Below are 72,089 nucleotides of genomic sequence, written 5' to 3'. Positions count from 1 at the left end.
TAGTGATAGTACACTAGTAAATTTGGATGAACCTAGCAGCTATAAGGAAGCCATGGCAGGCCCGGAGTCTGCAAAATGGAAAGAGGCTATGGACAGCGAGATTCAGTCCATGTACAACAACCAAGTTTGGAATTTGGTTGATAATGTACCGGGTCGTAAGATAGTCGGGTGCAAGTGGATCTTCAAGAAGAAGACGGACATGGATGGGAAAGTGCATACTTATAAAGCGCGATTGGTTGCGAAGGGCTTTAATCAAACTCCCGGAGTTGACTATGATGAGACCTTCTCACCGGTTGCGAAGATAAAGTCTATTAGGGTGATGCTTGCCATAGCTGCATTTCATGATTATGAAATATGGCAGATGGACGTGAAAACCGCTTTCCTTAATGGAAAGTTGGCTGAGGATGTCTACATGAATCAGCCAGAGGGTTTTGTCAATGCGAAGTATCCAAATAGAGTATGCAAGCTTGAGAAATCCATTTATGGATTGAAACAAGCGTCTCGCAGATGGAATCTTTGTTTTGACGAGAAGGTTAAAGAGTTTGGCTTTCTGAGAAGCGAAGATGAATCTTGTGTGTATGTCAAAGCCAGTGGGAGTATAGTAAGCTTCCTCGTATTGTATGTCGACGACATACTACTCATAGGAAACGATGTCCCAACCTTGTAGGAAGTCAAGTCCTGGCTTGGGAAATGTTTCGCTATGAAGGACCTCGGAGAGGCTGCTTATATTCTGGGAATAAGAATAGTAAGAAACAGGGAAAAGAGACTGATAGGACTCAGTCAGGATACATGCTTGGAAAAGGTACTAAAGCGTTTTAGTATGGAAAATTCCAAGAAAGGGGAGTTGCCAATCCAAAGCAATACCAAGCTGAGTAAGACTCAAAGCCCGAGTACAGAGACAGAGATAGCTGATATGAGTCGAGTACCTTACACTTCCTCAATAGGCTCTATCATGTACGCTATGACTTGTACTCGCCCTGATGTGACCTTCGCTTTGAGCATGGTCAACAGATATCAAGGGAATCCTGGTAGAGCTCATTGGATTGCAGTTAAGAATATTCTTAAGTACCTTCGGAGAACCAAGGAATGGTTTCTAGTCCTCGGTGGGAGTGATGAATTAAGGGTACGAGGGTACAGTGACGCTAGTTTTCAGACAGATCGGGATAACTTCCGATCGCAGTCGGGCTGGGTCTTTACCCTAAATGGAGGAGCAGTGACTTGGAAAAGTTCCAAGCAAGAGACTGTAGCTGATTCAACGTGCGAATCAGAGTATATTGCGGCGAGCGAAGCGTCAAAGGAGGCTATATGGTTGAAGAACTTCATTGGAGACCTTGGAGTTGTGCCATCCATAAAAGAGCCGATGGAAATTTTCTGTGATAATGAAGGAGCGGTTGCCTTGACCAAGGAACCGAGAGATCATGGCAGATCTCGACATATTGACAGAAAATACCATTTCATCAGACATCGGGTAGAATAGGGACTACTCGTTGTGAAGAGGGTATCATCAGAAGAAAACCCAGCAGATCCCCTTACGAAAGGACTGAGTAGGGTCAAACACTTGCAGCACGCTAGGAGCATTGGGCTGAAGGATGATATAAGTTTGGATTAGATAGGAAATGTGTAATAGATAGTTTGTACTTGACATTCGATGAATAAATAAAATGTGTTATTTATGAGTAAAGCTACTATCTTGTGTTGCTTATTTATCTATTGTTTCCATTTTGCATGTTTTGACTTCCTGAATGATATGATTATTCAAAAGGTCCACAGTCGGTCATATTTTGGAAGTAGATATGAATGAAGACTGTCATGAATTGTTTGTAGATTGTCTAAAAGGTTTTAGACATAGCAAAGGTTTGCTGAAAAGTTCATGAGTGCTTGTGAATATGAGTTGAGCATTGGATTAAACCCGAGTTTGCTGTATCACTTAGTGGTGTTTTATCTTAAGTGATCGCAAAGCGATAACATCATATAGTCTTAAAACTTAGAGATATGGTTGTTGTTTGCTAGTTGGTTGTACATTGATAATGTGTAAACGCATCAGTAACTTGATGTTATAAAACACATTATTGTGTATGATCCATTAGTAAATAATAGATGCATATGAGTCGAAGTTGATCTGTTCCTTTTATTCTATGAGAATAAAAGTGATATATTGGCCACTTGATGATTTGGTTTGACTTATGTGCCGGGCCCAGTCAGAATGAGGTTGATGTGTTCAACTAAATTCTATGTCGAACAAATCGGAAATCAAGGAACTACTGCTCGACAAAAAGATTGTCAGTATGATATCCAGAACAGAGGATTATACGATCCCTTATCTAAAGGACAAGTTGATCAGAGTTGACAGCGAAGTATAAGAGCTACGATTGCTAATCGGGTTCTGAAGTCATATGTGAGATATAGTTACTAGACTTATCCAAGTGGGAGACTGTTGGAGTAGTGTCTAAGCCCGTAACTATATTTGGTATGTACTTGACCCGGTTATGCATGGTCCTTTTGGGTTGCCTTCTCCAAAGCAACTTGACAAGGTAATTTAAGAGAGAATTATGATTTATTTATATATTATAAGAATAATATATTAAAGGAGAAATCATATTTATTTAATTAGTATTGGTCATAAATTAATTAGGAATTAATTTGGTGGTCAAAAGAGATTAATTGAATAAAGGGGGTATAAACTGTCAAATGTATGATAGTTAAGTTTTAGGTTAAGGAAACCTAATGGGCTTAAGGGGGAACGAAATTATGATGGGTATTCATCATATTTTTGTCCAAGGGCCTTATTCCAGAAGGTTCCATGGGCTGCTTGGTGGCTAAGCTGTCCATTAGGGTTTAGAGTGAAACCCTAGTAACCTGTAAGTATAAATATGACCCCTAGGGCATGAATTCGGCTACCACTTGATTCTAAGAGATCCCTAGGCCGATTTCTAGCCTCTCTCTCCCTCTCTCATATTGCCTTCTTGCTTGTGGGGTTTGTGAACCATTAGAGGAGTTGCATTTGTGACTCTAAGCTCAAGAAAAGAAGAAAGAGAAGATCTAAGCCAACAATTGAAGAGGTAAACATCTAGATCTGATTCTATATGTTAAATTTAGTTGTTTATATGCTAGATTAGGGTTTGTAAGTCTTGGAATCAAAGCATGTTCAATAGTGAAACCTAGATCCAAGCATTAGGGTTTGCATGTGCACATAGGAATGTTTCTTATGCCTAAAACTCATCACATATGACAGGCACTAAGTCCATAGCTGCCAATGCTCGTTCGTAAAGCACTAAATCCATAGTTGTTAATCTTCATTTATCGGGAACTAAGTCCATAACTACCAGCATTTATCTAACAGGTACTAAGTCCATAGCTACCATCGTTTCTCTAACACGTACTAAGTCCATAACTACCAGTGTTTATCTAATAGGCACTCAGTCCATAGTTGTCGGTGTTATTTATTAGGCACTAAGTCTATAGTTGTCAATGTTTACTCATACCATCTTTCATCTCTCATCGTTCGTATACCCATGTTTTACCCAACATATTCGTAGATATAAAATATATATACATTTTAAATCATTTTGAACATGTATAAAAGTGTTCATCCAGCATAGAAAGAAAGTATTCAAATAATATGCACACATAGCACATAATTTATATAAAATACTTCATATCTATGTGTAAGATGAAAGTAACTACGCACTCACCAGCAAAGGTGGTGACTCGGTACTTGGACAACACTTCGTTTACTTTAAAACAAATTTCCGTTGACAAAACCTAGTATCATTTCCACTAGAGTTTAGTCTAATGTTCAACGAGACTAATTAATAGTCTAGCTATTATTAATATTATATAAGCGTTAAACAATACTCTTCATCCACTATGTACAAACAGGGGCCAATAATGAAACACCGGAGGGCAGGATCATTTTGGCATATAGCACTTCTGAAATCCAACAACCCATGCGGCCCTTCAAACCGGATTCCCCGTACCGCGAGTGGTTAAAAAGATATTATAACAACACTTATATAACCCATAATAATAGCTCAAATAATTATTATAAGGTCCTAATAACGTTACTATATTTAAATAAAAGCTATATTAAAAATTAGGTATGCGTATCTTACCTACGAGGGGGTTTGGCTAGAAGTCGTGCTCTGCAGGGGCAGAACTTCCGAGCCGAAATTAGGTAGGTGTATCTTCTTCTCGGAGCCGTCGAGCGCTCCGAGGCTTTCTTCTAGCGCTAGGGGAGTTTTTTTTGGGAGGTTTAGAGAGAGTGTAGAGAGAAGAAAGAATATGAAAGGTGTGAAGAAAATGAGCGCGGGAGAGGTTCTATTTATAGGGTGAAATATGGCTGAACTTGGTGCCACATATTACCATCTGGTGGCAAGACTTGGGGAGAAAGCAATGGCCAAGATTGTGTTACGTCACCCATTTTCGCACAACACACTTCCGACTTCTAAAACCCGTAACTTTCACATACGAGCTCCGTTTTGACGTTCTTTATATCCACGCGTAGGTAAAAATAAGATTTACAACTTTTCTTTTGACTCCGTCTGCTAATTCTCGACCGATCTTAAATTTAACAGTAGAAGGTGACAAGATTGTTAAATGTCCACGTAAAATTCATAACTTCTACATACAGACTCCATTTCCGTCTGTCTTTTTGTCGTTGAGTTCCTATTAATGAGATCTTCAATTCTCATTTAGGTCGCATTGGCCAAAAACCGCTCGATCTAGAATTCGAGTTTCGGGTCGTGCATTGCTAGGCCAAATCCTAGAAAAATCATAACTTCCTCATACGAAGTCAGATTTGGGCGTTCTTTTTATGCACGCTCTCGGTTTAACATATACTACAACTTTTGTTTAGATCACTAAGACCAAAAATTCATGTATCATAAATTCATTTTTTACGATTCCCGATGTCGTTCCGATTTTGCCGTAAAACTTCGACGTGTCATAACTTCTTCATTATAACTCGAATTTCGGCGTTCTTTATATGTACGGAACCCTTGTGACATATACTATAACTTGGTTAAGATTACTCCTTCTAAATAATCTTCCATAGAAAAGTCATTTTTGACGTTCATTGTCTCTAAATTGACTAGTCCGAATCTGCGGGCGTTACAGCAGAGCCCTTGGTTGGGGTCGAGCTGAAACTGTTTTGTAGGGATGAGCATTTGGACTAGGGAACCGGCCGGAACCGGAACCCAATGGAACCGGTCGGGCCAGGACCGAGATGATATTATTGTGGATTTTTGGAACTGGGAACCAGAATCGGTAGAACCGGCAAAAACCGGAACCGTATGTTGCTATATCTCGATGACCGGTTACAACATTGAAGACACGACAAGAACCGGTAGGAACTGGGAACCGGTAGAACTGGCGGTCCGATTCAGTTCTTAATTTCGGCCGACTTCGGTTCCCGGGCCAAGTCCGGTTCCATCTGGGTTGGTTCCTTTGCTCATCCCTACTATTTTGTGACAATTTTCTAACAAATGAGGTATTTAACCGAATTTTGGTCAGTTTTTTGGTACTTACAAAATTGACACTTCTCATTCTCTGTTCTGAATCTCTTTTGAGTCTTATCCAATCAAAAATTAGGGAGTAGCATCCAAATATTTTGATTTGAAAGTGAAATCACAATTCTCAAAATATCTAAGGGTGCGTTTGTTTCACTTGATTCTTAAGGAATTAAAAGGAATTGGAAACTAAAATTTGTTGGAGATCATGTTTGGGTTAGGGGTGTCGAACGGGTAAAATTTTTGGGTTTCGGGTAGAACGGGTATTTTCTTAAGAAAATAATACCCGATACCCGACCTATATTGTAATTCGGGTTTTCGGGTTTCGGGTATTCGGGTTTCAGGTCAGGTCGGGTAATTATCGGGTATACCCAAAAATTTCTTAAATGACACTTATTGATAATTTTTATTTTTTTATTTTTTTATTTTTACATGTTGGTTGGTTTAATAAAGAATTGGGTAGAAAAATACTTCATATAATTATCAAGTACATATATAATAACAATACAAACCATTATAATATGTTATGTACTTTTTAATTCCGATAGTGAGAAACTGAGAATTATGATGACGGTTCAAGACTTCAGCTTCAGCGTCGTATTCCCTTTGCAAGTTTGCGTTGACTGTCAAGCCGTCGTTCATAAGAAGGAAACGAAGGGTTTTGTTTTATTTGAAGTGTGCGTACGTGACTGCATTATATATTTGGTATTATTTAAAAAACGAATTCGGGTATACCCGAAAATATATATTCATACCTAAAACCCGACCTATATTATTATCGAGTTAACCTATTACCCGAATATTCATACCCGTTACCCGTCCTACCCGACCCATTATACCCAAATTCGGAACGGGTCGGGTGGGTAGAACGGGTTTCGGGTTTTTTCAACAGGCTTGTTTGGGTTACCAGAGGAATGGAATTAGATTTCCATAATTATCATTTAATTCCCCATTTGAAAGAATTGTAATTCCTCCATAGTGCATCAAGAATGTAAATTCCTTTCATTATCTTTATTTTAAATTACATATCATCATCCGGTTATCTATGAGATAAGTTAAATAAATAAATAATTATCATTTAATTCCCCTTTGTTTTACTTTTTGTTTTTTAATTATTTTTTTGCCTACGTGAATTTTTTTTTTGTCCCTCCTTTTACCACTTATGTTTGTTTTCTTGGAGAAAATGACAAAAGTCTTTAAATTACTTAAAACCAATTACTAGTAACCACTAATTTCAAAAAAATAAAGTTGACAAATTGTTTAGTTTTTCACTTTCATCTACATTTCTATTTGATAAACTTGTTTTTTTAATTTAAATTTTGTAGAATAGTTCAATAAAAAATGTTGTAATTAAATAAAACATCTTCATGTTTATTAAAAAATATAATTAGTTGTAAATATTATTAACGGCATTTCTGAGATATTACACCAAACAGAATACAGATTTCATTCCATGTCAACCAAACGCATTGCAGCTTCTAATACATTCAGATTCCAATTCCTTCAGATTCCAATTCTTTTGATAAATTTCATTCATTCTAAAAACATTCTACGAATCAAACGCTCCCTAAATGTATTTATTATCCCAAATTTCTAACAATATGTTTCGAGCTAACATCTTGTTAGTGTTTTTAATGTATCTTCTATTACAAAAAAAAAAAAAAAAAAAAAAAAAAAAAAAAAAAAAAAAAAAAAAAAGATTAACATAAAAATTAGTTACCATTTAAATAACTCGTCGCTAGTTTTTATTAGAGACCACAAGTCTATCTTAAAATTCATATTATTTAATTTATAATTTTTTTTTCAACTAGATTACATGATTACTAATAGCACCATTTAGTAGCAACAAAACAAGATAATGTTTAATACCAAAGTCAAAGTCATTACCATTGTAACAAACAGCATTAAAGCTGTTCTTTTCATAAATTAATGTGGAAACTTTATCATTTCCTCAAGGACGGGGACATTAAATCTTGCATAGATTTTGAACTCATTTTAAATTATTGGTTGTCAAAGAAATGATAATACTTAATTTTCAGATGTGGTACAAAATCAACAGCAAGCATCATTCATTTGCTAGTTTTTAAAGATAAAATTATTTATTTAAAAACTATTACTATTTACATCATTATACTTTTAAAACTTATTCGTATTTGCTTGATTCAAAATGCAAATGTTTTAGTTTCATGTCTTAATAAATCCTCCAGCAAAAGAAAGTTCATAAAAGGAACTTAATGGGTATGTGGTAAACAACAAAAGCAAAAATCTCATTTTAGCTTACAACAACTCAACAAGTTGACATTGTTTAACGAAGAGAATCAATAAGAAATCAAGTCAACAGGATGCATACCTTTTATAATACACTTCTCATTTTTCAATATTGAGTTCCCTAAATCCATATCTTTTGCATGCCCTTAAATGGAAATGTTTTACAAAAGAAACCCCGTGAAAGCAAAATTGATTCCAAAAATACTGTAACACCCCGAGTTCAGAAGTACAAGCTCAGGGTTCTAAGTGTAAAAAAAAAAAAAGGTCGACTCGGCGAGTTGATGGATAGACTCGGCGAGTCGGATCGCGATTCAGGACGCGTGTTAAGTGACCAACTCGGCGAGTTGGTGCTGAAGGGAGAAAAACCCTAATTCGGGGTTTGTGCCATATATAAAGCACATTATAGCCACCCTCAGCCTCTCTACCTTCCCTTTTAGTTCCAGAAAACCCTAATTTCGTGTGAGCTTCATTATTGGAAAGATTAGGGCTTAGAAGAGGAAATTGTGAAAGGAGCTTGAGAATTGGGAGCTAGCATCAAGAGGCTTGTAAAGATCTGAGATCTACATCAGATTTGTGTACATCTCTGAGGTAAGGAGCTCTTGCCTTAAGATTTTTCCTTTGTGGTTCATCCTTGGTGGTTGTCTTGGTGATTTTTTTTAGCTTGGTTTGGATTCATTTCGAGTTTAGAGGTTAGATCTGAAGTTGCAACTTGAGATCTAGGTTGTATTGGAGTCATAAGGGCAGAAAGCATCAGTCTTTGGGCTTGTTTGAGAGTGCCTTTGTCCCAAAACCATCTTGTAGCTTGGTTGGAGCTTGTTGAGCCTTGCATGCACGTAAAGTTGGAAACTTTACGTGTGAATCTGGCCCTAGGAGTCCAGATCTATGTATTGGAAGCAATGGAATGGCCTGTGATCGTCTGAATGAAGATGTCACGTGTGGACTCGGCAAGTCGGGCTTGATATCAGTCTTAAGTCGCATAGTAACCCGGCGAGTCACATGGGTGGACTCGGCGAGTTGTATGAAGATGGGCAGAAACTCGATGAGTTCGAAGAACAACTCGGTGAGTCTGTTCTTGGACTCGACGAGTCTGGTCGAGGAGTCCTAACCTTTTCTGGTTGAACGGTGAATCGACGGGTCGAGGGATGACTCGGTGAGTTGAGTCGCGTCATGGGAGTTTTCAGAGCATAGGGACTCGACGAGTCAGCGGGTTGACTCGGTGAATAGAGTCAGTCAGGAAGGTTGACTTTGACTGAGGACTTTGACTTTAACCAAGGGTTGACCAGTTGACTTCCAAAGGTATTTTGGTAATTATTGGTGTTAATTGGTTTTGGTTATTTGGTGATAACATGGCCTTATTTCTTCAAGTCGGCAGTTGCAGGTGAGTTATCCTCACTATATCGACAGGGTCTAAGGCACCAAGGCCGGCCCTTTATCGGATGGGAATTCGGGTAGTTGTTTGTTATGTTTATTGCTTGGCTATGTATGCATCCGGGTAGTTAGGATGATATATATATATATATATATATATATATATATATATATATATATATATATATATATATATATATATTAGAGACCTGGTTAAGGTCGGTATCTTGGTATATAGGATGATGCTATACTAGTGACCGATTAGGGTGTTGCTATGTTATGTGATCTGCTAGATCGGTTGATTAGTTGTGAATTGCTATATGATTATATGTTTATGTGCACATGGTTGTTGGACTGGGGTTGGGTTGAGGCAGGTCCTGCTTTGTCCTGTAGGCCAACATACCCAGGGCGGATCGGTTAGACCGAAGGCTCGGCGAGCTGTCCGGATAGGCTGAAGGCCCCAAGAGGGCGGACTAGACGTGCCGAGGCTCGGATAGTGGACCAGACAGACTGAAGGCCCGGTGCGGGCGGACCAGTCAAACTGTAGACTTGATATGCATGGTTGTTCTGTTTATGTTATGATATGATATGATATGTGTATGCTATTGTGGTTGGTATTTTGGGGGTAACTCACTAAGCTTTCGGGCTTACAGTTTCAGTGTATTGTTTCAGGTACTCTAGGAGACCATGGAAAGGTGAAGGCGTGACCGTATCGCTCCTCATCCTTATGTTATGATTTTTGGGACACTCTGATGGAAAATGATTTGAAAACATTTTGTAAACAATGCTATGTGGCTTCTAATTATGATTGAAAAAGTTTAAATTTGGTATGAATTTTATGGATGTTACAAATACAAATTTTGGTTCGGGTAATTAATGAAGAAAGCTTAGGTGTTATTTTTTTCTAAAGCAAAATATCTACAGTTTACGTACCATATTCATAGATCTCTGCAAGAGATAGATTAAACACCAATAGTTTGAAAAATAAGATTGTTTGTTTTTAACATTACAGACTGCTAAAATTAACTAAAATCAAATTAAATTGTTTTTTTTAACTTAAAAGAGTTTTCAATATTTTTATGATTTTATTATAGATAATTAACAAATTTAGATCAAATTTTATTTATTATTATATAAAAAGTAAAAATGAAAGACAAAAGTGCAAAAATTGTCCTTGTGATATGCATTTTTTCTGAGTTTTAGTTCAAACATTTTTTTGGTTTCGTGGTCCTTTTGGTCATATTTCTATGTGGATTTGGTCCCTCCGTTAGCTTTCCTGTTTTTCCCTGAAATTGTCCTTACGAAACTTTTTCCTAAAGATGGTCCCTAAAAAGAAAACATTGCACACAAAAGGCCCTTGTGACTAACTTTGTTAGAAGATTCTGTTAAGTTCTGTTAAATGATAAAAATACCCTTTGTTTTATGAACACAGATGTTCTCTCTCTCTCTCTCTCTCTCTCTCTCTCTCTCTCTCTCTCTTCTCTTTGGTTCACCATCCTAATTTCAACACCACCACCACCACACTCCGATCGTAGCAAATTTTTTTTTTTTTTTTTGTGGTTTGAGTTCTTGTTCTTTATCTATGGAAGTTCCAAGATTTGACCCTTTTTGTATGAAAAAGTTAAACCCACGAGCTTCTTTCATGTTAGGAATTTTAGCTCTTGCTTTTTAGCCATAAAAAACTCCTAAAATCTTTTTTAATATGATTTTTGCCATTTCCATGTTGGGAATTTGACTTTAATCCATTGAAAAATCATTAGAACCATCATCATCAATAAGCTTCACATCATTATCTCACATATCCAACGACTCCTCTCCAATCCCTGATCCACGCCCAAATCTTGAAATCATTAGCTTAAACAAACTCAGCTCAAACTTAGAGAAGCATTGATCTGATTTTGATTCCGATTAGAGAAGCTCTTATATGATTCTTAAAAATCGATAGTTTGTAGCTCAAACAAAACCCATAAATTGATTTGTAGGTTTGTGTTAATCGTGTTCAAACATGAACCTATAAATGAAATCAATTTATGGGCTTTATCTTCTCCGCCCATATCCTTTTGTCGGCATAACGATTCTGTCGTCATATCGACTTCCACCTTAACCCACAAACCTTGGATAGAAAAGGATATCACAGGTGCATACCCAGTTCAAAAGCAATATGTAACAAATACTTGTCATATCTTTTCAAAGAAATTGTTCTTTACTAGTTCCAAATGATTACACCTTTACATGTACCATTACAGCTTGTTCACACCATCGGGCACTATTGGATTTTGCTCAAAATTGTCAGACGATGGTAATTAAACTTAGGTATCAGATGTTTGTGTAGACAAAACTTTAGTAAATATGAATGTTGTGTAGTCAAGAACTGATTATGCCCAAAAAGTGTTCGATGAAATGTCATAACGAGATACAATTATTTGGACAAGTTTGGTCAATGGGTGTGCAACTATTTGCGAAAATGCCTGAAAGAAACTTCAAGAAGGGATCTTGATTTTCAACAACATGGAGCGGTTATGGGGGATACTTGATAGACCTTTTTAGTTGCGTTGGTGAAGTTAAAGATGCATTCAAAGTTGTTAAGAAAATGAGTATGTAACTTGAAAAACTTGTTGGCTTAGGTATCTAAGCCAATAACTGAATTAGTATATACTTTAATTATTAGCGAAGTCCTTTTAGATTGCTCTCAAACCTAGTAACTAAAAATGATGATTTTTTAAGGGAGAGATACTATTTATAAATTTATTATGTGATTAATAAATTAATTAGAAATCAAAATAAATGAATTTATTAATATGTTATGAAAATAATATGTTAATTAGAAATTGTATTATTAATTAATAATTGATCAGAAATTGGTTTAGAATTAATTTTGGGATTAATTGGATTAATTAAAAGTGCAAGGGTTAAAGTGCAATTGTTCAATAGTTGAACAAGAAAGAGTCCAGAACCTTCCTTGGAAGGGTTGAACGAATTCTAGGGTATTCTAAGGAATCTAAAATATTCCTTATAGATAAATAGGAAGCTGGATAATTACCAATTTAAATAAATATTATTTTATTCATTTTAGGGTTATCTAGGGTTTCCAAATTGTACTATATAAGGAATCCTTAAGGCTCCAATTTTCGGCCACTTCATTCTAGATAACCCAGGCCGAAAATTCTACCAGCCCTCTCTTCTCTCTTCAAATATTCTAGCTACTATGGTTGGGTGTGAACCATCAGAGGCACGACACTTGTGGTGCTCACTTCCAAAAGCTTTGAGGAAGGATTTTAGATTTGTTTACTATAACAAATCAAGAGGTATGTATATTTCTTTTGTGATTTCGGATTTCATTAAGTTTTGTAGTTTGATAGTTCATACTATGTTGCCTTTATGTGAAAGACATAAATCCTCATTAGGTTGCATCTGCCCTAATCATTTAAGTGTTAAATGTTTTTCCGCTTAGAGCATTGTTATGTAATCTACGTTTTCCATCAACGATATCAGATCCTATGGTTGTCTTTCATTTAATTGCACATAAGTAAAATGATTAAACAAAAATTTTCAGTTTTTTGCATCTCACGACGTGAGCAATTGATTCTCACGACGTGAGATCTGATCAATTCGGTTTTCTCGAGTCTACCTAATCTAATTTGCATGCCTTTTATTTGGTAATTATTTGTTTGTATACCTACCAAATCCGAATTTGTTGCATATTTGATAATTAAATAAAAGCCTACAAATTAGGAGATAAATCTTTGATTTGATTAATTCTTGAATTGTTTGATATAATTAATTTTTTTAAAATGTCTAATTGATTAATTTAGATATTGATTAACTCTAGTAATTAATGTCAAATCCCTAGTGTTTTTAAAATGTTTAAAAAACACCTATTACTATAAATATGATTAATTGTTTAATATATATATATATATATATATATATATATATATATATATATATATATATATAAGAATAAGTCAGTTAAATCGTTATTACGCCTCATTCACGAAGTCATACTATAAGGGGAGTTTAAGGAAGCGGCCTATAAAATGACCGACTTTGAGTATCTATTCTTACCCACCGCTCTCTTGTATAGTGGAGGGTTGTTAGCCGAACGGATTTGATAGGACATAATTTCATTAATAAATATAATGCGATAAAAGTAACTAAACCTTTTATAAAATCTCACTCTTAGTTACTTTAGGAAAAATGTGAAAAGTATGTTAATCCATAAAATTGCACATTATACTTTATAGTAGTTAGTGGAGCATGTGTGGTTAACCAGCACACTAATAGTGACTATAAAGAGTAATAGCGGGCATCTCGAAAATTATCATTGATTAATGGAGCGTGTGTGGTTAACCGGCACATTAAAATGAGATGATAAATAACATCGAGAGTGTCAACCATATTTATATGGTTATTCACATCTTATTTGTGATCCTCGGTATCCCAATCACAAATAGTAGACCATAATCTGAGATTAAACATGCCATTTATAGATTCAATGAATCTAAAAAATATAGGAATTTGATATTTCGAAATTGGTACATTGCTTTATTTACCTTTATAAATTTGAAATCAGATTACGACATCCCTCTTATTAGTTGTAAATTGTTATTTTGGATCCTAATCTTAATTGTTTATTATGGGTTAAATATTAATGACAATTGTCATCTAACTAAAACTACCTTCTTTCTCTATAATTGTCATCTAACTAAAACTACCTTCTTTCTTTATAAATTTTGAGCAATACATCAATCCTATGGTGTACATGCAAACCTTAATAGCTTTTGGATCTAGTTTGTCTAATGAACATGCAATTGAATATCCAAAGCTATAAACCCTAGATCTAACATATAATAAACTGAATTGGGGTTTAGAGAATTACCTTTGATTGTTATATTGCAATAACAATCCATTCCTTGCTTTGATTTGCTTCAGAAAGCTTAGTGCCTCAAGTGCTGCACCTCTAATGGAGTCACAAACACCACTAAGAAACTTGGATGAAGAGGAGAAGAGAGGAGGCCGCCCAAAATGTCTAGAAACCCTAATCTAATAGTTCACACCGTTTTTGGGGCAATAAGGGTCCTTTATATACTTAGGCAATTAGGGTTTTCAACTAGGAAACCCTAATTTGACTGCTTAGGCCCTAAGCAACCCATGGATACCTTTCTTTAGAGTCATGGACGAAATCTTATGGGCTTCCCCATAAATTCCGTCCACTCCACTCTATGGAGTCCATTAGCCCACTCTTGTAATTATCTTATAATTACAATTGCAGTCCCTTAAGTTTAATTAATCTCTTTTAGCCACTAAATTAATTCTTAATTAATTCTTGACTAATATTAATTAAACAATATGATTTCTCCTTTAATATATTATTCTCATAATATATTAATAAATCATAATTAAACATTTCTCTCCTTAATTCATCCTACATATTGCTATGGTGAAGGCAACCCAAAAGGACCATGCTCATAATTGGGTCAAGTACATACCAAAATAGTTATGGACTTAGACACTAATCCAACAGTCTCCCACTTGGATAAGTCTAATAACTATGTTCCGTATGACTTCAGAACCCGATCAACAATCGTAGCTTTCAAAAGCCGTTGTCAACTCTGATCTTATCAGATAGTGTGTCCTTTAGATAAGGAATCATATATTCCTCCATTCTCAAGATATCGTATAGACATAAGACATGGATTTAAATCATTCTCTCTATATAGTTTCCCGACTTCTGATTAATGATGACTGACAACAGACTACAATTGAACATATAAATTTAGTCCCGGCTTAGCCAAGCGCTTAGGTGTCATCACTAAATCATCGAGGGGCCCACAGATATCGCCTTTATCCCACTTTGGGTAAAAGGAATGGATAAACCTCAACTCAAATGCTCGCTTGCATTTACTGATCGAATCACACACAACAATAAGTTTTTTAACACCAAGTTACTGGTGCGTTTACTTATTATCAATGTGCAACCGACCAACAAATGACAACTCACACGTCTTGGTTTCAAGAATATACAATATTATCGTTTCACTAATCACTCGTGATAAATCCATGAAGTGATCCAAGTGAGCGTGGGTTTAATCCAATACTCTAATCTTATCAAAGCACTCATGAACTCTGCAGATAACTTGTGCCATGTCTAAACACTTCAAACAATCTACAAACAGATTCATGACAATCTTTCTTCATACCTACTTCCAACGTATGACCGACTGTGGATGTTTGAATAACCTAGTTATTCTGGAAGTCAAAACATGCAAACCGAAACATAACAATAATACTTAATCCTATATGGCCCCAAACTTGTGAGAGTAAATAAAACACTTCTATTTATCCACCATATTGATTACTCATTATTTATCATCTAATGTTTCGGATAATCAACTCATTACTTGAATAACAACAATTGTCCCATGCTCCAAGCATGCACACTTTGTTTCCTATGGTCCATGCTTTGTGAAATAGATCAATTGAAAAACTTTTCCAATGATGCTCATTTCACAGTTCCCAATCCTTATCATTTGTGTAAGAACACAAGGTTCTTGCCACTACTAGAATATGCTAGATTCTAACATTTTACGCAACGATCCTTTCGCAAAGTCATAGCACAAAAGTCACCAAGACTTGGCCAAATGAAATTACAAAGGACTCTATCGGAAATTGTTACAAGACAATTCCATAGGCGTGAAGTCTCACATTCAAAGTACATTCCTTTGAACATCCTTCTTGTATAAACTTTTCTAATCTAGACATAGACTCTCAATACCCAACTCCCAATATGGAAACATTTCCATATTTTCCATATGAAAACTCATTCTAAATAGAGTCTTATTTATTCAAAATAATGTCAACATGGTCCATCCAATACTATACTTCCAACTACTCACAAGCAACAAATCTTTGGCGAACCTTAGATCGTCCTTTGATAGTTGTTTAATTATTTTAGCCAAAATCGTTCTAGTCCTTTTTCCCTCTTAATGCGCTAAGAATTTGGAAAATTTTAGAATGATCAAACATTATAGCATATGCAATCGATCCTATACCCGAAGCGTATGGGACACGATGCATAATGTCTTACATAAAAATATGATACTTTATAAATCTTCTGCCATAATATTTTATGTGTCACGTTCTCACAATTCGAACTATGAAGAGGGATGCCGTAATCATAATCGAAATTTGAGAACACACTATGTATCCTTTGACTATATTTATTAAAATTTCTCAATCTAAGCTTTAGATTTTGAGACGAAGTATAATATTCTCTCCCTTAATTATAGCAAAACAACTTTTCAACCCATGCAACTTTGCAAATTGAATCTTTGTTTTTCTATAATTAATATTGCTAACATGAAATACTTGCCATAATAATCATACAAGCATAACACTTATGTTCCCATTATCATGATGATTATTATCATATAAGCATAACACTTATGCTCCCACTAGCTTTGACATGTATTCAGAAAACAGCTGAACTTCCAGAAACAATGCCTATTGAATTTCTGAAGTTCATATTTCTAATACCGGATGCTTCGATAAGCATTTATCTAAGCTTTTTAAACTTATACACCTTTGACTTAGATAACTCATATGTGTGTCTAAGCAATCCAGAACTTATATCTATAAGTCCCAAATGTTAAACTAACTGTCAAATCTCACAATCCGAACTATGGAAAGGGATGCCGTAACCATAATCGAATTTGAGAATACAATTTTCACAATTTCTATCTTCTTAAAATCTCTCTTAGTGAAATCATTTCCTCACAGTCATTTTCATGAAGGAGGGAATCTTATGACACTTAGATTTTATGGTGTATGAGTTCCTATCCATGTGAATTTGCCAAAACCAAAGTTTGCGACAAATCGAATCTCATATGAACTGAACTTCCTTAATCTTTCCTTATGGTAACACGAGTGCCCACCATGTCTTCCAAATAGTTTAGCAACTTATCCTTACATATCAATGTACTTTCCATCGATCAAGGTGCTTTGTCTTTATACATTTAAATGAGAACTCATAGAACTCACATGCATAATTAACTCAATTGGAAAGGCATAGAAACAAAATAATGTCAACACGATAGGTTGTAAACCTCAAGTCGTGTGCTAGTGATGATCGATAAGGTTTATTCTTGATTTGTTCTTGAAACCTTTTTCAAGATCATTAAAACTCCCACTGATCTCTTGACATATATGATTCTCTTTGTCAAGAAACATTTGTTGACAATCAAATATTCAAGAGTTAGTGCAGTTATTATCAAGACAAAAACACTTTACAAATTGGTCCTAGTTGGTCTTTGTCTTATCCAAGACATCACAACTTACCAATTTCAAATGTACAAGAGTAAGAACTTTTCTTATTCTACATTTGATAGGTGTTACAAACCTACTTAAGACTTTTTCACTCAAGTCGCAATCTTGACTCTAAGACTTGATATTGGAACGAAGTATGATTGACTTTTTGATTTTAACCATTTCTACAATTCTTGATTCCTTTTCTTAGACATGCAATTTCACTAAGACTCACTTAGAGGATCAATTGAGACATGGTTCTTAATCATTAAGACCTATCATACAACAAAATAAAAGGTATTCTCCCTTCTTCTTAGAATAGACAAACTTTTATCTTTCTGCTTACTTGATTCTTCTTTATTCGTTCTGCTATTCATTGAAACTATTTCAATTAATTCAGAATTACACTTATTCTTATAATTATAATCATATTTACTAAACTTTAGTAAATCATGATGAATAATTTTTATCACTCATGTGGTGGACTAAATCAACGCACAACCTAGTGTACTTGATTTCCTAGTCCTTCACTTGACACTTTGTCAAAGAATTAGTCTAATTTCCAAATATGAAATTTCTCATTCATCATTCAACCAAGTTGTATGATTCCAAGTTTCTATCCAATTGAAACTTGGGCAATGAGAAACTCTCCCTATTTGGTAAATTCTCGACATTTCCACAAATAACATAATTAAGAATCAAATCCATTATTGCTAATAATAGAAACCTTCAAACATCAATTTTTCATACACTCCATTGCAAGGATAAATAAATAAGATAAAATCAAAATTTATTTTATTGCGGAAAAACTTGTCCTTACAATGCAATTCAACTGAAAAACTATGTTATTACATATTTCTTAGCAATCTACCCTAACTCTAAAGTAGCAGCTCAAAAATCCGATCTTTGAATCCATGCGATCGAAATCCATTTCTTCGTGATCAGATTCAACAGCTTCTTCATTAAGCTTCCTTTCTTTTCTTCGATCCTGCAAAACATCAAAATGTAATCGTATCACATCATGTATTAAGAATCAAAAATAGGAACTTACAGAGTTAGTTAATGGGTTTTACCTGAAGCAGAGCCATACGTCTTGACTCTCTCATCTCTTATATCTCTCAGGTAAATAGCGCAGCTTCGTCTCCAATGCCCCTTCTCTTGGAAATAAAAGAAAATGGACTCCTTTGGCACAGCACACCATACAATCACAAACTTAGTTCTTTCTGGACTTCCAATGTTGCCAGTGTCCATTGAAGTTTGGGAGTTTGATTCACTAGACAAATTTGCTTGACCAGCACGCCAAATCATTGCTAATTCAGCAGCTATAAGCAAATAGGTGAGATCAATGAGGGTCACGTCGTGATCCATCATATAGTACTCTCTAACGAACTCACTATATGATTTAGGAAGTGACTGAAGAATCCAGTCAACATCCAATTCACTTGAAATCTCGACACCCAACATGCTTAACCTATCAATGTGTGACTTCATCTCTAAGACGTATGCACACACAGGTTTCCCATCTTCGTGTTTACTTGCCAAAAGGGCTTGAGTGAGCTTGAACTTTTCAAGCCTTCAAACATGTGGGTCAGGGAGAACAATTTGAGGAGGTGAAGGAAGTGAAGCATGACTCTCATTTCCTTGATCGTATCTCGGAACGTCATCTTCATTTGGAAATCTTGTTCCAAAGGATTTGGGAAGACCATTGTAAGATTCAGACATCTATAAAACGGGAGAAAATTCAATTTAAGTTGATTGAGTCCTTAATAAAACACCCAAATGAGTTATTAAGGCTAGGATCCAACACAATATTCTACAACCTAGAAAAGGGATGTCGTAATCTATTTGTGGAATATTTGAAGGTATGTAAATGACGGTTTACCAATTTCCACCATGAAAAACGAAAAGGAAGTTTATGTTTTAAATGAATTGAAACTCCTAGATCTTTTGAGATTCATTGAACTTTTCAATGACATGTTTAATCTCAATTATGCCCTACTATTTGTGACTGGGATGCCGAGGATCACAAAAAAAAAGTTAACAATGTCATCGAGCCACCCTTCACCACCAATGTCATCCCCAAATTAGTGTGCCGGTTAACCACACACGCTCCACTAACGTTTGACAAGGGTACGAAGTGTAATTCCATGGATTTGCATACAATTTCACATTTTGCCTAAAGTAACTATGATTTGGGAATTTGTATAAGCATTTAGTTACTTTGTACTTCATTATACTTATAATGGAAGGTTTCTGTCCTATCCTACCCGTTCGGCTAACGACCCTCCACTAGTCAAGAGTGCGGTGGGTAAGAGTGGATACCCATTCAATCGCCATTTTATAGGCAATTTCCTTAAACAACCCTTATAGACCAACTTCGTGAATGAGGCCTACTAACGGTAAGGCTGGCTGTTTACTCATACATATATATATATATATATATATATATATATATATATATATATAATATTAGACTTTTAATGTTATATATAGTATAGGGTGTATTTTACACTTTTAAAATACTAGGTGGTTTAACTTAGTAAATTATACTTTTTAATTTAATTAAATGTAAACCAAAACTTTATGGGTTTATTAAATCTCTTTTAATTATACAATTTAATTAATTAATAAAACCATAAGGGTGTGATTTGAACTTTTCAAGTTACCAGGGTTTTAAGAATTTAACATTTCAAAATTAAACTTTTAATCAACTTTTAAATTCCAAAACTTGAGGGCAAGGTTTGAAACATTTTAAAACATTAGGGTTTAACTTATTTAAATTTCAAAAACAAAACTTTTAAGTTCAAATTTAAACTATAAAACCAAAAGGGAGTAATTTGAAACTTTTCCAAACTTTATCAACAATATTCTAGATCACAAAATTCAAATAAGGCAATCAACAATTAATTGGTGGTTATCTAATTTGACCTAGTCCAATTCTTGCAAGATAATTCACCAAATAATTCAAATAATTAAATTTAATCATATAAGGAAGTAATTATTCAACTAATATGAAGATGTATTTAAATTTGGCAAAGATAATCACCTAGTATCATAAAAAACTGATTTATATCAATAAAAGACGTTTTGGTAACTATCCCACAGCCAAAGAAGCACAAAATCCCGAAATTAGCTCTTTCTTACCAGCTGACTCGTCGAGTCAGGTATGGACTCGTTAAGTTCACATGGACTCGGCGAGTCTAGCCCCCAGAAACCCTAAATTTCAATTTTAAAGCAAGAATAAACCATAATTGCATCAAATACATCAAACAAACAACCCTAGGCTCTGATACCACTGATGGGTTTTGAGCAATACATCAATCCTATGGTGTACATGCAAACCTTAATAGCTTTTGGATCTAGTTTGTCTAATGAAAATGCAATTGAATATCCAAAGCTATAAACCCTAGATCTAACATATAATAAACTGAATTAGGGTTTAGAGAATTACCGTTGATTGTTATATTGCAATAACAATCAATTCCTTGCTTTGATTTGCTTCAGAAAGCTTAGTGCCTCAAGTGCTGCACCTCTAATGGAGTCACAAACACCACTAAGCAACTTGGATGAATAGGAGAAGAGAGGAGGCTGCCCAAAACGTCTAGAAACCCTAATCTAAGAGTTCACACCATTTTTGGGGCCATAAGGGTCCTTTATATACTTAGGCAATTAGGGTTTTCAACTAGGAAACCCTAATTTGACTGCTTAGGCCCTAAGCAGCCCACGGATCCCTTTCTTTAGAGTCATGGACGAAATCTTATGGGCTTCCCCATAAATTTCGTCCACTCCACTCTATGGAGTCCATTAGCCCACTTTTGCAATTATCTTATAATTACAATTCCAGTCCCTTAAGTTTAATTAATCTCTTTTAGTCACTAAATTAATTCTTAATTAATTCTTGAATAATATTAATTAAACAATATGATTTCTCCTTTAATATATTATTCTCATAATATATTAATAAATCATAATTAAACATTTCTCTCCTTAATTCATCATACATATTGCTATGGTGAAGGCAACCCAAAAGGACCATGCTCATAATCGGGTCAAGTACATACCAAAATAGTTATGGACTTAGACATTAATCCAATAATATGTCCCTGAAGAAAAACTTGTTGAAGTCGATGAAGCCATTGCTACTCCTAAACAACTAGCCTCCTACAGGAAACACTACGATGATGCAACAAAGTTGCTTGCATCATGATCGCTACAATGACTCCTGAATTATAGAGTTTCTATGAGGACTACTAGCCATTTGAGATGAAAAACTGCCTTGTGAAAAGTACCACAAGAAAGCTCATCAAGAGAAATTTGAAGTGGTCAAGTCCTTCATGGATTTCAAGATAAAAAGAGGGAAAGTCTATCTGCAAAAACGTGTAGAGAATGCAAAGATACGTGGAGCGCCTTGTTAAGCTCAATGTGACGAGAAATTGGCCATTGACATGGTCTTAAACTCCTTTCCAAGTTGTTATAATCAGTTTATATTAGCTTATCATTTGAACAACACAGAAACCACATTGGCCCAACTCCACAACTTGCTACAGACTATTGAGTCGGGATTGAAGGGAAAGAGTTTGACCCTTTCTACTAATGTTCCCGCTCTCGCCATTGAAAAGGGAAAAAGGGAAGAAAATGAAGGATGCTCCCAAAGCTAACTGGAAGAACAAGGCCCATGTAGGGTCATCAAGCAATGGGCCAAAGGCGAGGCCTAACTCAGACATTCTAACTGTTAATGGCCCTAAAGAGGCCACTTGTTACTATTGCAATGACAAGGGCCATTGGAAGAGAATTTGCCCCATATGCTTGCAAGACATCAAGGATGGCAAGGTGAAGCCATCGTCAGCAGGTATATACATTATTCAAACAAATAACTCACAATCTACTCGTTCTTGGGTCCTTGATATAGGATGTGGTGTTGACATTTGTTCTGAATTATAGGGGATAAGAGAAAGTGAAGAGGTGGAGCATAGGAAGATGAATCTGATCATGGGCAATAAGCGGTATTCTCCTATGACCAAGATTAGGACTTATCATCTTTATGCTTAGTAGTGAAGTTAGGTTAGATTTGATAATTGTTGCTCTTTGTTAGAAATGACACGAAACATTATTTCATTTAATGCTTTGTCTAGACAAGGTTTTCGTTACTCATTTAATGATTCAAATGGTTAAATTTTGGTCTATAAAAATGGTGTTTTTATATTTGAAGCTTTAACTTTTAATGGTGTGTATGAGACTATGAGTTTTGTTGATAGATTAGGAAATAATTGTTGGAATAGTGTCTAAGGCTGCAACTATATTAGGCAAGTATTTGACCCGATTGTGCATGGTCCTTTTGGGTTGCCTTCACCATAGCAACTTGATAGGATGATTAATTATGAGAGAATAAATATTATTTATATATATTATGAGAATAATATAAGGAATAATAATATTGTTATTTGATTAATATAAATCATAAATTAATTAGTATTAATTTGGTGACTTAAAGAGATTAATTAAATAAGAGGGTATAAACTGTCAATTGTTTGATAGTTACACTTTAGACTGTAAATCCTTAAAGGATAAGGGTTGGACGGATTTTAGGGCTTAGGATAGCTCAAAATCATCCAAAGCTTATCTAAGGTAAGGATTTGGATTTCTTTAAGGAAAGATTATCCAGCTAGGGTTTAAAGGTGAAACCCTAGGAGTCTACAAGTATAAATAGACCCCTTGAGCAAGGGAAATCGGGATCTCTTAAAAGGAAAAGAACCCCTGGCCGATTTCTTCCCAACCTCTCTCTCAAATCATCCTCTTTGCTAGTTGGTGTTTGTAAGCCATTAGAGGAGTGACAATTGTGATTCTAGAGCTCCAAGACAACAAGATCAAACAAGAGATTCAAAGGTAAACTTCTAGATCTGATTTTGTATTGTTCTTATACCTAATTAGTCATTAGAAGTCTTGTATTCAAAGCATGTTTAATTAGAAAGCCTAGATCCAAGAATTAGGGTTTTGCATGCGCACATAGGAAAGTTCTTATGGTTAAAACCCATCAGTGGTATCAGAGCCTAGATTGGTTTCTATTAAATTGTTGCTTGTTTGTTTGAATCTTGTTTGCAAAATTCGAATTTTATGTTTCTGTGTCATGAACTCGACGAGTCCCATGGTGGACTCGACGAGTTGGCCTGACTCGACGAGTCCAGTTGGGAACTCGACGAGTTCGAGCGTCAGGAAGGGCCAGATTCGGGATTTTTTCATATTTATCTTATGGAAACTTGCCTTTATCATATTAGATCAACCCTAATCCGATTTTTTGATATATATGACTATAATCTTGATCTAATTAAAGATATTTATCAACTAATAAAATATTTAATTTCCTTATGTGATAATTAATTAATTATTTTGATTAAATTGGTAATTATTTTGCAAAAAAATCTTAAAATAAATCAAATATGGATAATTGTGGAATTAATTGTTAATTAAGATTATTTGTTATTTGATCCTCCATGTTTTAAATGTTTAAAACTTGTCCTCAAGTTTTGAAATTTATGTTTTGTGATTAAAAGTTTTAATTTAGACAATTTAAATTTAAAACCCTAGATTTTTTTAAAGGTTAAAATACAACCCTATACTAATATAATATTACAAGATTAATATATATATATATATATATATGTGTGTGTGTGTGTGTGTGTGTATAACTAAAATGCTAGTCTTACCGTTAGTAGGCCTCATTCACGAATCCGATCTATAAGGTGGGTATAAGGTTGCGGCCTATAAAATGGCGCTTAATGGGTGTACACTCACACCCACCGCTTGCTTGATCGGTGGAGGGTCGTTAGTCGAACGGGTAGGATGGGGCAGCCTCATCCTCTCATTAAAAGTATAATATGAAATATTGTAACGCCTGTGTTTCCGGGCTTGCCATTTTTAGCAATGTAATAGTCTAGGTATAATATGAAATACTGGGAATGGATTGGCTTAGCGCCAATGATGCCGAAATTTTATGCAAGAAGAAGATAGTTAAAGTAAACCCGCCTGGGAAAGATTCATTTATGATGTATGGGGACAAACGGCGAGTGAATTCTGGAATCATTTCCCTAATGAAAGCCAGAAAGTGTTTGACCAAGGGATGTACATCATATTTAGCATTCGTGATTGATGCTAAGAAGGAAAAGAAGGTGATGCAGAGTATTCCAGTGGTGTGTGATTATCCGGAAGTATTTCCCGAAGATTTTCCTGGATTACCACCTGATAGACAAGTGGAGTTCAGAATAGACTTGTTACCAGGAACCACGCCAATAGCAAAAGCACCTTATCGATTAGCACCGACGGAGATGAAGGAGCTGATGATGCAACTTCAGGAGTTATTGGACAAAGGTTTCATTAGACCTAGTTCATCGCCCTGGGGAGCTCCGGTGTTATTTGTGAAGAAGAAAGATGGGAGTATGAGAATGTGCATTGATTACAGAGAGTTGAACAAGGCAACAATAAAGAATAGATATTTGTTGCCAAGGATTGATGACCTGTTTGATCAATTGCAAGGTTCGAGCTATTTCTCGAAGATCGATCTTAGGTCAGGATATCATCAGCTAAAAGTAAGAGAGCAAGATATCGAGAAGACTGCATTCAGAACTAGATATGGACACTACGAGTTCTTGGTTATGTCGTTTGGACTAACCAATGCTCCAGCAGCGTTCATGGATTTGATGAATAGGGTTTGTAATCCGTTCCTTGATAAATCTGTGATAGTGTTCATAGATGACATTCTGATTTACTCGAAAAGCCAAGAGGAGCATGGCAGACACTTGCGAGAAGTGTTAGAAGTCTTGAAGAAGGAGAAGCTGTATGCAAAGTTCTCTAAGTGTGATTTTTGGATTCGTGAAGTCCAATTCTTAGGTCACGTGGTCAACCAAGAAGGGATAATGGTTGATCCAGCGAAGATCGAAGCTGTGATGAAGTGGGAACAACCAAAAAGTCCCACGGAGATTCGAAGCTTTTTGGGATTAGCCGGATATTACCGAAGGTTTATCCAAGGTTTTTCTTCGATCGCTAATCCATTAACAGCTTTGACCCACAAAGGAGCTACTTATGCTTGGAGTGATAAGCATAAAGAAGCATTCAAGAAGCTAAAGAAGAAGCTATGCGAGGCACCGATACTTTCTTTACCCGATGGAGTTGAAGACTTCGCTGTTTATAGAGATGCGTCTGGGGTTGGATTGGGTTGTGTTTTAACCCAAAGAGAAAAGGTGATAGCATATGCGTCTCGACAGCTGAAGGAGCATGAAAAGAATTACCCGACTCATGATTTGGAGTTGGCAGCGGTAGTTTTCGCTCTGAAAATATGGATGCATTACCTCTATGGCACGAAGTGCAAACTTTTTACTGATCATAAGAGTCTACAATATCTCTTTAATCAGAAGGAATTGAATATGAGGCAACGACGCTGGCTAGAATTACTTAAAGACTACGACTGCGAGATACTTTACCACCCCGGTAAAGCTAATGTTGTTGCTGATGCTCTCAGTCGGAAAGTCAATCTTGAAAGGAAAAGGCCAAGAGCGTTGAGAATTGAAGTTTTCTCGACTATTTTGGAGAGTATAAAGAAAGCTCAAAGCGAAGCTTCTGAGAAGAATGACCGAAAGGAGGAACGTTTGGGCAAAACGTTGGTGTTCGGTGTAAACAGTCATGGATGAAGGTGTTCCAAGATCGGATTTGGATACCTAAGACAGGAGGAGTCAGAGATCTTCTGATGGAAGAAGCTCACAAAACCATGTACTCGATTCATCCCGGTAGCACTAAAATGTATAGGGACCTAAAACCCTACTACTGGTGGCCGACGATGAAGCTTGATGTTGCAAAGTATGTGGCTGAGTGTGTGACTTGTGCGAGAGTAAAGACACAACATCAGAAACCATATGGGAGTTTAGAACCATTGCCTGTGCCTATGGGTAAGTGGGAAGACATTGCTATGGATTTTGTCACTAAACTGCCCAGAACAAAGAATGGTCACGACATGATTTGGGTGGTCGTTGATCGATTCACTAAGAGTGCGGATTTCATAGCAGCCAAGGAGAAATGGTCTATGGAGAAGCTTGCAAATTCTTACGTGAAGGAAATTGTGAGGCTTCACGGTGTTCCGTTAACGATTGTGTCAGATCGTGATAGCCGTTTCACCTCGAGGTTTTGGAAAAGTCTACAAGAGGTAATGGGTACCAAGTTATGTTTAAGTACAGCTTACCATCCGCAGACTGATGGTCAAAATGAAAGAACAATACAAACACTTGAAGATATGCTGAGAGCATGTACCTTGGAATTCCTAGGTAACTGGGATAAACATTTACCTTTGGTAGAATTTTCCTACAATAATAGTTTCCACTCGAGCATAAAGATGGCACCTTATCAAGCTTTGTACGGACATAAGTGTCGTACGTCGTCTTGTTGGCTTGAGGCTGGAGAAAAGCAGTTTATGGGACCGGAGATGGTTCATCAAACTGCTGAAAAGTTGAAAATAATTAGGGAAAGAATGTTAGCAGCTCAGGATCGTCAAAAGAGCTATGCTGACAAGAAGCGAAGACCGATGACTTTTGAAATTGGAGATTCGGTTTTGCTTAAAGTCTCATTGTGGAAGGGACTTATAAGATTTGGTAAAAGGGGAAAATTGAGTCCAAGGTTTATTGGACCGTTTAAAGTTCTTCAGAGGGTTGGGAACCAAGCTTACAAGCTCGAATTACCCGAAGAACTGAATGGAATTCACAACACTTTTCATGTGTGTTATTTGAGGAAGTTCACGGGAGAAGTTCCTGATATAATTCCAATTTTTGAATTGAGAATTGATGAGAACAAAAGGTTGATTGAAGAACCAGAGGCAATTGTTAACCGGAAGACTAAGAAGTTGCGACGCAAAATGGTTGGGTTAGTGCTTGTCCGATGGAAACACACGAATGGGCCGAATCTCACCTGGGAGACGGAGAGTGACATGTTGAGTCGCTATCCGCATTTGTTTGTTGATGTGTGATTCCGGGGACGGAATCATTCTAAGGTGGAGAGAATTGTAACACCTGTGTTTCCGGGCTTGCCATTTTTAGCAATGTAATAGTCTAGGTTAACCTTTGTAACCCATTTTGAAATAATAGAAGTGTATTATTTGAGTATTATGTGTTTTGTGCTTAATTGCTTAATTATGTGGTTTGATTAATTAAGAATAAAAATAAGCGTCAAAATTTAAGTGTAAAATAAACTTGATATCTTTGGATAATGTTGTAGTAGTTGAAACGAGGTTTCTGAATATATATAGAACGCCCAAATCTGACTTCGTATGAAGAAGTTATGATTTTCTAAAGTTTCGACTTAGCGGTATGCAGCCCGAAATACTCGATTTGAGATCGAGCGGTTTTTAGTCGAATCAATCTAAACGAGAATCGAAGATCTCGTTGTTGGTATCGAAGTGATGAAAAGTTAGGCGAGAACAGAAGTCAAACGAAGTTTTTCTGTCCCGGCCTATTAAAAATAAATAATAAAAATAAAGTTAAAATTAGCCGACGGAGTCTAAACGAAAGTTGTAGAGTGTAGTCTCACCTTCGCGTGGATATAAAGAACGTCGAAAACGGAGTTCGTATGATGAAGATATGAATTTCCGAAGTTTATTAAATAATTTGTATTTAAATTTAATTGGAAAATCCGGCATTATCCGAAGAGGAGTCATCGGATTCATCCGAAGTAGGCCACGCGTACTCGTGTACGCCCCGCGTACACCGAGGAATGTCGACACTCGCACTCGAGCACTTCGGATACGTAAGCAGTGACGATTTCGGAGCAGTACGTCCCGCGTACTCCGAGGCTCCAGCCTCCTATAAATAGGATGCGAGGGCAGCCGACTCTTTTGCTATTTTTCTCTCTTCTCTCTCCCGTTTTGCATTGATTTGCGTGCCAGAAGTACCCCGAAGCCCCGGTAATATTCCCGAGTCCCGAAGCAAGTCCCGAGATCCCGAAGGTCCCGAGAAGTGCGGTTCCCGAGCCGAAGCTCTGCCCGCGAGAAGTTCGATTTTTGTGAAGATCTTCCAGATCTGCTGAGGATTACTACTTCTGTAAGCCGTAGTGCTGTCCGATCATCTTCTGATCAAGTGAGTGTATACTACCTTTCATAAACACGATAATAATACAAGTATGGTTTGAGTGTATTAAGTATATTGTTGTTTATATGTGTGAGTGTGTAGTTACTTTCTTCTAATGCATAATTATGAAGTATTTTATACGGAATACGTATTATGTGTATAATTTTGTGGTTATGTGTGTGAATGTGTTTTTCACTTTCTTCTGTTTCATAGATATGATTTATTCTTTATGAAATACGTGTTATGTGTGTGTGTGCCTCATCTGTTATGTGGAATATGTATTGATTAAAGCATGCTATACAGGTTTTTAAACTATGTATAAAAATGTATATTTTTATCTACCAATATTTTGGGTAGAACATTGGTAGATAGTTGGTGTGTAATAAACAGATGAGAGGCCTCGTTGTTGTTTGATTTAGTCATCTAGCGGAGTTTAGATGACGACCACGGAATTTTCTAGATAGTCTTGTGGAAACATTAGCAGGTTCGCCACCTGTAGGTGTTAATGAACTTGGGTGTTCATTCGCTGTACTCCATCCCCCTCATGGTTGCCTTATTTGACTTATATTGCTGAGGAACCCCCGAAGCATGTGTTGTCGCCCCGATGAAATATTCTTAGACTAGGTCCCATATGTTAGTTGTCTTAGGGACATAAAGTGAGAATAACGGGAATGGGTAATTGGGTTATTATTGGTTGGTGAATATTAAATATAATTATTTATTGTGGGTTGAAAACCCTATATGCTCACCAGGCTCCCAAGCCTGACCCAATCAGTTTTATTTGTATTACAGGAAGTGGCGCAAGGGCATAAGATGGACGAACCATCAAGTTGTTTTGTTTACAAGTCTGTATATGTATATATTTGTTGAATGACTTGTAATGTTATCGTTTATGCTTATTGGTCTGTATCGGAACATGACACCCCGAGTTTTGATTATATAATGAAAATACATTTCTTTTATGAAATGCTTTGGTAAACATTGTTTTATCATGTTTTGTTTTTGGGAACAAATTCCGCAACTCTTTCAAATCAAAAGGATTTACTCTGAAATTATTTTAAAAGCATAAATGAAAATCGGTCTTTTCTGGCCGAGATTTTGGGATGTCACAAATACAAAGTAACTACATGTTTTTTTTTAAAATTTCCCAATCTTAGTTACTTTAGGAAAAGTGAATTGATGCAATCCCATGAAATTACACTTTGCACCCTTGCTAAGAAGTTAGTGGAACGTGTGTGGTTTACCGGCACACTAATTGGTTCTAAGCAAAGGTGGCAAAGGGTGATTCATTGTTTATCATAGTTCGATGGAGCGTGTGTGGTTTACCGGCACATCGAATAGGTGATCGTTACAATGAAGGCACCATGTGAATTTGCATGGTAATTCACACCCGCTTTGTGATCCTCGGTATCCCAGTCACAAACAAGAGGGGCATATCGAGATTTAAACATGCCATTGAATAGTTTCAATCAATCTCATCCGAACCTAGGAATTCTTAATACATTTAGGACTTAAAGTTATGATGGTGGAGAATTAGTGAATCGTCATTCACTTACCTTCATATTATTTGCATGTTGGATTACGGCATCCCTTTTCTAATATGTAAATATTGTTGTTGGATCCTAGCCCTAATTTTTCTTATTGGGTGATAATTAGGGATTCATATTCTAATCTATCTTTGTCCTTTCTATTTGTAGATGTCGAACGCAAACAACGCTACTGCTAGTTCTTTCACATTGACGAGCCTTTGTCAAAAGGTCACTTTCGATGGGACGAACTTTAGCGAATGGATAAGATACATTCGCACCATTGCTCGCTATGAGGATAAGGAGTATGTCCTCGATGAGAAGCTCGAGAAAATTAACCCTGAAATCGCTACTCCGGCTGAAATGACCACTTTTGAAACTCATGAGCGCGATGCAACGAAGGTGCATTGCATCATGATAGCCACCATGAACTCCGAATTCCAAAAGTCCTATGAGGACATGTACCCGTACGAGATGCATCAAGACTTATTGGAGAGATACCACCAAAACGCGAGAAAAGAGCGTTATGAGATTTTCACTAACATGATTTCCGCTAAGATGGGTCATGGAGAGTCTCTTACCGTGCACCTGCAAAAGATGCAAAGGTATGTCGACCGCCTTTGCAAGTTGAATGTTGACTTTGGGGAAGACTTGGCGATCGACATGGTGCTTCACTCTTTTCCTCCTAGCTACAATCAATTTAGGATGACCTACCACATGAACAAAGAGGAGGTCACCCTAAGCAAACTCCAAGGTCTCTTGAGGGTCGCTGAGAGCAACTTCAAGGACAAGTCTGTTGCACCAACTCCCAATCCAACCGCTGCTCCTGTCTTGGCTATTGGACAGGGAAAGGGAAAGAAGAGTAAGGCTTCGTCTAAGAACTATTGTAAGGTTAAAGCCCGAGATGGTGCCTTTTCTAGTGGGACCAAAGTTGATCCTGCTAAGCCCTGCCCTAACCCAAAGGAGGCAGAATGCCACCACTGCCACAAAATAGGACATTAGAAGAGAAGCTGCCCAGAGTACCTACAAGCCATCAAGGAAGGAAAGATCAAGTCGTCTTTCGCAGGTATATACACAATTAATTCTAACGATTCATCTCATGCTATTTCTTGGGTTCTTGATACCGGTTGTGGTTACCACATTTGTTCTAATGTGTAGGGACTAAGAAGAAATAGGGATGTGGAGGCTGGAAGAATAAATCTAATCATGGGGAACAGAAGATCGTCGCCTGTGACCAAGATTGGAGTGTATTCTTTAGTGCTTAGCAATGGTTTAAGTTTAGATTTGAACAATTGTTGCTATTCGCCAGAAATGGCTAGAATCATCATTTCATTTCATGGTTTGTCTAGACAAGTTTTTAGATTTTCTTTTAATAATGAGAATGGTTCTATTTTAGCTTATCTAAATGGTGTCTTTTATTTTGAAGCTATACCATGTAATGGAATATATGAAACTGTTATGATTGTTGATAACTTAGGAAATGATGTTTTGAACATAGATTCTTCCAATAGTATGGATAAAGCATCCTTGTGGCATTGTCGTCTTGGACATGTCAACAAGAAACGAATAGCCCAACTCTAAAAGGATGGAGTGTTGGAGTCATTCGACCTTAGGGAAGATGACACATGCGAATCTTGTTTGCTTGGAAAGATGACTAAGTCACCCTTCGCTGGCTCTTTCGAAAGGGGTGAGGGTCTATTGGACCTAATACATACCGATGTATGTGGACCGTTTAGATCAACCACGAAGGATGGGAACCGTACGTGACTTTCACCGATGACTATAATAGATATGGGTATATCTATTTAATCAAGCAAAAGTCAGAAACTTTTGAAAAATTCAAAGAGTTAAAGAATGAAGTGGAGAATCAATTGGGCAGGAAAATCAAGATGCTTCGATCCGATCGAGGAGGAGAGTACCTAAGTCTTGAATTCCATGATTATCTCAAGGAGTGTGGAATAGTTTCACAATTGACGCCACCTAGGACACCACAATTGAATGGTGTGGCAGAAAGGCATAATCTAACCTTGTTGGACATGGTTCGCTCTATGATGATTCGTGCTTCACTATCAATATCTTTTTGAGGGTATGCCTTAGATACGGCCGCCCATATCCTTAACCGAGTCCCTACTAAGAAGGTTGCCAAAACACCTCACGAGATGTGGACAGGGAAAGCTCCCTCGTTGGCAAATATCAAGGTTTGGGGTTGCGAGGCTTTCGTAAGACGAGATACTCACGACAAGCTCGAACCTCGTAGTGAGCGATGTATTTTCATCGGCTACCCGCAGAAATCCTTTGGATATCTCTTCTATAGAGCGAAGGACAATGTTGTCTTTGTTGCGAGGAGAGGAGTTTTCCGAGAGCGAGAACTCATAAGCCAAGGAGACAGTAGGAGGAAAATCGAGCTTGAAGAGATTCAAGAATCGATAGATGAAGGAACCTCTACCACTGGCACTCAACCCGAGGAGGAAACTCCGGTTGAACCGATTGACGAGTCCTTCCCTCTTAGACGTTCCGAAAGAGTTAGAGTTCAACCCCAGTTTTATGGTTTTCATATTACTACTGAAGGGGACACGTATATTAGTGATGGTACACTAATAAATCTTGATGAACCTAATAGTTATAAGGAAGCCATGGCAGGCCCGGAGTCTGCAAAATGGAAAGAGGCAATGGATAGCGAGATCCAATCCATGTATGATAACCAAGTTTGGAATTTGGTTGATAATGTGCCCGGACGTAAGACCGTTGGGTGCAAATGGATCTTCAAGAAGAAGACCGATGTGGATGGAAACGTACACACATATAAAGCGCGATTGGTCGCGAAGGGCTTTACTCAAACTCCCGGAGTTGACTATGACGAGACCTTCTCACCAGTTGCGAAGATAAAATCTATTAGAGTGATGCTAGCGATTGCCGCATTTCATGATTATGAGATTTGGCAAATGGATGTCAAGACCGCTTTCCTTAATGGGAAGTTGGCTGAGGATGTTTACATGGCTCAGCAAGAGGGGTTTGTGGATCCGCAGCATCCGAATAGAGTGTGTAAGCTTGAAAAGTCCATTTATGGACTTAAGCAAGCATCACGCAGATGGAATCTTTGCTTCGATGAGAAAGTCAAAGAGTTTGGATTTGTACGAAGCGAAGATGAATCGTGTGTATATGTCAAAGCCAATGGGAGTATAGTAAGCTTCCTCGTTCTATATGTCGATGACATACTACTCATAGGAAACGACATCCCGACTTTGCAGGAGGTTAAGTCCTGGCTCGAGAAGTGCTTCGCTATGAAGGACCTCGGAAAGGCTTCTTACATTTTGGGAATAAGGATAGTGAGAGAAAGAAGTAAGAGACTAATAGGACTTAGTCAGAACACTTACTTAGAGAAGGTACTAAAACGTTTTAGTATGGAAAACTCGAAGAAGGGAGAATTACCGATACAAAGTAATGCCAAGTTGAGTAAGACTCAATGTTCGAGTACCGAAGCTGAAATAGCAGAAATGAGCCGAGTACCATACGCTTCCGCAGTTGGCTCAATCATGTACGCTATGACTTGTACTCGCCCTGATGTAGCCTTTGCTTTGAGCATGGTTAGCAGATATCAAGGGAATCCTGGCAGAGCCCATTGGATTGCGGTGAATAATATCCTTAAGTACCTTCGGAGGACGAAGGAATGGTTCTTAGTCCTCGGAGGGAGTGATGACTTAAAGGTGCGAGGGTATAGTGACGCCAGCTTTCAGACCGACAGGGACAACTACCGTTCGCAGTCGGGCTGGGCCTTTACCCTGAATGGAGGAGCAGTGACTTGGAAAAGTTCCAAGCAGGAAACTGTAGCTGATTCAACGTGCGAATCAGAGTACATTGCAGCGAGCGTAGCGTTGAAGGAGGCAATATGGCTGAAGAACTTCATCGGTGATCTTGGAGTTATACCTGCCATAAAGGAGCCCATGGAGATTTTCTGTGATAATGAAGGAGCGGTTGCCTTGACCAAGGAATCGAGGGATCATGGTAGATCTAGACATATCGACAGAAAATATCACTTTATTAGACATCGTGTAGAAGAAGGACAACTCGTAGTGAAGAGGATATCATCAGAAGATAACCCAGCAGATCCGCTTACGAAGGGACTGAGTAGGGTTAAGCACTTACAGCATGCTAGGAGTATTGGGCTGAAGGATGATATTAGCATAGATTAGATAGTATTAGAAACATGTAATAGATAAATGTAATTAACATTTGATGATTAAATAAAGGATTTTTATTTATGAGTAATGTTACTGTCTTATGTTAATTGTTTAACTATTGTTTCATTTTGCATGTTTTGACTTCCAGAATAATTGAGTTTATTAAGAATAATCGAATTATTCAAATTGCCCACAATCGTTCATATGTTGGAAGTAGATATGAATGAAGCTTGTCGTGAATTGGTGCGTAGATTGTCTGAATGGTATTAGACATAGTAAAAGATTGTTGCGACGTTCATGAGTGCTTATGAGCTAGTTTTGAGCATTGGAACAAACCCGTGCTTGCTGGAATCACCTTATGGAATATGATATAAAAGGGTGATCGCAAGACGATAATATCATATAGTCTTAAAACCTAGATATATGGTTTGTTATTTGTTAATTGATTGTACATTGATAATGCGAAAACGCATCAGTAACTCGGTGTTATAAAACGCATTGTTGTGTATAGTTGATTAATGAATAAGTAAATGCATATAAGTCGAAGTTTATCTGTAACTTTTATCCTAAGAAGGTAAAAGCGATATCTCGGCCGCTCGATGATTTGATTTGACTTATGTGTCGGGCCCGGTCAGAACTGAATTAATGTGTTCGATTAAGTTCTATGTCAAATAAATCGGAGATCGAGAAACCTAAATGTTTGACTAATCATTCCATAGAATTGTCAGCATGATATCTAACAGAGGACTGTACGATCCCTTATCTAAAGGAAAAGATTGATTAGATCAGAGTTTGAAAGTGTCTTTGAGAGCTACGATTGCAAATCGAATTGTACTTGTGCATATAGTTACTAGACTTATCCAACTGGGAGACTGTTGGAATAGTGTCTAAGGCTGCAGCTATATTAGGCAAGTATTTGACCCGATTGTGCATGGTCCTTTTGGGTTGCCTTCACCATAGCAACTTGATAGGATGATTAATTATGAGAGAATAAATATTATTTATATATATTATGAGAATAATATAAGGAATAATAATATTGTTATTTGATTAATATAAGTCATAAATTAATTAGTATTAATTTGGTGACTTAAAGAGATTAATTAAATAAGAGGGTATAAACTGTCAATTGTTTGATAGTTACACTTTAGACTGTAAATCCTTAAAGGATAAGGGTTGGACGGATTCTAGGGCTTAGGATAGCTCAAAATCGTCCAAAGCTTATCTAAGGTAAGGATTTGGATTGCTTTAAGGAAAGATTATCCAGCTAGGGTTTAAAGGTGAAACCCTAGGAGTCTACAAGTATAAATAGACCCCTTGAGCAAGGGAAATTGGGATCTCTTAAAAGGAAAAGAACCCCTGGCCGATTTCTTCCCAACCTCTCTCTCAAATCATCCTCTTTGCTAGTTGGTGTTTGTAAGCCATTAGAGGAGTGACAATTGTGACTCTAGAGCTCCAAGACAACAAGATCAAACAAGAGATTCAAAGGTAAACTTTTAGATCTGATTTTGTATTGTTCTTATACCTAATTAGTCATTAGAAGTCTTGGATTCAAAGCATGTTTAATTAGAAAGCCTAGATCCAAGCATTAGGGTTTTGCATGCGCACATAGGAAAGTTCTTATGGCTAAAACCCATCAATAATGCATTTCACATTGATTCGTTTAATGGTTTGGACAAGGCATGCTTGTGGAATTGTCGTCTTGGGCACATTAATAAGAAACGCATCACCCAACTCCAAAAGGATGGAGTATTGGAATCATTTGACCTAAGGCCAAATGATGAATGTGAATCTTGTATTTTGGGCAAGATGACAAAATCACCTTTCACTGGATCTTGTGAAAGAGGCGAGTTTTGTTGGACCTCATACACACAGATGTGGGTGGACCCTTTAGATCCACCACAAGAGGTGCTAATCGATTTTATGTAACATTTACAAATGATTATAGTAGATATGACTATATTTACTTAATCAAACATAAATTAGAAACCTTTGAAAAGTTCAAAGAGTTTAAACATGAAGTCGAGAATCAATTAGGCGTGAAGATAAAGATGTTCTGGTCTGATAGAGGATGAGAGTATCTTAGTATCAAGTTCCATGACTACTTTAAGGAATGTGGAATAGTTTCACAATTGACTTCTCATAGGACACCACAACTTAATGGTGTGGCCGAGAGGCACAATCAGACCTTTTTGCGAAAACACGAAAACATATTCATCTTATAAAAAATCAAACATATGTACTTTAGAAATTAAATTTATTAGCAATAAATTAAAGATAATAAGTTTACATTGGAGGATGTTATGCTAATATAGATATAAATAGGGTTTTAACAACCGTTTTCTTTTTCACGTCCTTAACCACTTTTAAATTCAAGTTTTCATAATAAAAATGTCAAAAAAAACATGTTTTGAAAATATGAAATAATTTCTCATGTATCATCGATTATCATCATGTAGTTAAAAGTTTGGATGAATTCTTGTCCAAAATATAAGGTTGAAGTGACACAATCTGATAGGTTTTCCTTGTTTTCACGTTTCATAAATTATTTGTATTTTCGTATGAGCCCTCCCATATATATATATATATATATATATATATATATATATATATATATATATATATATATATATATATATATATATATAGGGTTAGGTTCATGTGAGACGACCTAATTTTGTGAGACCGTGAGACGAATTTTTTATTTTTTATTTATTTATTTTTTAGTTAATTCAAGTTCCAAAAATAATATTTAAAAAAAGAATTTTTAGATTTTTCCATTTATTTTGCATTTTAAAATTATTTTTTAGAATATGTACAATGTAATATTCTATTAGAATATTTCACGTATTTAAAAAAAAACGGTATTTTTTTTAAATTTTTTTTATTTAATTCAAGTTCCGAAAATAATATTTAAAAAAAGAATTTTTACATTTTTACATTTTAAAATTATTTTTTAAATTATGTACAGTGTAATATTCTATTAGAATATTTCACGTATTTTAAAAAAAAACGGGATTTTTTTAAAATTTTTTTTATATATTTTTTATTTTTTTTAGTTAATTCAAGTTACGAAAATAATATTTAAAAAAAGAATTTTTAGATTTTTCCATTTATTTTGCATTTTAAAATTATTTTTAGATTTGGTCTCACGGTTTTACAAAATTAGAATGGTCTCAAATGAACCTGAATATATATATATATATATATATATATATATATATATATATATATATATATATATATATATATATATATATATATATAACCAATTTTCAATATAATAGTTTATATTCGCACTTTTATAACTTGTTTTGTCATATTATGAAAATAATTTTCAATCTAATAGTTTATATTCACACTTTTATAACTATGAATTCGGTTTGGTTATCAAAATTTATTTGGTTACTATTAAAATGTAATTCTATAAACATTATAATAGTTTATCGAAAGAAAATTAAATATATCTATAATTTCCTCCTATTTATCCTCATACATATATTAAATGGATTAAAACATTATTAAAAAAAATTAAATATGACACTTATAATTTGACATATTATAAGGATGATAGAAAGAAATTATATAACTTACCGAAAATATATTGTTTTATGGAAAATCACAAAAAAGTATAAAGCTTGATTACAATACTATAAAATAAAGAGTTGAATCTTTTCAAAAGGCATTTGAAATAACATTAATGTAATCTATTTTGACAAAGAAACAATTATTTTATTATGGATGCTTTTATTTGTTACGTTTTGTTAGAAAAAAATGATAATTAGTAGATTTAAGCAGGGAAAAAAGGAGGAAGAGTTGTCAATGTAAAGGTGGGCCCCGCCTTGAAGCTTTTTGGCAGCGAGTGGGGAGTATTTAGTAATTAGTAGTTATAATACGACTCAGTGAGTCAGTGCTTCCCCTCAACAAGTGCACCCTTTTTACATATCTCTTTCCCTCTCTTCTCTCATCACTGATACTCACACGCGCTTCCTCTTTTTCTAATTATTTTATTATTACCTTTAATTCTATATAGTTTTGTCAAATTTAATTGTCTTTGAATGTCATCCATTTTTACGATGGTGAAAAGGTTAAATGGAAATAAAAAATGGTAAATTTATCTATAGAGATTTGTATTAATCAGTATACAATGGTTACACCTAAGATTATATGGAATGGAACAAAACCGCACCCTACAATGTGCAATGTGTCACCTTGGTGTTGCGGTTAACACGCCCAGGTATGGTCGGTTTATGATACAGGAGTAGTATACCTATGGTTCTAAAAAGTATGTCATGGCGCGCCTTAAGACATGCCATGGCGCGAGGCGTAGTGTCGTCGTTACGAAAACGTTAAAGGCAGACTTGTTAAACATGGGGCCCAAATAACGTTTCAAAGCGCGTCTATTGCGTTATGGCGCAAGTTTTTTTCAAGGCGCGGATTTTTTTTGTTTTTTGTTTTAAATTTTTAGTTTTTTCTAATTGTGCCTAAAATAATTGAGTTTTGTTAATTTTTTTTTATATTATATATTATTATACCACTTCTAAAAACTTGATATATTTGATAAAATTCAATAATTACATGATTTATCTTTTTTTTAATGTATATAAAATAGTCACGCCATGAAAAACGTCATGACTCGCTAAAGCTCGTCATGATTTAAATTTGATTTTGCCGTCAAATCACATCTCATGTTATTTAGAACCTTGAGCATACCACAAGAGAAAAACAACCTCACCCCCACCCCACCCCATGGTAGTACTTTATGCATAAAAATATGTATTTTCATTATTAAATTACATTTAGAAAATATGATGAAGAAAAATAATATAACACTAACGTGACATGCAAAAAGTAGATGAATTGTTGTCACATCCACTGGTTTAAAGGCAGAGGATGGAAGACATCCATATTTTCTACCTTTCATAACCTAATTTTCATTTCCATTAGAGCATCTGGTACGGGTCCAACGAGAAGAAACGCGGGTGAGGTGGCACCCCTCAACGCCGTTATGACGTAGGGAACACCGCCCCCCTATTCGTTTTTGCTCGTCGAGGGTGAATCTCGTGGCCAAGACGACTGGATGCGACGAGTAAATTTTAAACGTTTATTAACGTTTAATTGCAACGGTTAAAAAAATTAACTATTAAAAAAAATCATTTACCCTATAAATACCTACCATTTTATAAAAAATTTCACACATTTTCTGTTCTCCTCTCTACGTATTATCAATTATCTTCAAAAAAAATATGGATCCTTTCGACTCGTCCGAAGATTCAGATGACGATATTTTTTTTAGGATGATGTATCATTATTACACTACCGATCTGCTACAACCAGACCCAGCCCCGCTATTAACAAGACGTGCGATGTTAAACAGAAATCGCGAGGAAGGACACGAACATCTATATCGCGATTACTTTGCGGATAATTGTGTATCGGGGCGAAGGACTTCAAAAGAAGATTTCGTTTGAGTAGGGATGTGTTCTTACGAATCGTCAACGCCTTGGAAAGCCGGTATCGCTTCTTTACTATACTTTTATACAAAATAAATAAAAATGCAGTACATGTTTTATTTAATTTTACAACATATACAATATATTTTTAAACTGTAGTTAATTTATGTTTAGGTACGAATTTTTTCAATTAAGATATGATGCTAGAGGTAGACGAGGGTTTACAACGTTGCAGAAATATGTTGCGGCCATTCGTTTGATGGCTATGGGGGAGTCACCCGACACCATGGACGACTATATGAGAATGTCCGAAAGAACCGCAAGAGAGAGTTTGTATGCATTGTCAAGGGGTGTTGTTGAAACTTTTGGAGACGTGTATTTGCGGAAACCTTCGTTGCATGATTTGCAAGAATTGTATGTGGTACATGAAGAACGCCATGGGTTTCCCGGAATGATAGGAAGCATTGATTGCACACACTGGAAATGGAAAAATTGTCTGGTAGCATGGAAAGGGCAATACGCAAGTGGTCATCACGGATCACCTTCGTTGGTGTTAAAGGCTGTCGCTTCTCAAGATTTATGGATTTGACATGCATTTTTTGGGGTTGCGGGTTCCAACAACGACGTCAACGTTCTTGATCAGTCGCCAATATTCGACAATCTTTTGAATGGAAAAGCCCTGGATGCTCCTTTCACGGTGAATGGAAACGAATACAAATATGGGTATTACCTTACAGATGGAATATATCCTCAGTATTCCACATTCGTGAAGGCATTCCGCCACCCGGTTGAAGAACGAGACAAATTTTTTAAGAGAAGACAAGAAGGAGCACGTAAGGATGTGGAACGTGCTTTTGGAGTGCTGGAGGCGAAGTGACATATAGTCGAACATGCAACACAATCATTGGATTTAGAAACTCTACGATATATCATGTATGCATGTATCATAATGCATAACATGGTAGTAGAAGATAAAGGGATAAATATTGCACACTATATCCCAACGAAGCCCAGACACGTTCAATTTTAACCAGGAACAACAGATTATTTGCATCGCGTTGTTGACATTCATGACGCAAATAAATACAGACAACTTCGAGAGGACTTGGCAGATTATATCTTCTATGGTAACAATAACGATAACGAATAGCGTTGTATTTTTTTTTTTTTTTGAATTTGGATGTTATTTCTTTTTTTTGTTTTTGGATATTATGTGTAGTTTAGTCTTTATGTTAATTTTAATCTTTAAAAATTTTTAATTGTTTTTTATAATTTTTAAACATTATGTTTTATTTATTTTTTATATTTAAAAAATATTTGTCTCAATTAAAAAAATTCGAAATAAATAAAAAATAAATTATAAAATGGAAAAAAAAGTTGGTGTCATAACAAGATACAACATGTTACCCATTTCCTCACTTGGTGTTATAACACCATTGATGATGTGGCATGTGATGTGACACCAAAATGGTGTTCATCTAGTTGCCCACACCTTATGGTCTTATACCAGTTGTTTTTTCGTTCTTTTACTTTCTCTTCAAAAATATGTGAAAACTCATAATTTTCATCACTCTCAATCCACTAAATTTATATATTTTTTATTTATACAAACTAATTAAAAACATATAAACTAATTTACAAACTATAAAAATTTATAGTACAAAATAAAACAAAAGCTTAATTAAGTTTGATACTCATCTTAAATTCAAATAAATTTATAGAAAACATGTTTTATATATATATATATATATATATATATATATATATATATATATATATATATATATATATATATATATAGAGAGAGAGAGAGAGAGAGAGAGAGAGGTGGATTCAATTGAGAAAATAAAAAAGGTTGAGAATGAGAGAATCATTCTCAGCCACTCATTTAATTAGCCTCTAAACATAAAGGACACGGTGGCAAACTTGTAAATATGATATAATAGCTTTCAATCACAAATACGTAACTGTGGATAATTTGATAACAATTCAAATTCATTACTACTCGATCGTTCAGCATCCAAATTTCTTCTCCAACGTTCAACGATCATCCAAATTTCTTCAATTAAATCATCGATCAACATCATCTAGTGTTAATCAATCATCCATCTTCGTCAAAAACACGTTCATCAACGTCATTCAACAGTAGACCAAAAAAATTCGTTTTTGGTTCTTTCAATCCAACCTTCAACTATGTTTGAATACGAGAATATCTTCAACATCTACGATTATTTTTACTCCCAGTGTCATTAGATCAATATCATCAATAATCAACAGCAGTTTCACTTCATATCATTCATTCAACATCGATCATCAAACAAAACTTCGAAATTAAGGTTTGAAAAACATCAAATCATTTTTTTTTGAAAAATTTCATATAATTCTCTATCAATCTACTATTTTGTAAGTTTTAAATAGTCAAAGTATCATGTTTTTAGCATTTTTAAGAAAGCTTACTTGTATGCACTCCAACTGTTTGATGAAATGCATAAACTAAATTACCACGTTATATTCACATATGAATATGTTTTCTCATCTGAATCAATATATGATTATTAAAACACAAAACAAATATGCAAGTTTGTATGTTATTCATATGTGAATAACATATAAAAATTATATATATTTTTGAAAACACATTGTAATATTCATATATGAATATATTGTGCAATATTCACATATGAATATACCAACTATTATTCATAAGTGAATATACGATCTAATATTCACAAGTGAATATACTATGTATTATTCTTATGTGATATACCATGTAATACTATATAATATTCACATATAAATATACCATCTAACATTCATAAGTGATTATATCATCTAACATTCACAAGTGAATATACTATACAATATTCACAAGTGAATGCATCGTCTAATATTTAAATATGAATATATTATGTTTAGTATATGCTATATTCATATATGCATGATACTTAAATTGTAAAAAAAATTAATCAGAGTTTTTATTCATAAGTGAATAACGAATGTACTATAGTAAAAACCAGATTCACTTTTATTCACTTATGAATAACGATAGCTGAAAATATAAAAAAAAAATATTTATCTTAAAACTATATCAATATGGATGTCTATTTGTAGAGAATAAAAAATGATGCATTTTGGTATATTTAAAATCATTTTTTGATAAAAATAACTTCTTAAAAATAAAAAAAAAAAACAAAAAACTATGTTTTTGTATATATTAAGGTAATGCTTAGCATAGTTTAAGGAAACATGTTTTGTTGGAAAACACATGTGCATTCCTTTCCCGTTTCCGTCGGTACGTTTGAGGCTTTTGCGGCAAAAATAAATGATTGACTGAGAATGATTTCCCCATTCTCAACCTTTTTTTTTCTCAATTGAACTCTCCTATATATATATATATATATATATATATATATATATATATATATATATATATATATATATATATATATATATATATATATATATATCCCTATTCTAATAAAAGAATAGTTTTAATCTTTTTTTGACATGTGTTATCATATTAGACCTCTTAATTAATACACATTTTATTCCTTTTTTGTCATGTGTCACTCTATTAAACCTATTAATTAATGCATGCCACTTGTCAACCTATTAATTCTCTATTTCAAATTTTAAAATTTTCACTTTAATTACAATAAATTAATAACAATGAAATAAAAATTAAAATAAAATTAATACAAATTATAAGGTGATATAATTCCACATATTTATTTAAACTAACGATTATAATTGATTAATAATTTTGTGTTCTAACTATTAAAGTTTAATTAATTTTGTAACCGTGGTTTCACGGGTTATAAACTAGTATATATATATATATATATATATATATATATATATATATATATATATATATATATATATATATATATATATATATTATGTGTTAAAAAAAAGAGAGTATAGAGGGACAGTTTCACAATGAGCTCATATACATGCTTCTTCTCCATTTTACCATACCGCTTCATCGACGGAGCCGATACGTTGTCGATACCGCCCATCTCCCTCACCATCTTTTGGACGACTCCGTCCACGTACCTTAATACCTAAAAGATCATGATATGTTTATAGGTTGATAATTGTTTTCATATGTACATTAGTTATGTAAGACTATAAGTAATTAATTATTTTTTCTAAAATTAAATCAAGAATGTAAGAACCAATAATATATTGGTGATTTTGGTATCTTGTAAGTATGTAGTTTTCGATTTAGCTTTTTGTTGTTGCTATAATTTAGTTTTATAGGCTAGAAAAGTAACATTGATAAGAAACCTAGTTGTTTGTTTTATACGGTTTAACAATTTACCTAGTTGTTTGTTTTATACGGTTTAACAATTTGAATGAATATTTTTCTATGTCAACAAACAAAGAGTTTGCTTTTATTTTCATAAAGACCACAACATGCAACCTTTAATTCTATAAAAACATTGAGAGTTTAAAATCTATTTTGCTTAATCACTTTAAGATTTTTTTTTTCGACTGAATTATCGAAAATTTGAATTGTTTTCTAAAATTCCATAATTCAGCGAAAAAAAAAATCTTTTGTTTGTTATTTGCAATTCATTAATGTGAAAAACATAATGGTCATCTTCTTAAACAGAAGAAAAAAGTAAATGCATTCAAAGTGGATGTAAATCACGCGCCAATGGATGAGAAGTGGGGGAGTATAAGAAAAGGAGGCCTGCGGCTTTGGCGCTGGGCATGACCCCACCACACACATTCTTTGTATGAATGAAGACAAGAGAGCCTAGTTTTGGCCGACACATAAGCCCCTTGATTTTGTAGTAAAATTACAAAAATACCATCAACTCCCACTTTTTACGTTGCATCGACTTTTTCCCCAGGCGCACGAACCCTTTTTGCTGTGACTTAACCTTATCCTCTCTTCCTCCAACGCCAAGGACAATATTGGCCTACCCTTCAACCACCACTACTACGTGGATGATACATGGTTCGTGAGGTCACTTTTATTTTATATAAGGCTAAAAGTAGAATGCCATTGTTTTTGCATGCAATTTCAATTTCAGACCCATCTTATTTTTGAGACATTTTTTTTTTTAATTTTTTTTGCCATATCGGTGTTATGCTTTAATATTTTTATAAAGTAATTTTAAGTAACTTAAAAACTTAAAAGTTTATTAATTAAAATTTCAAATTTTCTAACAAAAAATGAAACATTTATAACATAACAATAAATGAATAAGATGAATAAGTTAGAATTTGTATTTTTCTTTAATTGCGGCCTGTATACTTAAAGCTACTTTGAGATTCTTTCGAGATAGATGACTCATGGTTTACATTAATATTTTCCATTTTTTTCGAATTAGTCAATTTCAAAAAACGAAAATTCCTTAAAAGAACAAACTGAAGATTAAAAATGTATTTTAGATCAATTTATTTACAAAATGAGAAATTATATATATATATATATATATATATATATATATATATATATATATATATATATATATATATATATATATATAGTTTCAAATGTGAATTGACATCTATTGTGTGGACATATGGATAATGCTATTCTGTGACAATAAAAAAGAAAATATGTTGTTTGATAATATGAATACGTTAAATCTTATATAATTATTATAATTATTAAGCATTTTCACTAATTAAATCGTCTATAAGGTTATTATACACTTTTTTTTAATTATTCTCATTCTGTCAGAATGTTATCAGGATGTTTATTGAGTCCTATTCTATAAGAATTAAAATAAATAAAACGATGCATGAGAACAAAAATGAATTAGAATTTGTGATAATCCATTAAAATAACAATAGTTCTGTGAGATTGAACGTATTCACATTACTAAACAACATATTCTCTTACTAATTTTCATAAAATAGCATTATCCACACGTCCACACATTAGTTGTTTATCCATATTATAACCTAGCCATATATATATATATATATATATATATATATATATATATATATATATATATATATATATATATATATATATATATCACTGTTTTAAAAATGTCGACTAGGTCCCGGTTAATCTCCGATTACTCCCTAGGCGCTACTCGACCGATTAGAGGGCGCCTAACGATTAATCACTGCATACATAATGAGTGAAACATTATAAAACGATGAAATTTTAACATTTTGAAGAAGTTTTATTTCAATGGTAACAATTTGAGGCATGATTAGTGTTGTATTAATCATATTAATCTATTTTGTTATCGTATTAGTGGTATTTACGAACTTTGACATGATATTAGTCATATTTAATTTTTTTAAATTCAGCAAATTAGCAATTAATGGTCCCCGATTAATCCCCCGATAAATCACCGCCTAGTCGATTAATCCCTTGACCCCAGTCCACCGACTAGTTAACGTCGAGCGTTTTTTACAACCTTGATATATATATATATATATATATATATATATATATATATATATATATATATATATATATATAATCCCTTGACCCCAGTCCACCGACTAGTTAACGTCGAACGTTTTTTACAACCTTGATATATATATATATATAGATATATATATATATATATATATATATATATATATATATATATATATATATATATATATATATCCCTATGCTAATTTTAAATTGTGATAAATATATTAAAATATTATTACTTTCATTAAATATTACACATATAACACATGTTATTATTTAACATTGATAAAAAAAAATGAATAAATAGAAAAATATAATACTATATTTATTTTTTTTTACAAAATATCTAATTTATTTTTATTTCATTATAAATAATGATGATGTTAATGTTGAAAGTTGGTGTCTGGTTTTTTCATATGTATTTACAGTTATAATTATAATTATCAATATTTGTGACGTAAGAGAATTCTTTTAGTACTTTCCGCCATCCTATATCATTGGATGTTTAAAGAAACTATTTGTAAGCCTTCTATAAATTAGAAGGCAATAATAAGGCCTTTTGAATCAAACGAGCAACACTTAAGCTTGTTAAAGAAGCTTGTGAGGCAAGCGAGCCTATTTCGAGTTGAAACCCTAAAAGATATTAATGAACCCAACTCGGGTTTGGATAGGTTTGGGATCGACTAGACTTGTTTTCCACCCTTATTTGTATCTGGAAAAAAAATATTTGAATGCCTGTGGAGGGAAGAGATGATGATTGATTTTTAATACATAACGGCGATAAGGGCGAGGATATAGTTATGAGTAGTGTTGCAGAAATCGGTCTTGGCGGCCGATTAATCAAGGATTAATCGTTTGACGGTTTACAACCGATTACCATTAGGGACGTTTGACAGAAATTGGTCAATATCGGTCAAACTCGGGTTTGGCGGACCTTGGCGCCGTAGGTGGGAAAACAAATCAGATATTCAAATTTTCAAATATTACACTAAAAATTTATAAATTTTCAAAATTTCAAAATTTGAAATATTATACAAAATATTTCATATTTTCAAAATTTTGAATGTTCAAATACTTATTTTCTTATGATATATTAAGGTTTTAAAGAGTTGTATTAATAATTTAGAGTCCTCGAGTAATCTTCGATTAATCCCCGCCTAGACCGAGTAATCTATTAATCTTAATCGATCGTCGAGATCCCGCCGAGCGTTTTTTACAACCTTGGTTATGGGGATGGAGAATGTAATCCCATGTATATTGAATGTATGTTGAGGGCTGAGATGGGGACATATTTATAATACATAGTTGATGGTGGTGATTTGGTTATGGAGATGGAAAACGTGATCCCTTGTATGCATGCGCATGTTGCCATCTCTAGTAGTCAGGATTCATTCACCATTCTTGTATAATTTAGTAAGTAATATTACAACACCCCAATTTTTCAGCTGCTTTATTTACTATGGTTTTCAAAACATTTAGATGACGTCAAGTCATCCTTTATCAATAACACTGTAACATCATATCTTTGAGGTACTTAATTTCTAGAATTTTTCCTTTTTAAAAGTGGTCATGATGTGAGTTATGCCTAGTCACGTCATGAGTTGTCATTGACCAGTTGACCCGTGTTTTTGACTCTCATGACATGAGCCATTATTGGTCATGATGTGAGCACAGTCTGATGACTAAAACCCTAATTTTCGGGTTTTTAATGGAATGAGAGGGCTAGGGTTGTCCACCCTCATCCTCCTTCACTCTCTAAGCCTCCATAAACCCTAATCATGACCTTACTCGAGATCCTTAGCCATTTTGGTGCATTTTCTATCTTGAAGAAGAAGAGAAGAAGGAGGAAAATAAGTGTTCTAGTGATTTGCAAATAAGCATCATCATCATCACCATATCTTCTTCCTATTGGACCTTTGTAAGTGCCAAAGGTTTAAACTTTATTGCATATCATGGTTATATCTAGATTTTTGTCTCATTTATTTATGTTTAAGTAAGTAAGTCAATAACTTTATGGGTTCTAAGGACCTTTTGAGCATCATATTGTCCATATCTAAAATTTGGTGAAGTATTAGAGTCATGCATGAAAATTTTGTGCCATATTCTTAATTTTTACCTAGAATGGAGTGAGGACATGCATGTCCATAAAATAAACCTTTTTATGGAACTTTAGGGTCCTATTAAGCTACTAGATGAGTTAGGTTTGAAGGCTATATGGATTAAGAGCTTAAAATCATGGACTTTGGCTTTAGACCGTATTCATGACATGAGACGCAAGGTCTCACGATGTAACAATATATAAACTCATTTTCCAGCTGAGTTATGGGACTCACGACATGACTGAGTGATCCTCACATCGTGAGATCAACCTAGTGAGTAACCCGTGACCGATTTGACCGAGTCGGGAGCGAGTTGCTGAAATCTAACTGAATGAGCTCCCACGACATGACTAAGGGTTGGTCACGATGTGAGACTTGATTTTTGGGATTATTGAATCATTGAACTGGTTTGAATTTGGGCATCTTGGATGATGGGTCAAGAGAGGTGGGTCCTAGCCATGAAGGGAAAGGCCCATGTTGGGTCGTCCAGCAATGGCCCAAAAGAAAAGCCCAATTAAGATATTCCTTTTGTTAGTGATCCCAAAGAGGCTATTTGCTTTTATTGCAATGATAAGGGCCATTCGAAACGAAGTTGTCCCAAGTACTTGCAGGACATCAAGGATGGTAAAGTGAAGCCATCGTCGGCGTGTATTTACACTATTAAAACTAACCTACTCGTTCTTGGGTCCTTGATACAGGATATGGTTTTCACATTTGTTCTGATTACAGGCACTAAGAGAAAGTGAAGAAGTGGATCATGGAAGGATGAATCTAATCATGGGAAATAGGCAATCTTCTCTTATTACCAAGATTGGAACTTATAGTTTTATGCTTAGTAGTGATGTTAGATTATATTTAATTAATTGTTTATATTCGTCAGAAATAACGCAAAACATTATTTCTTTTCATGCACTTTTTAGACAAGGCTTTCGATATTCGTTTAATAACATGAATGGATCGATTTTGGTTTAGAAAAATGGCATTTTTATGTTTGAAGCTTTACCTTGTAATGATATGTATAAAACTGTGATTTATGTTGATAACTTAGGTAATAGTGTATTTCATATTGATTCGTCTAATGTTTTAGATAATGCATGCTTGTGGAATTGTCATATTGGGTACATTAACAAGAAACACATCGCCCAACTCCAAAAGGATGGAGTGTTGGAATCATTTGACTTAAGGCTAGATGATGAATGCGAATCTTGTCTTTTGGGGAAGGTGACAAAATCACCTTTCACTGGATCTTGTGAAAGAGGTGAGGGTTTGTTCGATTTGATACATATAGATGTGTGTGGACCCTTCAGATCCACCACAAGGGATGTTAATCGATTTTATGTGACATTTACATATGATTATAGCAGATATGGTTATATACTTAATCAAGCATAAATCAGAAACCTTTGAAAAGTTCAAAGAGTTTAAACATGAAGTCGAGAATCAATTAGGCAGGAAGATAAAAACGCTTCGATCTAACAGAGGCGGAGAGTATCTTAGTATCGAGTTCCACGACTATCTCAAGGAATGTGGAATTTTTTCACAATTGACTCCTTCTAGGACACCATAACTTAATGGTGTAGTTGAGAGGCATAATCGGACCTTGTTAGACATGGTTCATTCCATGATAAGTTGAGCTTTTCTTCCCATTTCTTTATGGGTGTATGCCTTAGAGACAGCCACCCATATGCTCAATCTTGTCCGTACCAAGAAGGTAACAAAAACACCTCACGAGATATGGACAGGGAAAGTTCCCTCCATAGCACATATCAAGGTTTGGCTTTGTGAAGCTTTCGTTAGAAGAGAGACACATGCCAAGTTAGAACCTATAAGTGAGAGATGTATTTCCATTGGTTACACACAAAAGTCTTTTGGATATTTGTTCTACAAACCTAGTGAGAACATGGTCTTTGTAACACGAAGTTGTAACATTTCGTTTGAATTAAGTAATTAAATAATTAACCCGGAACCCTAAGATGTAAATTTATATATTTTATATTAGTTTATAATAGCCCTTAAATCCATAATATTTAGCGGGGCGTTGATTTCAGGGAGCCAAATGATATAATTTTGTTTTTTGGGGGTTAAAGTGTAATTCCTGGATTTATTTTGTAAAGATTTTCAGAAGTCAGAGGGTGTTTTGTAAAGTATTGGACTTAAATTGAAGAGATTTTGAAATGTTGAGGGTTGAATGGTAAATTATGTACTTAAGTTGAAAAGAATGGACATGGAGGGGCAGAAAAGTGTATTTATGGGCAAAGACTTCATGTGAACAGGCATATAACCCGTCACCTCCCGTAACCCTAACCCTAAGACACCATTATTCAGCCGCCACCCTCACATCAACCACCTCCGACACCGCCACCCTTATCCCTCCCATTCCAGCCGACGCCTTCGTGACACCATAATGAATCATCGACGACCGCCTTTACGACTCCGACAATGGGCTTGAAGGCCGATACCGCAACTGTTGCTGTTGTTTCTCAATCTTTGTTCTTCCCTTCATTCGAGACGTTCGTCGCGTCGTCTTGATCACCGTTGGGCCGCGTCGTCACCACTGAATGTCGTCTAATGGTGTTGCCATTGCCGCTGCTGCACCGTCCCAACTCTGTCCGCCACTGCTAACGCCGACTGTTAGCGTCGCTGTTGCTACCGTTTGTTGTACGCCACCAGGTGGGTGGTTGCGTTCAGATCTCGTGCAATGCGTTCATGTGCTAGTGTGTGTGTTGCATGATCGGAAATTAAAAGAGAACCACCACCACCACCGTGAGGTGGTGGCTAGCACCTCCGACCATCGCTTGCCGCCATAAAGGCGACTGTGTGTGTGTGTATGTTATATTGTGTCTGTTTACTTTGGATATTATGTTGTATAATCATAGTTTTGGCCAGAATAATCAAGGAAATCGCCACCACCACCACCACCAGCCGTTGTGTTGGGTGGCGGTGTGCATTTATGTGTGATTGGGTTGTTAATTGAGTTTCTTGGACATGTTTTGGACTAGGATGGTAACCACCACCACCACAAGGTGGTTCCCGCTGCCATGAGCCGTCGTTGACCACCACTACTCGAGGTGGTAGTGGGTGGTGCCCGACTTATTTAACCCTAATTAACCTAATGAAGCCCTAATTGACCTAAAAACCTAACCATTTGACTAATTGGCACGCGATTGGGTTGGAAACCCTAATTTTGGATATGCTAGTTTTGGAGTTGTCGGGACCCGCATTTTGGACCATTGAAATTGAATTATGAAATATGACGACCACACCGTATGATTAACCTAGTAAAATGATGGACTTAATGGATTAAGTCCTTAATGGGTTAAGTAAGAACACTTAACCTAATCGTCATTTTATGTGAAAATCCTAATTAGATTTGGGCTTCAAGTTGGGCCTTCTTTTGGGCTTTGGTGATTGGCTTATTGATGGACCAAATGAAAATAGGTTTATGGACTAAGGAAATTATTGGGCTTTAGGATAAGGCCCATTGGAAAGGCTTGGGCCCAATTTGGAATATTAGGCCATAGGTGGGCCATAATTGGGCCTGGATGATTATGAGATATTGGACCTTCGGAATGCCAAGTGTTTGGACTAGAATATATGCTTAGGCCTTAAGGTAAGACCATGTAGAGGTTTGGGCCCAATTTGGAAAATTAGACCCTATGTTGAGCCTTGGTTGATTATTTGGCTTTTGGGCATTCAGAGTGTGAGTTTGGGCCTTGGTTTTGAACCAAGCTATGTTAGGGGGTAAAATGGTCCTTTTACCCCAAGTGTGGATTTACGGTTATGCATTGAAACCCAAATGGTTAATTGGGTGTTGTTTTGATACGGACAGTTCGGGAGTCTATCATCCAACAGCTAGAGTTTTATCCGCGAGACTTCGGCGGTGTGAGGTGAGTCTTTTCACCATACCAATGGGTTGAAGGCATCAAGTCTGACCCATTTATTTAGTTATGGTGATTATTGCAAATGTGCTATCGATACATTGTGTGTTTATGTGAAGACCATGTGGCGGTTCCCATGGCAGTTAGTTAAGACTTAAGACCATGTGGGGGTTCTAATGGCAATTAGTTATATATAGTATGCCAGTTGTCTTCGTGACTCTTTCATGTAGTGGATATTTGTGAATGTGTTGTCAGTATATTATGTATTTATGTGAAGACCATGTGGGGGTTCCCATGGCCTATTATGTGATATGTGGTATACTAGTTGATTATGTGATATATGATATGCTAGCAGTCTCTGTGATACTTGCATGGAAGACCCCAAGGGGGTTCCCGAGGCTGTTGGATGTCAGACCATTGGGGGCTCCCATGGCATTCCAGTCTAAGACCATGTGGGGGTTCCCATGGCATTTGGTTGACACCACATGGGGGTTCTAGTGGCACTTGGTGTAAGACCTTGGAGGGTTTCCATGGCATCCTAGTATGCTTATATGTTTATTTTGCATGATATTTCCTTGGTTAGCTAAAACCATGTGGGGTTTCCCATGGCAGTTAGTGAAGACCATGTGGGGGTTCCCATGGCAGTTGGTGAAGACCATGTGGGGGTTCCCATGACAGTTAGTGAAGACCATGCGGGGGTTCCCATGGCAGGTAGTTAAGACCATGTAAGGGTTCTAGTAGCACTCGGTGTAAGACCTTGGAGGGTTTCCATGGCATCCCTATATGTTTATATGCATGACTTGTGTAGTTGATATGATTTATGTGATTATGTGTATAAGACATTGGAGGGTTTTCATGGCATCCTTATATGTGTATATGCATGGTTTATGCGATTGATATGGTTTACATGATTATGTGGGGTATGCTCTGGGGAACTCACTAAGCTTCATGCTTACAGTTTTGTTTATGGTTTCAGGTATCATTGGTTTGGAAAGGAAGGGCCTGGCTTGATCGCAGCGCACACACACGTGTTTCCGCAATATATGATTTTGGGACGAACTCTGATAAATGTTTTTAATTAGCAACGTTTTTGGAATGTTTGGATTAAATGATATGTGTTTTGACTATAATAAAAATGAATTTTTACCCTTGATTTTTGGGTCGTTACAGAAGATGAGTCTTGAGAGAGAGAGAGAGAGAGAGAGAGAGAGAGAGAGAGAGAGAGATCATATGCAAAGATGATAGTGGGAGTACAACTGAACTTGAAGAGATTCAAGAGTCAACCAGTGAAGGAACCTTAGAAGATACTAGCACTCAACCAGAGGATGAGACTCTTGTTGAACCCATTGACGAATCATTACCTCTTCACCGATCTAGTAGAGTTAGTGATGCGACCTTGCTCCTGTTCTATCCACCTGGTGTTCTCCGGCGTTCAGTTATCACTGCAAGATCACAAAGAACAAAGGCCGTCAGCCGCTTTCCAGGAGGGGCTCCTGGAAGAACGCTCTGACGGTCAAGTTAGAAGGTGTTTAGGGTATGTGTATATTCTCCGGTAGGGATCCAGAGAACTTACCTCGTAAGTCTGAGAGTGTACCCTTTTATACCTAGCTCCCTTGCCTGATCCGTACCAGACAATATCGCTTTTTCAGGAGACAGGATCAGGGGCGCTGATTGGAGAGTTGTGCACCTTTAACCGTTAGAACGCTCTTATTGGCTCTGATGGTAATGGGGCGATCGTCTTGCCTATCTCCTGACCGTTTCTTTTGTCTTGGAGCTGGGAGCGTCTCTAGGCGGGCGCGTGCCTTTTGCCTGTACGTTCCGCTCCCAAGGATACTAGCGGTCGCTAAGCCTGCTGGGTCGGGTCCGGTTGGCGTGCGCGAGCCTTTCGTCTGTGCCTTCCACTCCCGGGAGCCCTAGCGGACACTAAACCTGCTGGGCTAGGCCCGGTTGGCGTGTCCAGCTCGTGCTTCTGTCGTGCTGCCCTAGGCATGTCATCAAGTCCCCCAGTCCTGTAGGCATAGCGTTGCAGCGCTAGCTACGATGTTCTGGACTTAGATATATTACACGAGTAGGTTTTCCTTTGCCCGTTGTTCCGTCTTTAATGGCGACGTGACTGCGCATGGTGTCTGGAAGTTACATCATCATGTCATGCGTTTAAATGTCCCGCCTCTCCCTCTTCTTTATAGCGGCTTTCGAACGGTTTACATTTATTTTTCCCTTCTTCCTTCTTCGCCTTCTTCTTTCTTTGCCTTCTTCTTTCTTCCATTTTCTTTCTTCTTTTCCTCATGGCAGACCTTCCTGGAATCGTCCCTTCTGCCATTGAGTATCGTCGCCTGGAGGCCACTTATGGTCTATCTTCTATGGAAGGTGTGGAGTTTCCTGCACCTGGTTCTTGTATTTACTCCCCCCCTGCAAGATTGGGGTTTTCTTGAAAACCCTGGACGCTGGAATCTGTTTCCCGTTGACCGATTTTTAGGAGGAGGTCCTCCAGAAAGATGGTGTCAGTCTTTAGATGTTGACTCCCAACGCAGTTAACAAGGTGGTTGCGTTTGAAATGATCTGCAGAGCCAATGGGTATCTTCCGGATTATTTCGTCTTCAAGTTCTTCTTTCGATTCTGTGTTACCGGAGACAAATACACCTTCTCGGTCCGGCGAGGAGGACATGTCTTGGTTTCCGACGGGCGCACCCCGAAGAACTGGCAAAATAAGTGGTTATGGGTGAATCAGGAGTTAGTTGGGAGTGGTCGCTATCGTGCAAATGCTTTCGCCGATACCATCCCTAAACTTTTTCTTCACAACCAGGGTGTCGCCGACTACCTGAAGTGTGTGCAGGTCTATGCTGAGGATTACTCTGAGGCGCTTCTTTCTGGGGTAGGGATGAGCCCGTCTTGGAGGCGATGTGACAAGATGGTTGTGTTCTTCTCCATCATTGATGGTAAGTGTTGCATCCTTCTCTTCCCCTTCTTGTCCCCTTGTTACTCCCGTGTTACTTTTTTTACCGTTCTGTTTGTTATAGGTGCTGAGTCCTCTCTATCTATGGATGAGGTGTTGCGCAAACGTTACCGGGGCACGCTGGAGTTTCGCAAGGTGGATCTGGTCGATCGGCTTCCTCCGCCCTGCCGAATGGATCAGCTTGCCCTGACCATTGCCCCTCCCGTTCCTCCAGCAGGTTCATCGGCGTCCGGGGAGAACCCGCTACATGCTCGCCCTATTTCTGCTGTTATGCCCCTGGGCGGTAGGGATGAAAGTGGGTACAAACCCGAACCCGATGGACCCGGACCCGGAAAACCCGGAACCGGTTAACGAGATTTTATAGAACCGGAAACCGGACCGGTATATAGGAACCGGTTCCGGTTCGGTTCCGGGTATGGTTCCGGGTAAAGTGGGTCTAGAACCGGAAAACCCGGAAACATCAAAGTGGGTAGGTTGGAACCGGATAAAGTGGGTTTAGACCCGGAAAACCCGAAAAAACCGGAATTTTTTGGTAATTACTTACAACTTAGTGGGTTGAACTTTGAAAATTTTCATATTGATATCCCCACTTTGGGGGGCTGTAACTTATTGAATACGAAACCACAATTAACAAAATTAGAGTCTAAAATCATGTACAAACTCTAAAATACACTCTGGAAAAACCCGCATGTCAATCCGAATTTAAACGAATGAGATATACTTGTGTTAATATTTTCACATAATACAAAGTACAAAAAACAAATAGCTGAAAAGTTGAAAATTTTCAGTTTTGATATCCCGACTTCGGAGGACTGTAAATCATTGAATGTTAAACCGAAAATGACAAAATTATAGTCTAAACTCATGTACAAACTGTAAACTAGAAGTTGGAAAAAACCACATGTCAATCCGACTTCAAACGAATTAGATATGCATGCTTTAAAACTTTCACCGAATACAAAAAAACTAAAAAACTAAAAACTTTCAGCTTTGGTATCTCAACTTTTGAGGATTGTAAGTCAATGAATATAAAACTAAAAATGAAAAATTTATAGTCTAGAATCATGTACAAACTCTAAACTACATGTTGGAAAAAACCGTATGTCAATTGGAGTTGAAACGAATAAGATATGCATCTTGTAAACGTTTCACAAAAAGTGGTTCCGGCCCTAAAAGTGGTTCCGGTTCCAAAAACCGGTTCCGGATTTTAGACCCGGTTTACCCGGACCCAATGGACCCAAACCCGGATTACTCGGAACCCGGATAAAGCCAATTTTTAAACCCGGAACCGGACCCGGTTCTATATATTCCGGTTCTAACGGGTCCGGTTCCGGTTGGGTTCCGGTTCCGGTCCGGTTTTCCGGTTCTAAATCTCATCCCTACTGGGCGGTGTCTCTTCTTCTTCCATGGAGGGCAGCGAAGATAGAAAAGAGGGAATCATTGCAGATGTCCGACAGATGCAGGCGAAACGAAAAGCTGTACAAGCCATAGGCGAGCCTGTGACTGGAGCGCCCACCGCTTCCAAGATAGTGCATACTAGGCGCAACTTCTCTCGCCTGCTGAGTTCTATGAATTCCACCCCAACTGCTGTGGTAGTGATCCCTGATGATGATACGCAACAGTCCGAAGGGATCGATAGGGCGACTGAACAGCCCGTTATTTCAGACTTTTCTTCTATTCCTTCTCCCAGTGTTCCTTTTGTTCCTTCCAAGCTTTCCCTGGCCAAGGGTTTTGATGTCCTTGGGCAAGCTGATGTCCCCAAGGATAGTGGTTCTGGAGATGGTGTTTCTGAGTCTGTTGTTTTTGTCCCATCCTGGGATCTTCGCAATGAATCCCGACTTTCTGTGCGTGCCAATGCTTTGGAATTTTCGCGCCACGCCTTTCCTCCCGCTACAATTGGAGATATGGATGCCATGGGCAGCCCTGCCTTTGCTCATAATATGGCCTATGCTGCCGCGCAGGCTATGTTTTATCTTATTGCAGGTTCTCGATGCATCCATGCCTTTGTTGAGATGGAGACCGTGCATGCTGCCTGTGGGTTGCACGTGGCAAGTCTGGAGCGTCAACTTAGTGAGCTAGGTGGTGATCTTCGCTTGTCTGAGAAAAAGTGAGAATTGCTAGCGTCTGAGAAGAGTGTTCTTGATGAGGCCAGGGTCGTGCTGGAGGCTAAGGTTGACTCCCTCACATAGATGAATGAGGGTTTATTGATTCAGGTGGAGAGTTTGGAACGTGATGTTGCTGACTGTGACAGGCTTATGTCGTTGCTACGGTCGGACGTAGATGCTTCTCGTCGAGACTTAGATTGGCTGGTGCGTGTTGGTGTGGTTCACATTGTTGACAAGTTGATCGAGCATCCCGATTTTACCAATGCCATAGGCCTGATTCGCCATGCCGCGTTTGTGGCTAGGGTTGAGTCCATTTAGAAGACTTCCGCTGGTGGTGAGGTAGTTGCTGGTGCTTCCTTGTGTGTTCCTTCAGTTAGTGTGAACAATGCTCTTCTGTCTTTTGCCAGTATGGACCATGCCTCTCTGTTGGGTTTAGGGGAGTTGGGAATTGGAGGTCTACGGGAACTATGTTCTTTTAGCGGTTCTGAGGGTACGCCAGAAAGTATAGGAGGTCAGGAGATTGTGTCTATGGTTGGAGCTTATGTGGAGAGGAATAATGAGGATGGTGAGCTTGTTGGCGATGGTGATCGTGGTGCTGGGAAAGTTATTGGTGATGGTGATGTTGGTGAGATAGCGGTGGGTGCTGGAGGGAACGTGGGGGAGGTTGCCCCAGAATCGTGTGCTACCCCTTCAGGGGCGTGGAAATTCCTTTGCTTAGTTGGTTTATGTTTTTATGCTTTTGGCTTGTATAACGTTTGAACTTTAAGAGACAATGCTTTGTTTTCTTGGATGTATCTGTTTTTTGCTCACTTTTGCTTATTGTTTTACCTGCTTTCTTATTAAGCATTATTTAGGGGGTACAGTGCCCCAGTGCGCTAGGTATTCCGTATTGCCCCTACTGTTGTCGGCACACTAAGTGTCGGTGTTGGGTGCTCTTAGCATCCAAAGATCTAGTTGTGCATGTGAACATTTACTCATTAAAAACTAATACACTAAGTATCAAAGATCAGCAATTGCATTATCATTCTATATTAACCGCGGATTTTTAAATACACTAAGTATTGAACTCATGCTACTGAGCATGGACATGTGTACTCTAAGTACTTTGGGGTGTGATGGAACATTCCTCATCAAGGGAACGCCAGGCAGGGCTGGCAGGGGCGCGCCAGGCCAAGCTGGCGCGCTAGAGCAGTCTAGGCCATGCTAGTGGACCATTCCTCATCAAGTCCCCCCAGTCTGGTGTTATTGGTATGCGGCCAATGACATCGGACTGGAACTAGTCATATAAACCAACAGGAGAGTCCCCAACGAGGCTGGCAAGGGAGTCCTCAACAAGGTTGGCAGGAGAACGCCAGGCAGGGCTGGCAGGGGCGCGCCAGGCCAAGCTGGCGCGCTAGAGCAGTCTGGGCCGTGCTAATGGACCATTCCTCATCAAGTCCCCCCAGTCTGGTGTTATTGGTATGCGACCAATGACATCGGACTGGACTTAGTCATATAAACTATGCGTCGTCAAGTCCCCCTAGTCTGATGCGATTGAGTTGTTGACAATCGGATCGGACTAGTTAAAGCACCAAAGCATTTAAATAATAAAGAGAAATGACCGAACCTCGCCCACGAAAGCCATGGGGTTATGCGATGAGCCAAACGCTGCTTGAGTTGATTTGATACTCAGAGGAGTGCGAGTCGATCGGTGAGATGCAACATAACTGTTGTTGCAATCGTGCAGACCGAGGCTGCTACAGAGTGTTACGCGACACTGATGTCGGTGGAATGTCGGATCGGGGTAGCTAAGAAGCGTAAGCTTGCCATTCAGTCCCTGAGACTATTATCCGACGTGATTGTTGTGGTAGCCATGTGAGATGGGATATCACCGGTAACCATATACATAGTCTGCATTGCGGCGCACCACCCCTATCCCCCCCCCCCTTTCTTAGAGGAGGCGAGGAATAGATTCCGAGAGCTGGGCGACTAGGTTGCTAGTGAGGGTCACGTAGTAAGACTGTCGATAGCCAGACAACAGAATTGTTGAGGGATAGGCAGTGAGGCTGGGAAGGGAGTCCCCAACAAGGTTGGCAAGAGAACGCCAGGCAGGGCTGGCAGGGGCGCGCCAGGCCAAGCTGGCGCGCTAGAGCAGTCTGGGCCGTGCTAATGGACCATTCCTCATCAGGGTGTGCTACACTAAGTGGCATATCAATCCGCTGGGATTGCATCTCTTCCCCTCACAATTTGTTCTAGAAGAAATACTTCTTCAAATTCCTGGCATTCCACGTTTTTGGAATCTGCCTGCCGTCCATTGTTTCTAAAACATATGCACCGTTCCTATTCGCTTCTGTGACTCTATAAGGGCCTTCCCACGTTAGGCCCAACTTGCCTTGGGGATGGGCTCGACTCGCTTCATTTTTCCTTAAAACGTACTCACCAACTCTGAATGCTTTCTCTTTTACCCTTTGATTGTAGTATCTTTCTGTTGCATGTTTATAAACAGCTTGGCGCATTTCAAACTTCTCACACTTTTCCTCTAGGATATATAGGTTCATCCTTAGGTCTTGTGCATTGCTTTCCTCATCCCTAATGGTCACCCTTAACGTGTTCATCACCACTTCCATGGGAAGCATGGCCTTCGTTTCATACGTTAGGCTGAAAAGGGTTTCCTTTGTGCTTGTTCGTGGTGTGGTTCTGTACGACCACAGTACCGTCGGTAGCTCCTCCGCCCAATTCCCTTTTGCTTTGCCTAACCTCTTCTTGATTTCGTTCACAATGGTTCGATTGGATACCTCCGTCTGCCCATTCGCTTGCGGGTGTGCTACTGATGTGAAGCGTTGGCTTATCCCTTTGGTGGCGCACCATTCTCTAAACGGGTTCTCCGCAAACTGCAGGCCATTGTCGCTGATAAGAACTTTGGGTTTCCCAAATCTTGTCATGATATTCCTCCATACAAATTTTATCATGTGCCTCCCGATATGCATGCCAGTGGTTCCGCTTCAATCCACTTTGTGAAGTAGTCCACGGCCACCACCATATACTTTAGCCTTCCTGGTGCTTTTGGGAATGGACCCACTATATCTATGCTCCATTGGTAGAAAGGCCACGGGCTGGATATGTTATGTAGCGGCACCGGCGGATTTGCTTGAACTGGGGCATAGGACTGACACTCCCCACATTTCCTGGTTGCTTCTATCGCATCTTGTTGTATCGTTGGCCAATATACCCCCATTTGCAACACCTTGCCCGTTAAGGCCCGTGCCCCCTCATGTGCACCTACTTGGCCTGAGTGTGCCTCCTGTAACAATTCTCTCCCTTTGACTTGGTCCACACACTTCAGCCATGATGTCGTGAACCCTTTTTTGTATAATTATCCGTTAACCCATGCATATGAGGGCGCTTTTATACGTATCTTCCTAGCTTCGCCATGATCCTCTGGCAATATTCCCTTCTGCAAGTATTCCCTGAACGGTGTCATCCATGTGGGTCCGGCTGGGGCTAGAATGTTCACTTGCTGCTCGTCTATACTTTTGTCGCGGAGTACTTCTACCAGGACCTTCTTTGACAAATGGTCGAAGCATATAGATTCCAACTTACTCAGAGCATCTACCCTCTTGTTTTCACTCCTGAGTATCTGCTTGATCGTAAACTGGCCGAACGATCCTACCAATTGCTTCACCATCTTTACATATTTTCCCATCCTCTGATCTCTTACTTCGAAACTCCCATCAACCTGGTTTACCGCTAGCCTCGATTCGGTTAGGGCCGTTACAGCTTTCGCCCCCATCCGCTTGGCTAGGCGTAGTCCGGCCAGCAGCGCGTCATATTCTGCTTCATTGTTTGACGTGTGGAAATCGAAACAGAGGGCGTAGGTTACCTCTTCTCCTTCTGGGCTAGTTAAGATCAAGCCCGCCCCTGAGCCTTCTCTACTGGATGCCCCGTCCGTATACAAGGTCCATGAATTGTTGTCGGCTGGGGCCCCCTCAACTGCCCACACTTTTTCTTTGGACATGTCCCTTTCATCCGGAATTTCTAGCAAGAAATCGGCTAACGCTTGTCCCTTGATACTTGTCCTTGGGCGGTAGTTTATGTCGTGCTCTCCCAATTCAATCGCCCACTTTGCTAGCCGGCCCGACGTCTCTGGCTTGAGCAGTATCTGTTTGATGGGATAGCTTGTGAGCACCTCAATCTGGTTTGCTTGAAAGTATCGCCTTAGTCGCCAAGCCGCATAAATGAGTGCCAGGACTAGCCTCTCCAGCGTGGGATAGTTGAGTTTTGGTCCTTGCAGCGCTCTGCTAACGAAGTATACCGGTCTCTGCTCCCCTTCTCTTTCTACAGTCAATGCTGCAGATATCGCTTCCCCTGATGTCGAGAGGTATATTTGCAGCGTCTCTCTAGGGACCGGACTAGCCAGCGTGGGTAATTCCTGTAGCGCTTCCTTAATTCTTTGGAGCACTTTTTCTGCTTCATTCGTCCACTGGAAATTTCTCTTCTCAATGAAACCCTTCAATGTGTGAAATAACGGCATGGCTTTGTCAGCGGATTTCGAAATGAACCTGCTTAGAGTTGTGAGTTTCCCATTCAGACCCTGCGCATCTCTGAGGGAGCTCGGCGTTGGTGTCTCAATGAACTCATCGACTTTGGACGGGCTGGGCTGGATACCCCGCTTGGTGATGTAGTACCCCAGGAACTGCCCTTCTTCCACCCCAAATGTACATTTGGTTGGATTCAGTTTCATCTTCACTTTCTCCAGGGTCTGGAAAGTTTCTTCAATGTCCTGTAACATCTTGCCTTCATGTGGGCTCTTTATCACCATGTCGTCCACATATACCTCAATGTTTCTCCCGATCTGCTTAGCAAATATTGAGTCTACCAGGCGCTGATATGTGGCCCCTGCATTCTTTAGGCCGAAAGGCATCTTGGTGTAGCAAAAAGTGTCATTATCTGTGTAGAAGGCTGTTTTCTCCTCATCTTCTTTGCTCATCAAGATCTGGTGATACCCCTTGTATGCATCCAGGAAGCACTTTAACTTAAATCCTTGTAACGACTCCACCTTCTGGTCAATCTCTGGAAGAGGATAACAATCTTTAGGGCATGCCTTGTTTAAGTCGGAAAAATCGATGCACATACGCCACGACCCGTCTTGCTTGCGGACCATAACCGGGTTCGCAATCCATGTCGGGAATATTGCTTCCCGCACTATCCCGACTTCTACCAACTTGGCCACTTCTGCATTAATTTCCCTATTACGGTCTCCTCCCTGGATTCTCCTTTTTTGCTTAACCTCCTTCGCTCCTGGTTTAATTACAAGCTTGTGCTCGATCACCTTCCTTTCCACCCCTACCATGTCTGTTGGGGCCCATGCGAACACATGCTTGTATTGTTTGATTAAGTCGATCAGCGCTCTTCTTGTGCGGGTTGGGAGATCGTATCCAACGCTAACTGGCTGATCGGGGTGTCTTTCATTTATTATTTCCTTGCCTTTCCCGGGGTTGCGCTTGGGTCTCTTTGTCTCTTTGGTTATTTCTGTCAGCTTCATGATGACTGTGTAGCGTTGCAATTCTTTGGGTGGAGTGGCCAACACCGTAGCCGCGCCCATTGGGGTTTCAAATTTCATGATCCCATGCATAGTTGATGGCACTGCCCCCAGCTTCAAGAGGGTTGTTCTTTCCAGGATGATGTTGTGCTCTGCCGAGTGTCGGATGACCACAAAGTCTATCAAGGCGGTTTTCTTTCGCTGTTTGTCGTGGCTAGTAATGGTCAGGAGGAGGTGGATTGTGCCCAACAGCCATAGGCTATGACCTGTGAATCCTACCAGCCTCCCTGTCGTGGGTCGTAAGTTATCCGTCCACCGGTCTGGGAGGAGTCGGAAGCAATGCTCATAGATGACGTCCGCCGAACTCCTAGTGTCGACATAGACCCTATGTATGGTTACGTCTCTGATGGAGGCTTGTATCACCAACGGGTCGTCGCCCCTCCATCCTTCCGGTCGGAGGTCTTGCATGGAGAACGTGAGTGTGCGTGCCGAAGGTTTGGCGGTCTCCTCTCTCCCCGTTCCTCTTCCCTGCTTCTCTTACTGCGTATCATGAATATTTCCTTGGGCTGGGTGCCTTCGCGGGGTGTACCTTTGGCGTTTTCAACGTCGAACTTGGCGCGCAGGCTTCGTGCTACTTCCACCAGATCTCCTTTGAGTTGCTTTTCTTCCATCTCTTTCTTTAGTACCGAACAGTTGGCCGTATCGTGTGTTTTACTCTTGTGATACTCACAATATCGGCTCTTGGGTGACTTGGTCGGCTGCTATTTCTCAGACACCGCATACACTTCTGGGCGGCAGCCGTGTCTATCGTCCTTGGTGAATGGTCGAAAGCGCGTCTGTGGTCTTCTTGCCTGGCCATAGTGCCTATCCCCCCCCCCCCCCCCCCGAAAATTCAGGTGAGTCGGGTTGTGATGTTTGGTCTCCATAGCATTTAGGTAAGCTTGCATGGCCGCTTCGCCGTATTCCTGCCTCAGATATCGTTCCACCATTTCCTTCAATTCGGCCCGTGTCAGGGGTTTCTTTCCCATGAGTTTCTATGACAAGGGGCCTGGCAGGAGTCCCCATGTGAAGGCGCCAGCTATGAGTCCTTCATCATGCCCTGGCACATCCAGTGTAGCATTTATGAACCTTGTGAAATATTCTCGTACAGTTTCCCCCTCTTTCTGTTTACAACCTATGATTGAATGAGAATCTCCCTTGTACTTGCGTAGCTGCATGAAGTTGGTGAGGAAGAGGTACTTGAGCTGATCAAAGTTTGAAATGCTGCCCGGTGGTAACGTCTTGAACCTTGTATCGGCGTTGCCATCGAGAGTCGTTGGGAAGTATGTACACCAGAACTTCTCATTAAGCTTCAACGACGTCATCGTCCATTCGTATGTGTCGATGTGGCTATTCGGGTCGGTGGTTCCATTTTATGTTTTGAGTGTCAGGAGCTTTGCTGTGTTTGGTATTTCATAATCCAACAACTCTTTAACAAATGGGGACGTTACACTACGGGAAAAACCATCTTGGCCTGGGACAATCGTCGGTCCCTGCTGATACTGATGGTTCATGCCATGCGGTGGCGGTGTAAGGTAGCCAGGACTTGGTCCGTAGAAGGGGTATGGCTAGAAGGGTAGCTGGAAAAGGTGATTGGAGGAGAAAGGGTGTATAGGAGTAACAGCGCTGACCGTTACCGGGTGTTGCAGGTTGCCGTTGGCGGGTATAGCTGGTCCGGTCCATGCACTGACCATTTGGTAGATGGATGTTGGGTGGTTTATCATGGCGTGCGCCAGCGGTGGCAACGCGGTCGTTGAACTCTATCCATTCGTCAGCTGGAATGACGACGGTGTTGCAAACGGCGACGAGGTGTTGGAAACGTGGTTCGAAGGAAACGTTGCTGGGTGGAGCAGTTGTGCCTGCTGTGTCGGCGGTGCAAGGAATGGTGGCATCTGAAGTTGTGTAGACGGAAGTGCCCCCACCGCTGTCATTCCTTGCCGGGAGAACGACGGTTGTTGAACATTTCCGACAACCGTTGTAGAACTTTCTTCACCCAAAATAGCCCTGTTGACCATTGTAGGCGGTGGTGTTTCGCCCAACGTTGTCATGGGACGTATGGGACTGACCGGTCGTCCCTCACTGCCGTTGGACGCCATTAACGTTTACTTTTGTGCTTTTCGTTTGTGTTCTTCGTCTCACAAATGGATGGCGCCAAATGATGCGACCTTGCTCCTGTTCTATCCACCTGGTGTTCTCCGGCGTTCAGTTATCACTGCAAGATCACAAAGAACAAAGGCCGTCAGCCGCTTTCCAGGAGGGGCTCCCGGAAGAACGCTCCGACGATCAAGTTAGAAGGTAATTAGGGTATGTGTATATTCTCCGGTAGGGATCCAGAGAACTTACCTCGTAGGTCTGAGAGTGTACCCTTTTATACCTAGCTCCCTTGCCTGATCCGTACCAGACAAGATCGCTTTTTCAGGAGACAGGATCAGGGGCGCTGATTGGAGAGTCGTGCGCCTTTAACCGTTAGGGTGCTCTTATTGGCTCTGACGGTATTGGGGCGATCTTCCTGCCTGTCTCTTGACAGTTTCTTTTGTCTTGGAGCTGGGAGCGTCTCTAGGCGGGCACGAGCCTTTTGCCTGTGCGTTCTGCTCCCAAGGATACTATCGGTCGCTAAGCCTGCTGGGTCAGGTCCGTTTGGCGTGCGCAAGCCTTTCGTCTGTGCCTTCCACTCCCGGGAGCCCTAGTGGACACTAAACCTGCTGGGCTAGGCCCGGTTGGCGTGTACGGCTCGTGCTTCTATCGTGCTGCCCTAAGCACGTCATCAGTTAGCATGTCACCTGAGTTCTATGGTTTCTATATAACTACAGAGGGTGACACATTTGTCAGTGATCGTACACTGGTAAATTTGGATGAGCCAGTGTGACATCCCCAAAATCTCGGCCAAAAAAGACCGATTTTCATTTATGCTTTTAAATATTTTCAGAGTAAATCCTTTTGATTTGAAAGAGTTGCGGAATTTGTTCCCAAAAACAAAACATGATAAAACAATGTTTACCGAAGCATTTCATAAAAGAAATGTATTTTCATTATAATCAAAACTCGGGGTGTCATGTTCCGATACAGACCAATAAGCATAAACGAATACATTACAAGTCATATAACAAATATAAACATATGCAGACTTGTAAACAAAACCACTTGATGGATCATCCATCTCATGCCTTTCCGCCACTACCTGTAATACAATTTAAAACTGAGTGGGTCAGGCTTGGGAGCCTGGTGAGCATATAGGGTTTTCAACCCACAATAAATATCATATTTAATTTTCACCAACCAACAATAACCCAATTACCCATTCCCGTTATTCTCACTTTAATGTCCCAAAAACAACTAACATAAGGGACCTAGTCTAAGAATATTTCATCGGGGCGACAACACATGCTTCGGGGGTACCTCAGCAATACAAGTCAAATAAGGCAACCATGAGGGGGATGGAGTGTAGCGAATGAACACCCAAGTTCATTAACACCTACAGGTGGCGAACCTGCTAATGTTTCCACAAGACTGTCTAGAATAGCCAGTGGTCGTCATCTAAACTCCGCTAGATGACTCAATCAAACAACAACGAGGCCTCTCATCTGTTTATTACACACCAACTGTCTACCCATGTTCTACCCAACATATTAGTAGATAAAAATATACATTTGTATACATAGTTTAAAGGAAACCTGTATAGCATGCTTTAATCAACACATATATCACATAACAGATGAGGCACACACACACATAACACATATCTCACAAAGAAATAAGCAGATCTGTAAGATAGAAGAGAGTGAATACACATTCACACATACCACAACCAAATATATACACATAGCACGTATTTTTATATAAAATACTTCGTATTATTGTATTAGAAAGAAAATAACTACACACTCACTTGATCAGAAGATGATCCGACAGCACTACGGCTTATAGAAGTAGTATTCCTCAGCAGATCTGGAAGATCTCCTCGAAAATCGAACTTCTCGCGGGCAGAGCTTCGACTCGGGAACCGCACTTCTCGGGATCTTCGGGGTCTCGGGACTTGCCTCGGGGCTAGAGTATGATACCGGGGCTTCGGGGTAGCTTCAGGGGTAAAAACGCAGAGCTTTGGCACAAAGATGAGAAGAAATGAACAAAACTCTCGGCTACCTTCAGATCCTTTATATAGAGGCTGGAGCCTCGGAGTACACGGGGCGTACTGCAGTACGCAGCGCGTATTGCTTCCGAAATCGTCACTGCATGCGTCATCCGAAGGGTCGACACTATGCTGAGTACGCGGTAGCGTAACCTCGTACACGGGGCGTACTCCGGATCACACCGGTGACTCGTCTTCGGATAAGGCTTCCGAATTTATAATTAAATTTAATTACAAAATGATTAATAAACTTCGGAAATTCATAACTTCTTCATACGAACTCCGTTTTCGACGTTCTTTATATCCACGGAAAGGTGAGAGCACGCTCTACGACTTTCGTTTAGACTCCGTCGGCTAATTTTGACTTTATTTTTATTAATTATTTTTAATAGGCCGCGACAGAAACTTTCGTTATAAATTCATAACTTCTTCGTTTGACGTCCGTTCTCGCCTAACTTTTTATCGCTTCGATACCAACAATGAGATCTTCGATTCTCATTTAGATTGCTTCGGCTAAAAACTGCTCGATCTCAAATCGAGTATTTCTGGCTGTATACTGCTAAGCCGGAACTTCGATAAATCATAACCTCCTCATACGAAGTCAGATTTGGGCGTTCTATATATATTCGGTAAGCTCGTTTCAACTACTACAACATTAACCAAAGATATTAAGTTTATTTTACACTTAAATTTTGACGCTTATTTTTATTCTTAATTAATCAAACCACATAATTAAGCAATTAAGCACAAAACACATAATACTCAAATAATACAATCTTATTATTTCAAAACGGGTTACAAAGGTTAACCTAGACCATTACATTGCTAAAAATGGCAAGCCCGGAAACACATGCGTTACAATTCTCTCCACCTTAGAATGATTCCGTCCCCGGAATCACACATCAACAAACAAATGCGGATAGCGACTCAACATGTCACTCTCCGTCTCCCAGGTGAGATTCGGCCCATTCGTGTGTTTCCATCGGACAAGCACTAACCCAACCATTTTGCGTCGCAACTTCTTAGTCTTTCGGTCAACAATTGCCTCTGGTTCTTCAATCAACCTTTTGTTCTCATCAATTCTCAATTCAGAAATTGGAATTATATCGGGAACTTCTCCCGTGAACTTCCTCAAATAACACACATGAAAAGTGTTGTGAATTCCATTCAACTCTTCAGGTAATTCGAGCTTGTAAGCTTGATTCCCAATCCTCTGAAGGACTTTAAACGGTCCAATAAACCTTGGACTCAACTTTCCCCTTTTTCCAAATCTTATAAGTCCCTTCCACGGCGAGACTTTAAGCAAAACCGAATCTCCAACCTCAAAAGTCATCGGTCTTCGCTTCTTGTCAGCATAGCTCTTTTGACGATCTTGAGCTGCTAACATTCTTTCCCTAATTATTTTCAACTTTTCAGCAGTTTGATGAACCATCTCCGGTCCCATAAACTGCTTTTCCCCAGCCTCAAGCCAACAAGACGGCGTACGACACTTCTGTCCATAAAAAGCTTGAAAAGGTGCCATCTTAATGCTCGAGTGAAAACTATTATTATAGGAAAATTCTACCAACGGTAAGTGTTCATCCCAATTACCTAGGAATTCCAAGGTACATGCTCTCAGCATATCTTCAAGTGTTTGTATTGTTCTTTCACTCTGACCATCAGTCTGCGGATGGTAAGCTGTGCTTAAACATAACTTGGTACCCATTTCCTCTTGTAGACTTTTCCAAAACCTTGAGGTGAAACGGCTATCACGATCCGATACAATCGTTAACGGAACACCGTGAAGTCTCACAATTTCCTTCACGTAAGAATTCGCAAGCTTTTCCATAGACCATTTCTCCCTGGCCACTATGAAATGCGCACTCTTAGTGAATCGATCAACGACCACCCAAATCATGTCGTGACCATTCTTTGTTCTGGGCAGTTTAGTGACAAAATCCATAGCAATGTCTTCCCACTTACCCATAGGCACAGGCAATGGTTCTAAACTCCCGTAAGGTTTCTGATGTTGTGTCTTGACTCTCGCACAAGTCACACACTCGGCCACATACTTTGCAACATCAAGCTTCATCGTCGGCCACCAGTAGTAGGGTTTCAGGTCCCTATACATTTTAGTGCTACCCGGATGAATTGAGTACATGGTTTTGTGAGCTTCTTCCATCAGAAGGTCCCTAATTCCTCCTGACTTAGGTACCCAAATACGATGTTGGAATACCTTCAGTCCATGACCGTTAGTACCAAACACCAACGTTTTACCCGAACGTTCCTCCTTTCGGTCATTTTTCTCAGAAGCTTCCTCTTGAGCTTTCTTTATACTTTCCACAATGGTCGAGACAACTTCAATTCTCAATGCTCTTGGCCTCTTCCTTTCAAGATTGACCTTCCGACTAAGAGCATCAGCAACAACATTAGCTTTACCGGGGTGGTAAAGTATTTCGCAGTCGTAGTCTTTAAGTAATTCTAGCCAGCGTCGCTGCCTCATATTCAATTCTTTCTGATTAAAGAGGTATTGGAGACTCTTATGATCAGTGAAAAGTTTGCACTTCGTGCCATAGAGGTAATGCCTCCATATTTTCAGAGCGAAAACTACTACTGCCAACTCCAAATCATGAGTCGGGTAATTCTTTTCATGCTCTTTCAGCTGTCGAGACGCATATGCTATCACCTTTTCTCTTTGGGTCAAAACACAACCCAATCCAACACCAGACGCATTGCTATAAACAGCGAAGTCTTTAACTCCATCGGGTAGAGAAAGTATCGGTGCCTCGCATAGCTTCTTCTTTAACTTCTCGAATGCTTCTTTATGCTTCTCACTCCAAGCATAAGTAGCTCCTTTGTGGGTCAAAGCTGTCAATGGAGTAGCAATCGAAGAAAAGCCTTGGATAAACTTGCGGTAATATCCGGCTAATCCCAAAAAGCTTCGAATCTCCGTGGGACTTTTCGGTTGTTCCCACTTCATCACGGCTTCGATCTTCGCTGGATCAACCATTATCCCTTCTTGGTTGACCACGTGACCCAAGAATTGGACTTCACGAATCCAAAAATCACATTTGGAGAACTTCGCATACAACTTCTCCTGCTTCAAAACTTCTAACACTTCTCGCAAGTGTCTGCCATGCTCCTCCTGACTTTTCGAGTAAATCAGAATGTCTTCTATGAACACTATCACGGATTTATCAAGGAACGGATTACAAACCCTATTCATCAAATCCATGAACGCTGCCGGAGCATTGGTTAGTCCAAATGACATAACCAAGAACTCGTAGTGTCCATATCTAGTTTTGAATGCAGTCTTCTCGATATCTTGCTCTCTTACTTTCAGCGGATGATATCCTGACCTAAGATCGATCTTCGAGAAATAGCTCGAACCTTGCAATTGATCAAACAGGTCATCAATCCTCGGCAACGGATATCTATTCTTTATTGTTGCCTTGTTCAGCTCTCTATAATCGATGCACATTCTCATACTTCCATCTTTCTTCTTCACAAATAACACTGGAGCTCCCCAGGGCGATGAACTAGGTCTAATGAAACCTTTGTCCAATAACTCCTGAAGTTGCATCATCAGCTCCTTCATCTCCGTCGGTGCTAATCGATAAGGTGCTTTTGCAATTGGCATGGTTCCTGGTAACAAGTCTATTCTGAACTCCACTTGTCTATCAGGTGGTAATCCAGGAAGATCCTCGGGAAATACTTCCGGATAATCACACACCACTGGAATGCTCTGCATCACCTTCTTTTCTTTCTTAGCATCAATCACAAACGCTAAATATGATGTACATCCCTTGGTCAAACACTTTCTGGCTTTCATTAGAGAAATGATCCCAGAATTTACTCTGCGTTTGTCCCCATACACCATAAACGAATCTTTTCCAGGCGGGTTTACTTTAACTATCTTCTTCTTGCACAAAATTTCGGCATCATTGGCGCTAAGCCAATCCATTCCCAACACGATGTCGAAACCATTTAGTTCGATAGGTAATAATTCCTCGTGAAACTTATTCCCATTAAGGTCGATCAAGACGTTTTTCATACGATGACTAACAGGTACAAACTTGCCACTAGCTACTTCGACTAATAAAGCATCATCTAGTCTATCAATAGGCAAGGCTAGCTTTCTACCAAACTCATGCGAAATAAAGGAGTAGTTGGCTCCAGAATCAAACAAAATTTGAGCAGGTAAATCATTTACGAGAAAGGTACCTGAAGCGACATCAGCTTCATCTTTCGCAGCCTCAAGTGTCATCTGGAAGGCTCTTGCCTTCGGCTTTGGTGGAATGTTGGGCCTAGCTGCCTCTTTCTTCTTCGGACAGTCTTTCAAAATGTGCCCCTCTTCATTACAACCAAAACACATCCTTTTGTTGTTCGGACATTCATTGGCAAAATGTCCAACCTTTCCACACTTGTAGCAGGTCACATCCTCGCTACATTTCCCAAAGTGCCTTTTCTTACACTTATCACACCACTTTGCTTCGCCTCCTTTTCCTCCAAACTTTTTCGAATCAGATTTCGAAAATTTGCTCTTCTTACTGGAACCAGATGTTCCTTCAAACTTCCTTTTCTCACCAACCTCAACCTTGACGGTGGCTCTCCCCTTGATCATGTTCTCCACAGACTTGGCAGCCCAGATAGCTGCCTCTAGAGTAAGTGCCTGACGTACTGGCACCTCGTACTCCCATGGAAGTCCCTTCGCATACTGATCCACCTTTGTCAGCTCGTCTGGAACGATACGCAAGGCAAACTCCATCTTATCGGTGAAGTTATTGGTGTATTCATCAACTGACATGCTGCCTTTCGTCAATGTCAGGAACTTGTTCTCCAACTCCAACAAATTTTGAGCCGAGCAGAACTTGCGCTTAAACTGCACCAAGAACTCTGCCCATGACAATTGCAGTGGCTCATTAGGGCTTAAGGTCTTCCCTAGAGTGTTCCACCAACGAACGGCTCCACCTCGGAATTGACGCACGACATAGATAGTTTGCAACTTACCTCTGCAGCCACAAGTCATGAAGGCTAGCTCCATTTCGGAGATCCAATCCATAACCCCAATCGGATCCTCCTTTCCATTGAAGGTCGATGGTTTGCAAGTTAGAAAGCCTTTATACTTGCATCCCATTCCATCATTCCTTCCATTATGGTTATCTTGCCTAACTATCGGTGGGTTGGCTGGACCAACAGACCCACTGAAGTTTCCACCTTCCGAGTGCCCTTCATTTAATTCAGGCTCTTCCACACGAATCGACAGTTCTTCACGATTTTGTT

General features: G+C 38.3%; 2 protein-coding genes across 2 annotated transcripts; one reads left to right on the top strand and one right to left on the bottom strand.

Moving 5' to 3' along the window:
• Positions 1-22,040: 22,040 nt before the first annotated feature.
• Positions 22,041-40,577, top strand: LOC145089913 (uncharacterized). Its single transcript, XM_079028295.1, has 4 exons — positions 22,041-22,277; positions 22,389-22,450; positions 39,875-40,250; positions 40,344-40,577. Exons 1-4 carry the CDS (start codon positions 22,041-22,043, stop codon positions 40,575-40,577), a joined length of 909 nt encoding a protein of 302 aa, XP_078884421.1.
• A 23,119-nt stretch (positions 40,578-63,696) lies between these two features.
• LOC145089912 (uncharacterized) lies at positions 63,697-64,026 on the bottom strand. Its single transcript, XM_079028293.1, has one exon. The coding sequence runs from the start codon at positions 64,024-64,026 to the stop codon at positions 63,697-63,699; it is 330 nt and encodes a 109-aa protein (XP_078884419.1).
• Between the last annotated feature and the right edge of the window lie 8,063 nt (positions 64,027-72,089).

This window comes from Lactuca serriola, chromosome 2 (assembly GCF_051521515.1).
Source record: "Lactuca serriola cultivar US96UC23 chromosome 2, Lser_US96UC23_V15, whole genome shotgun sequence".
Taxonomy (NCBI): Eukaryota; Viridiplantae; Streptophyta; class Magnoliopsida; order Asterales; family Asteraceae; genus Lactuca; species Lactuca serriola.
This window is presented reverse-complemented; position numbering and strand designations above follow the sequence as displayed.

Bases quoted from the DNA above. Each gene is read 5' to 3' on its own strand.
- LOC145089913 (XM_079028295.1), top strand. From the start codon at position 22,041: ATGTTCCCGCTCTCGCCATTGAAAAGGGAAAAAGGGAAGAAAATGAAG. The intron at 22,278-22,388 runs GTGAAGCCATCG...TCTGAATTATAG, and splicing joins AAGACATCAAGGATGGCAAG to GGGATAAGAGAAAGTGAAGA. The intron at 40,251-40,343 runs GTGTTAAAGGCT...GTTCTTGATCAG, and splicing joins ATCACGGATCACCTTCGTTG to TCGCCAATATTCGACAATCT.
- LOC145089912 (XM_079028293.1), bottom strand. From the start codon at position 64,026: ATGACGTCGTTGAAGCTTAATGAGAAGTTCTGGTGTACATACTTCCCA.